The sequence below is a fragment of the Schistosoma mansoni genome, chromosome 3 (assembly GCF_000237925.1).
Source record: "Schistosoma mansoni strain Puerto Rico chromosome 3, complete genome".
Classification (NCBI taxonomy): Eukaryota; Metazoa; Platyhelminthes; class Trematoda; order Strigeidida; family Schistosomatidae; genus Schistosoma; species Schistosoma mansoni.
The window spans coordinates 10,457,382-10,519,883 of record NC_031497.1 but is presented as its reverse complement, the minus strand read 5'-3'; the positions used below and the strand labels follow the sequence as shown (position 1 = coordinate 10,519,883).

At 34.7% G+C, this 62,502-nt stretch overlaps 3 protein-coding genes across 3 annotated transcripts; 2 read left to right on the top strand and 1 right to left on the bottom strand.

The window, feature by feature from the left end:
* Positions 1 to 1,884: 1,884 nt before the first annotated feature.
* On the top strand, positions 1,885 to 22,122 carry Smp_070780 (UDP-glucose 4-epimerase; the record flags this gene model as incomplete). The annotated part of the gene is made up of 8 exons (XM_018799177.1): positions 1,885 to 2,017; positions 3,739 to 3,836; positions 4,820 to 4,933; positions 9,469 to 9,624; positions 13,613 to 13,814; positions 14,544 to 14,629; positions 18,287 to 18,472; positions 22,045 to 22,122. 8 exons carry the CDS (start codon positions 1,885 to 1,887, stop codon positions 22,120 to 22,122), a joined length of 1,053 nt encoding a protein of 350 aa, XP_018650991.1.
* A 10,449-nt stretch (positions 22,123 to 32,571) lies between these two features.
* Positions 32,572 to 33,023, top strand: Smp_070770 (hypothetical protein; the record flags this gene model as incomplete). The annotated part of the gene is made up of 2 exons (XM_018799175.1): positions 32,572 to 32,702; positions 32,774 to 33,023. 2 exons carry the CDS (start codon positions 32,572 to 32,574, stop codon positions 33,021 to 33,023), a joined length of 381 nt encoding a protein of 126 aa, XP_018650990.1.
* Positions 33,024 to 36,485: 3,462 nt separating this feature from the next.
* Positions 36,486 to 37,157, bottom strand: Smp_070760 (putative gas41; the record flags this gene model as incomplete). The annotated part of the gene is made up of 1 exon (XM_018799174.1): positions 36,486 to 37,157. One exon carries the CDS (start codon positions 37,155 to 37,157, stop codon positions 36,486 to 36,488), a length of 672 nt encoding a protein of 223 aa, XP_018650989.1.
* Between the last annotated feature and the right edge of the window lie 25,345 nt (positions 37,158 to 62,502).

Here is a 62,502-nt window from a genome sequence, read left to right as displayed (position 1 = left end):
CATAGCATCACCCAAAACTATGACTGTGCTCGCACAAGCATTTATTTTAACGTCATATCTTACCACAATAATAAGTTATTTAATTAGTAATTTATTCTGTGTTTTGTTATTGGTTGTATTTGATATACATACATAGTTAATTATTAGTGTTTTGTGTTAAGATCTTGCGGGTCCAGTGCTTTCAGGTTTTCAGTGGTGGTCTAACACCCAATCGGTCCATGATCTCAATCGAAAACATAATAATCTCCACAACCCCATACTGACACATCTTATTTTGATTAGTTTATTGTCATCTTTTTGCATACTTTCGATTATATACATAAAAAGTAAACTATTTTATTCTTATAAAATGGTAAGATTTATTTCTATTAATAATATAACGAATTTTATTGTTTTTCATTGACATTATGAATCGAATGATGTTACGATATACTTCAAATTAGTTATTTTGTGTTAAATATGTGTATCTCATTACATGAATAAACTCTAAATACATTTGGTGTTGTTTTAATATTTTCAACTATTTGTTTTTGTATAATTTATGATAAATACATAGTTCTTCAGACAATTTTGTTTTAATTATGTTACTGTGAGATTTTTATGTTTCATTACACTACTGAAACTGAGTTAGTAGATAGTTTATAATCATGGTAATTTTATTATCCTTAGTAATTATACATTTTTTAATAATGTTAAGCTACTTGAATCTAATGGTTTAATCGGTGAAGATATTATTTCCGTTTTGAATAACGTCGCTTTCGTGTTTTAGTAATCTTCTCCAGTATTTCTGGATATACATGTATATCTTTTGCATGGGTTAGATTTATCTAAAACAAAACTCAAATTCACTTGGTGTTGTTTACTTGTATCTCCCCATTGTTATTTAGGACTGTCCGCTTCAAACGGTACTGGGTCCGAGTCTCAGAGTGAACATCAACTCTGTGATGCAGGTACATCCAGCTGACGAGTCCCGAATAGGACGAAACGCGCGTCCTGGATTCCACTGCTAGCCATTATCCATCTTTGCTCAGAAAACTGAAATTTGTCTATTTTTTTCATGTTGTATAGAGAATTTTCTATATTCATCTAATTGTAAAGGGATTATTAAAGAGTGGTATTTCTTGTTATTGATAATTTTTACCAGTTATTGGTCTTTGCTGGTATATAAACTGAGTGAATTTCACTATATTCCCATCGCTCAAACTTGGATAGATTATTTATAGTGAAATTACGAATATATGTTTCATACTACCAAAAATTGATCATCCCGATGTGTTTGTATTGGTTTGATCGTGTCAATTCATAACGGAAGATAATATATCATACTAGTAATTAACACATGGACTGACTATTTTAATCCTATGGTTCAGATGAGAACACTAGTAGGTTTTATCATCACGTTTCAGATTATTCACCATATAAGTTCTAAATAGCCTGAAACGTACAAACTTCAGTCTTGCACTATTAAAAATATAATACGCTAGTAAAATTGATATAAATATAAACTCCTTAGTAGATTACTCTATTTGCAATAACGCGATACTGTTAAATCTGATTTTTAGACTAAATAATGTAAATTTTAATGATTATTTGACTACCAAGATCTTTGTTATTTTTTATCGATATTACGCAATTTTGTTCAGAACTATGTTATCCTAATATTTTAGAAACCCAGTTGATGATAAAACTACTTAATCTCGTCCATGTGTTCATTTTTCATTGGCTTACAGAAATAGCCTGGATTCAATCAACTCTCTGCTTATTGGTCAGTTCATTATATATATATATATATATATATATATATATATATATATATATATATATATATATATATATATATATATATAAACACTGAATTTTATTATCGTATTCAGATTCGTGTGAATGCAGAAAGACAATAAAGGACTTGTACTGGTAACCGGTGGTTCCGGATTCATTGGAAGTCATACAATTGTGGAACTGGTCAATAATGGCTACTCAGTTATCGCTTTGGATAACTTAAGTAATTCAAGTATTAGTAAGTTTTTGCTTTTTATATCCATACTATAGTTAAATTAGTCACTGTTAAACTTTAAGTTACGTGTTAATGGTTGGATATTGATTAGCGATTGACTTACATGTCCACTACTTAATTTGTTGCCTACCCTTTTTCACCAATTACTTTTTTTTGTTCGTAAAATCTACAGTTTCTTTTTCTTATTCTATGCATTATGAAATGTTGAGTTGTTATTCTTCATCGTTTCTTAATGGGATCGTCGGGTCAAAACTATTAGAATCGTTTTGTTTACAATTATTAGTGTCATGTTCAGAATCGCTGTATGATACACCATCGTAGAGCTATGTACTGGGTCACAATATTGACTTGGGCTAGGTGTATTAAGGTTATTTTGATGTAGGTTTGTTCTCTGAGCTGGATGGTTTGGTCGTGAAGCTTTCATCGTCCTTTTGAACGACATCATCAGCGCAAACTTCGGGTAGAAGTATTAAGGTTATTTTAGCAAGGTAGGATTGTTAACTGTTGTGTTTCTGAGATGGTTATCAGTCTAGTAAGAAACCAGGATGTAAATTCTTTGACGAAGTTATTATAACAAAAGATTTAATTTTAATTTCCATACTTGCGCTCAGATATATTATGTGCTAGTTAAGCTTTATTGCCAACTATAACAAGACACTTATACGGAGACCGAACGAGACAGAATGCGACTCCACAACTTAATGGGTGAATGTCGCACTGGTCCGTTGTTAGCATACTTCTTTGAGATACCCTGAACCTTCTGAATCTGTGTCGAGATTTTTTTGAATGCCAAACTAGGGTTATTTGTGGAACTATTCAAAGTAGTTAGCATGCTCAACTACTTCGCTTCGTATTTCAAAATTGTATGGAAATGGAGGATATTTCTGGCACATCATGCATTAAATTAGTGCAGAATGCACAGATTGTTTGCCCCAAAGACCTTATACCTTAGTGATATTTTCAGCTAACAAACTACATCTCTACGACAGGTTATACATATCACTTCCTTCAGTGTGCTTCGTATTACTTTTAATACAAACAAGGTTCTTCATAGTTTAGAATTTTTGATCTGAATCTATTTCTTTTTCTTGATTTAGTTCACTTTTTCTACGATATTACTTTGAATCATTTAATGTGGCTGTGAACGTTTAGTGATCAAAACGATTAAAACATGATACACTTATACAACACTCTTACCCTTGCGTTTGATACTGGTTGACATCATCGATTGAACAATGGTTTCGAGAGGTCAAATGAAGCATTGGCATCAGTTCATCAACTGTTCATTTGAGCAATTCTGTGGGATACGAACTTGAAAGTTCACATTATAATTCCAAGCAATAGATAAGGACATTAGATGAAAGGGTTACAAGCCAGTGGCAGTAGTATAGTTTTATTCACTTCTTATCGTTTAACTCTTGAGTAAGATTATTGCTCAGTACTATTGATTGCTTCATTTGAAATATTCTATTCAAACCACATTCTTTCTGTTCAGTACTCACAAACAACGATGTTATTAGTTCGATTTTTGAAACTTTTCATGTTGCCAAATTGTTTTATCTTTATGTGCTTACATAAAGCTAGGCAACTTGTACCGATTCATTTTTATGTCTGGGTCTTTCGCCATTGTTAACTGACTTATTTCTACTGTTATTCAAATATTGAATAAGTTAATTTTCTCATATTATTTTATTTCAATGGATCTCTTTTTTTCAATTTTGCAGATTGTATAGAACGTATTGAAAAAATAATTAATGAAAAATTACTCTTCTATGAAGTGAACTTACTAGATGAAAAAGCTGTAAATGATATCTTTGAAAAAGTACGTCTATCCATCTACCTATATGTATTTCTTTTGATTAATTGTTTTGTACAAACAAACCAACACTAAACATTACTTGCAAAAGTGATAGTATTACTAGGTTCATGAAAATAACGTGATGTTGGGTATTTCATCTAACAGATAAGTCACTTTTTTTCTACGAACTTTTATTCTTAGACAAGATTTTAATGAGTTCACTTATTAACATTATTGACTATTATAGTAGTGTAGTAGTAGGGTAGTGAATAAAACATTCGGCTTTCAACTGTTACGTTGTTGATTCAAACTACACCTCACATATATTCGTCTTAATCAATCGGTTAATATTACTACTCCTCATATAAACTTATATACCTTGATGGTGAGTACAGCAATATACACTTAATAAATAGTTATTGCTATTCTTATGTTTATATTAACAAGTTGTTGACAAATGTCTACTCTTTTATTCAGTGCTATTGCGTAATCATGTTAATGATATTAACAAAATTTTATCTTTATCAGAAGGGGTTTTGTGGAGATTTAGTATTTTCATAGTTGGTAGTTTTTTTAGATTCATATCATGAAGTGAGTACAGTTAGAAATATAAATCATTGGATACTAACTCAGTATTTTAAAGAATAAGCGCTTACAGCAAGACTTATATATTGTGGATTTAATCTTTTATGAAGAATGACATCAACGGAAAGACAAGAAATATTACAATGGATTTTGTTTCTTAGTGTAATAGTCCTCATTACCGAACAACCAATACGAAAATAAAAACCATTATCATGAATGAATACTACTTCCAATTTGGATCTTAGTAACCTGATAATCTTTTTTTAAGACTGTAATAGAATAAATGTGTTTCTATGTAAATTTGTCAGTTTTTTTTCACTAAGATACTCTTATTATTGATATTGATATATCAGTTTATTTTTGAGAAAAGAAAATGTTCACCATTCACTATCCGTTTACCATTTCTTTTTTTATAATTTCAGCATAAAATTGATTACGTCATACACTTTGCTGCTTTAAAATCCGTATCAGAATCAACTCAAAAGCCTATACAATATTACAACAATAATTTAGTGGGTATATTAAATTTATTGAAGGTTAGTCAAATTAGACATTATTATCATTTGTGATGCTACAAATAGACGATTGAAAATTATGATGAGGCTTCAATTTATAAACGACTTTTGAGTGACACCAAAGTTACTTCGAGAATGTCCACCTCCTAAGTAGGACTATATGAGGGTTAAAAACTAGCTTGAAGAATTAGCATTATGATTTACAGTTTGATGGTTAGGGTCAGGAACTAGATTTAGGGTTTTCATGACCAACTGACACCATCTAAAAGGCCAAAATGCTTTTTAACCGAATGGATGAATGAATTTCGCGCCATAATCCAAGACCTTTTATCTTGTATCTGATTGATTCGTCCACCAATTATAGTCTCGCCAAAATTGTTGATCACCAATTAACTCATCAACATAATCAGATTCATTCATTTGGTATTTCTATAAGTATTTTCGTTTTGTGAAATGACATAACTTGACCTGTTGTTCAAATGTCACCTTAATGTATAAAATACTGAGTATACCGTATGCTCTCTAGCCTTTTAATATGTTACTTTTTTGTCCTCTAATTTTTTCTAAAATGTAGAGTTTAATTGAAGTGGATAAAGTTTATTACATTTAATATATAAAAACAAGTTTTCCATTTATATATATATATATATATATATATATATATATATATATATATATAATACCTTGTAAATACATTCGATGGCTAGCATGAAGTTACGTTTGCGGGATGACACCACTAACTTTAAAGAGACTTCGATACTGGATACAGTAAATCTTTTCTTGCTTGTCTCCAGCTATTTCAAAAGACAAATCTTGTGAAAAAGATTTATTCGAGAGACTAAATAAAGTTAATTCAGTTATATGTCGATTAAGTCCAGTGATTACTGACTAACACACATCTTAATAAGTGGATTAATATAATTTCCCCATAATTGACTAGCCGCTTGTTTTGCCGATCTAGAATTCGAGTGATTGTTATCTATAGGCATGCAACAGTGGTTTGCGTGTTTGCAGTGTCTGATTTGTTATTTTATTTTATTTGAACACATAAATATTGGTACAAGGGGGCACCAGATATATATGCGCCACACAAAAAATTATCATTTCATTTAATTGTGTGAGGGCTATGATACTGCCCGAGTGCCCAGACTGAAGCAAATGGTTTTCTTAATGGAACACACACAGAGCCTTCGACCTAAAGATCTGATCCACAAGGCAGTGGAGCATCGTGAGGAGGTGCAGTCCCATAGTAGTCGGTGACCGACGATTGGTTCATACACCATTTGTTCACACAGGATCCTGGAGCCCATGTGCACCATTGGTTTGGAATCAGAGTTTTCTAACTCCCCTAGGTGGACTTTCCGTGTCCATCAACCCGGTTGAAGCGCCGGACATTCGCTTTTCATCCTCTCAATTTCGTAAACAACACCCCGTTTGCGAGTTAGTAGTGAGTAGGACTTCCTTTGTAGAGGCTGTATACACGTAGCCGTGTGAGAGCATTTCGAGAGAGAGGGTGGGCCCTCCCCACTCTCGGCCGTACCAGGGCATTTGGGGTCAGTGTCTGGTACAATGATATCATTGTGTTACGATTATGTGATTTAAAATTTTTTTCCATAAAATTTCTTACCCTCAAATGTTATAATACAGATTAATTTATTTGGCATCAAAATACCAGTATTTAAAATGATAAACATTACCACTTAGAGGATAGTCTGTGTTTTATCTCGGGAATTGCTGTTACTTTATTAAAACTACCGTACCGTTTATGTTGTTTGAAATAATTTCAAATATAAGTGTATCACTTTATATGGGCTCTTGTACAGATGATATGTCTCCAATTGTCTACTTGGAGTTAGCGTTTATTTTGTAGTCATAGTTACACTTGTAAACTGATTGTGTTTGGTCACAATACAACTTTAAAATAGGAATTCTTTTGTTTTTAAATAAATATTGTTGTGTATATGTGATTTAACCATGAACTTATAAATTTAGTTTCATTATAAATTGGGAAATTGTGACGGTACATTTAATAATGTATTTGCTTGTTGTCTACAAATTCTGTTTCAATCATTAATCCATTGAAACCATAGTTAGTTAGTCAGTCAGTTGAAGTTGTACTCTGAGTGTATTAAAATAATTTGGTCTGGATACTCTGAAACGATCAATTAAATCCGAACAAATTTTCTCCTCTACTCATGGCTTCGATCAACTCAACACAATCAAAAAAAATTTTTTTTGTGTATTTGCGTTTTAGCTTGTTACTTTGTTGTCACTTTAAGCATATCTGATTACAGTAAAGACTTCTTTCAGCAAAATATGCGATATTTTAACAAATTCTGGATGTATATGTATTGAACTTGTGAATATTCAAAAGACATGTAATATATGATTTTTTAAGTGATTACTTGTGTAAATTCACCCGTAAATTTTTAAAATTATTGTTACTTCTATGATTTCAATTTTCATTGCATAACATAGTTGATGTATAAATCCTGAGCCAATCACCTCTTGTTTATCGATAGGATAGATGAAGAGTAAATAAACCAACCAATGTGATGGCTTATGTTAGAGGTTGTAAACGCATAATTACATGCAATCATTGCATAGAATTAGTCGACTAAAGCAAATATGAAACCGGAAAATTTATAATAGTAAATATACATTTTTGAGATAGATTATCCAGAATTCTGAATAGGTCTTCACTTGTAATATAGTATTTATTTACTGAATAAGTAGCTTCGTTTATTTCCCCATAAACTGAAAAATAAATATATCAATATCAGATTATGATATTTAGAATTGAATTAAATATTCACAATCAATTCATTAAGTATCAATTAGACAATAATCAGAGGTTATGAAATGCGAAATATCGTTTCGATCGCATTGTTTCCTGTATGAATATAACAATTATGAAACATTTAAATTGTACAATAATTAAATTATTTATTCATAAGTTGAAAAATAAAACATTTAAATTATGGCTAAATCATAGATTGTTGTTTATAATTTACAAAAGCATTCATTTTTATACATGATCCGTGTTCATTTACTAGTCACTTTTTGGCCATTAAACTTTATAATTAGTTACTAAAGTGAAATAAAATTGTTATTACTTACTTAATTACGCCTGTTACGCCAAATAGATCATAGGCCGCTGGCCAGCCTTCTTCCAACCCACTCTGTCCTTTGTCATCCTTCCTAGTTCTATCCAATTATTGTTCATTCTTCTCATGTATGTCTCCATTTCTCGGCGTAATGTGTTCTTTGGTCTTCCTCTTCTCCTTTGGCCTTCAGGATTCCATGTGAGGGCTTGCCTCGTAACGCAGTTCTGTGCCTTCCTCAATATGTGTTCTATCCACTTTCAGCGTTTCTTCCTGATTTTTTCCTCCGTTGGAATCTGGTTTGTTCTCTCCCACAGTAGGTTGTTGCTGAAAGTGTCTGGCCAACAGATCTGTAGTATTTTGCGTACACAATTGTTAATAAACACCTTCATCTTCTGGACGACGGCTTTCCTAGTTCTCCAAGTTTCCGCTCCATACATTAGAACTGTCTTGACATTTGTATTGAAAATTCTGACTTTGGTGTTGGTTGACAATTGTTTTGAGTTCCAGATGTTCTTCAGTTGTAAATATATATATATATATATATATAATTTGAAGAAAGGACTGGGGCATAGAACTACATTTTATTCATCATTACTTGTATATTGTATGTGTACGATACATAAATTAGGCAAAGTATAGAATAACTACTTTGTTATACTCTTGAGAATAATCAAATTTTCTCATCTTTTAATACTGTACGTACTGTACTCCTTTTTAGCTATCTGTCTAAGTAGTTTTAATTTTTTTCCGACTAATTAATTGATAGATAATCTCACACTGAACTGTTTGATGATCGTGTTTATTTTTCTTTTGATCGGGATTGTTTAAATGGTAAATTTCTCCTGTGAAATTCAGTAGTTTCTCAGTTTATTATTTAATACATACATTCTATCTGATACAAAAAGCACAATGATGTTTTTATCAAGAAGTATTTTTTTACCGGAATTAAAGAGCCACTCTATCAAAATAATTATATTTTGTGAAGACTAAGTCAAAATGGAAGCACATAGTGTGTTTATCGGCTGACGACAGTACGGTAAGAACAATTAAAAGAAAATACTCTTCCTATCCATTGTATAAGAGATGCAGATCGTTATATTTTTAGAGTTACCTATACTTCATCAATGAAGTATTTTGAAGATAATTTCAATCTGAAAATGGTCTTCTTCACAAGGAGAGATCTTTCAAAGGATGGGAGCTTTGTTGATTTACATATGACCCTTTTTAATGTTATCTGACACAGGCTTCTTGAAAGTATGTATTTACAATTTCAACTTGCTCTTGTTGTATTTAGTTTAATGTTTGCTTCATTATCATTTGGGAAAAACACTTCATCTTCATGTATCATTTCTGGAACGAATAACTCTAGTAAAATAATGGCAATTTATTTCAACTTCCCTTTTTTATGATTTTAATGAAATAAAATGTTTTAAATTATTTCCTATTCAGGTGATGATTGAGCATAATGTTAAAAATTTCGTTCTATCCAGTTCTGCTACTGTCTATGGTGAACCGCAATTTTTACCACTTACGGAAAAACATCCAATTGGAAATTGTCAAAATTCATATGGTAATACAAAACTTTGTTGTGAATTAATCTTGAAGGTAAAGTAGATAATAATAATAGTACTGATACTAGTAATGATAGTAATAATAGTAATAATTCTTGTTAATGCATGAACTGTGTAAACTTAGATTTAAAAACGAAAGCGGTTTTACTTTTCCTACTATCCATTACTTATTGGATAAGATTTAGAACATAATTCATTCCTAAAAGATAAATTTTTAAAAATGTACATTTCAAGATAGCATTTGACAATTAAGAAACTAACATTTCTGGATCAATGTTTCTGCCCCTATAATTATAGCTTTTTACTACCAGTGTAAAACGCGACAATTGGCAGGAGGTATGTATGTTGATTACGAAAAATTATAAAGTATTCAGATAGTACATGTACACAACCTTCGATCGTCCACTTGCATTATTCGGTGTGTTCTGCTAACCTCTCGCTTTCGATGTACTGAAACTTTTCACTCGGTTTGACATTTGTTGCAACTTCGATGCTACGTTCTGATATATACTACTCACAAGCAATCCTATAAGTGGTGTAAATAGGTCGCCATCAAAGTTGTTTTATGTTTCCAGTGATTTACATTCTACAATTTCAGTGGGTTGTTTATATAACACAATCACCATCTGATATCATCCATAAACTTAATTGATAACATATTCAATAGTTTACGGTGTTTTGTTACAACTACAGTTTTTACCTATCGGAAAATGAGGGACTATTGGGCACTCAGCTTCTATTTACTTTTTACCAGTTATGTGCTGTAAAATGTATTGTATTTTAATTCATAGTTGAGTGCTACGTTGGCAATGTTGTTGAATTGTATAAAATCGATATATTCATGTCGTACTTATTTTAAAATGTTTTTCATGTGTCATAATTATTTCAGTTTTTTTCAATGAAAAAAATAGAAAACAGAACAATTATAGATATTTAGGCTAATGACCATATGTATTTATGGTTTTAAAATTTGTATTTCATTAATTTTCACATAATTAAATTCATAATTAAAACACAATTATATGAACGAAGAATATTCTTTTCAATAATTTCTCATCAGGTTCTACAATTATAAATTAATAATCCATATAAAATTGGCCAAGTTTAAGGCAGAGTACATCATTTAAGAAACTGTAATATGTGAATCAAGGATTGTTTGTCATATGAAATAAAAATAAGATCGAATCGTTAATGTTGGGATAACTAATATGTAGTGTTAACTTGAATCGGTTTATAGGTGAAATAAAATCGTAAGCTAAATTATCAGAATATATATAGTTGACATAGGGGATGAGAGATAGAAAAGTGGGATTACAAATCAGAAATTACGTAATATGTAGAATAATATGAATAAGGTCAGATATAGTAGATAAGGGTAGATGCTGAATAAATTTCTCTCAAAAGTTAGCAAGTGTGATAATAATAATAATAAGAAGAAGAATAATGACTGATAAGATGTGTAGATAAACTAAGTTTAAGATATAAAAATGAACATTAATCAAATTAATGTCACCATATTACAAAATTGATTATTAACAAGTTGACCCTGAAGTTGGCCAGGGTAAAAGGAGCGGCTGGACATATTTCTTTTGGATGCAGAGCTCTGGCTTTTTGATCCGAATAGCAATTGCCTCAGCCGTCTGCAGGATTCTCAGTCTGACAGAATTAGGTAGACTGCTATTAACACGATATATTACTGTGAAAGATTGCTCTATGTCCCGTCTGAACTAAATGGGCTAAAACAGAGCTGTTAACCGTTCTGACTACACCTTTGCTTAACCACACTGGAAGGTGTCCACGAGCCCGAGTATACAAATTCCTAGATTATCTGCCTATATAATTTCATAATTTCGATGTTGATATTTTTATCTCTATTGTACCAATAAGATAATATTATTTTTGGTCATGCTTTGGTGCTTTTTGATATTGAAATCAATTATGCGGATTTAGTTGCCATACAACCAGATTCCTTGATAAATTTAAACAAAGCAAGAACAACAAGGTTTGGAGAATAAAATGGATTGATTCTATTTCACAGTTTCTCATCAGCTGCATGCAACCTAAAATTACGATTTTTAATATAAATATAATTATTAACAAATGTTTGGCATACTTTTGTCTATGAAGTTTAGATAAATGTTCTAAAAGTAACCAAAATCGTAATAATGGTATGAAGAATATCATTCAGAGGTAGACCAATACCCTTCTGACGTCACCTCCAATTACATTTATGAGTTTACATATACCTGCGATAGTAAGTACATTGGAAAGACAGAGAGAAGGGTCTCTACAACGTCTACTGAACACATTCCTAGGAACTTCTGCTGAAATGGAGCAAATCTTTACAAGTGAAATTGTCAGACGTCTTGATAGTGAATATGAAGTGAATGTAATTGATGCATTCAAAATCATCAACAAACAAAAAACTACAATGTCACTCCATTTCGCAGAAATGATCGCTATCAAACGGTTTTGACCTCACTTTTGTAGATACAAGGAAAGTTTGATTAACCTTTCCCTTCCGTGGTGATTGAATATTTGTATAATGACCTTTGTTACTTTTAATTTTTTCTCCCATTATTTTTGTTCTTATCATTCTTTCGTCTTCTGTTATTCATCTCGTACATAATCTGATTGATGTTCACATATTTGTTTATGTTATCACGTTGAGTGATTACCCAATCACTTATTAATTTCATTACCCTTCCATAACTTCTCAATTACTACTTCCCAGCCTGTAAATACACATTGACGTTAACTATGTATATTCATACACTGTATCCCTATTCTCCTCATTATGATTTCGGTTGCTTCTCGAACATTTATAAAGACTTCGCGAACAAAAGTATGCCAAACATTTGTTAGTAATTATTTTTATATTAAAAATTGTAATTTTAAGTTGGATGCATCTGATGAGAAACAATGAAATAGAATAAATTCATTTTATCCCACAAAGCTTGTTGATCTTGTACTTAGTTTTATTCAAATCTTTTTAGTTGAATACAATGGATAGGTGTTAGTGTTCTCGTTAAAACTTGTGAATGTTATTTACAAATCGTTAAACTAACTTAAGTCTCAAAATGATCACTGCACAATCGAATTTTTAGTTAAAACTAATGTCTGATAGATTTTCCGATTATCATTGATATTTTAAATGATTCCACTGCTAGCCACTATCCATCTTTGCTTATACTGCTTTTGAATTAAGGCAATATCGAAGCAATAAGCACAATATGCACATATGGCCAACAAGAGACTGACCAGTTGCAGTCCTAAAACATCAATGGGAAGATTCCAACAAACAATACTAAGTGAATAAATTTGATTTGTTTCTGATAATTTTAATAAAAACAAAAGATGACTTTTGAAGAAAAAAAAGTGGACTTCATTCACTTTTGTTCAACATATTTCGAAAGTATTTTTACTATTTTTTTTTAAAAAAAAAACTTATTTTGATCCGAATCTGTAATTAGTTCTATATCTGAATAGAAATAATGTTTATGAATTATAATGACCAAAATATGGTGACTGTAAATTGAACTAATCAATGATCGGCTAATCGTAGTTGTACTGGTAACCGTAAAATTCATAACAGAAAATCAATCAAAATTAGGACATAATAAATATTAGAAAAAACTTATGTCAGAATAAATTCAATACATATATACCTCTAGTTTTATTTGACGTGTTACAACCGTCTATAAAATTATTATGGTTTAATATTTTAGTATTTACATGTTTATAGTAATAAGTTATCGATTTCACCTTATTAATAGTTGGCCTGAACATAATTAGTTTCTCCTTTTCCATTCTTTATAACTAAAAAAAAAAAGTTTTTATCCGTTTGTTAAACTCCATAAAATCTTTATTGATTTTCCACTTAAATTGACCATTATTTCCAATTACTACTAATCAAATACAATGACATCTATAAAGCGTACTTATTCTTTCCAAGTGATATATCTTACTCTTAATTTATTCCTAATTTTGTATACTCTTCTTTGAATATTGTTCCTGCTAAGGATTTATATACATCTGATCCTACATGGAATATTATAAGTTTACGGTATTTTAATCCAGTCGGTGCACATGCCAGTGGATTAATTGGTGAAGATCCACAAGGAATTCCAAATAATCTAATGCCTTATGTAACTCAAGTAGCCAGTGGTTTATTACCTTACGTAAATGTTTATGGAAATGATTATTCAACAGTCGATGGGACAGGTTAGTATCCAGAATTTATTCATGGACTGATATTTTTATGTAAATAAAGTTTATTAGTTTCTTTTTATCACACTCATGACTTTAGAAGCTATTAAAGATATACAGATATCAGTAAAAATAGCATTCTTGAATATATATTCTCAAAACAGATGTGTATTCTAATTTATTTGTAAGTTTGAATCTTTTAGTTGTTCACATTAAATACTGTAATTGGTCTAACTCTTTTGGCAATGAGCATCCTGAACAGATCACCTCAACATTACCATTAAGTCAGAAGAATTTCTAGACAAAGTTGAATGATGTCTAGTATTATATTTATGTATACAGTGAGTAGGGTGTAAACAGTATTATTTACGTAATAATGGATATAAAGAATGTGAAGGGAAACCAAATAGATATTACTACTAACAAATTATTATCATGTATGAAGAATTAAAGTATCGTTGAACATGTGGCTTTCGAACACGATGTTAAAACATTAAAAAGTCGACGATTTTTCCCAGAGAGTATCATGGTGAAAAGCAAAGTTTTTAATCACTTCATTTTACTCACTTTTTCATCTTCATAATCTTATTACTGTTGTTTTTTTGCCGAAATATTTCAATAAAACTGTTCGATACACTGAAATTCTTGGAATTGTTGTTAATACTTTTTATTATTCTAATAGTAATGACCGAATTAGTTCATCATGTTTAACATTATTATTTCTCTTTTCACATCTTTGTCTAGGTGTTCGAGATTATATTCACGTTGTTGATCTAGCTGAAGCCCATACTAAATCATTGGATAAAGTCAAACAGAATTGTGGTTTTAAGGTATTTATTTATCTTCTTTTTCTAATAAAAATTAAAGGTTTCTATGTGTATATTGAATAAGGTTTAGTTTAATATTGATAGTTTAATATATTTTTATTATCGTATCCAATACAACGTTTATTCTCAAATTTACTACACAAATTCCTTTATACTAATAATTCTTACTGGATAAATCAATCAAAAGCATTTGATAGCGTGGACAGGACAACACTATGGAGGCTTCTTCGACACTACGGCGTGCCCGAGAAGATAGTCAATATCATACGGAATTCCTATGATGGATTAAACTGCCGAATCGTCCATGGAGGACAACTCACTGACTCATTCGAGGCAAAGCACGGTGTCAGGCAAAGTTGCTTGCTCTCACCCTTTCTCTTTCTCCCGGTAATTGACTGGATCATGAAGACGTCAACATTTGGGATAGGGGTGAGCACGGGATACGGTGGACAGCTAGGATGCAGCTGAACAATGTAGACTTCACAGATGATCTGGCTCTTCTATCATACACACAACAACAAATGCAGGAGAAAACGACCAGTGTGGCAGCAGCCTCAGCAGCAGTAGGTCTCAACATACACAAAGGGAAAAGCAAGACTCTCTGATACAATACAGCATGCATCAATCGAATCCCACTTGACGGAGAAGCTTTGGAGGATGTAAAAACCTTCACATATCTGGACAGCCTCTTTGATGAACACGGTGGATCTGATGCAGATGTGAAGGTGCGGGTCAGCAAAGCAAGAGTAACATATTTACAACTGAAGAACATCTGGAACTCAAAACAATGATCAACCAACACCAAAATCAGAATTCTCAATACAAATGTCAAGACAGTTCTACTGTATGGGGCGGAAACTTGGAGAACTACGAAAGTGGGAGACAACAAACCAGATTCCATCCAGTGGATGAAGAAATCAGGAAGAGTCACTGGAAGTGGATAGGATACACATTGAGGAAATCACATAACTGCGTCACAAGGCAAGCCCTCACTTGGAACCCTGAAAGCCAAAGGAGAAGAGGAAGACCATTACGTCGAGAAATGAAGACATACATGAGAAGAATGAACAAAACTAGATACAACTGGAAAGGAAGGCCCAGAACAGAGTAGTTTGGAAATGCTGGTCGTTGGCCTATGCTCCATTGGGAGTAACAGGCGTAAGTAAGTAAGTATGTAAATCAATCAAACAGTTTTAAATAAAGTGTTTTATGCATAAAAATGAAAGGTGTTCAGTTATAAGCTCCCAAATACCCTGGTAACGCCGAGAGTGGGGAGAGTCCACTCTCCCTCTCCAAATGCTCTCAAATGGCCGCGTGCATACAACTACTGCCAGGGAAGTCCTACTCACTGCCTTCTCGCGGCGAGGGTGTTGTTTACGGAATTGAGAGAATGAAAAGCGAATGTCCGGCGCTTTAACCAGGTTGGTGGTTACGGAGGATCCGCCTACGGGAGCTGGAAAACCCTGATTTCAAACTAATGGTGTACATGGGCTCCAGGATCCTAAGAAAACAAATGGCGCATGAACCTATTATTGGTTATCGGCTACCATGGGACTGCATCTCCTGACGTTGCTCCACCGCCTTGTAGATTAAACCTTTAAGTCAAAGGCTCCGGGTGTGACCCCTTAAGAAAACCACCTGCTTCGGTCTGTGCAATCTGGCAGTATCCCAGTCCTCACGCAAATCGAATGATTTATGTGGCTCATACCTGTTCGGTGCCTCGTTGTACTAATGTTTATGTGTTTAAATAAATAAATATAAGCGGTTAAACATTTAAGAATTATCAATAGGGGACTCATGGTTACTGTTGACTTCGAACTATACCAATTAAATTTTAACCGCGGAATTCAATTTTATCCTGCACAATCTTGCCAATAAGCTTTCATCTCTTTGTACTGGATTTTACTAGCTGACTTCATATATTGATATCATGTTTTGATTCGGTTAATTTCTGCATTTATCTAGACTATCCCCTAATTTATCATTTATTTATATATTTAAACACATAAATATTGGTACAAACGGGTTCCAGATACATATGCGCCCCACAAATCTCATTTGATTTGTGTGAGGGCTGTGATACTGTCCAAGTGTCCAAACTGAAGCAGGTGGTTTTCTTAGGGGGCCACACCCCGAGCCTTTGACCTAAAGGTCTGATTCACAAGGCAGTGGAGCATCGTAAGGAGATGCAATCTCATGGTAGTCGGTGACCAGCGATTGATTCATACGCCATTTGTTCCCTTAGTATACTGGAGCCCATGTGCACCATTGGTTTGGAATCAGGGTTTTCCAACTCCCCTAGGTGGATCCTCCACATCCACCAACCCGGTTAAAGCGCCGGACATTCGCTTTTCGTCCTCTCAATTTTGTAAACAACACCCTCGCCACGAGAAGGCAGTGAGTAGGACTTCCCCGACAGCGGCTATATACACGTGTCCATGTGAGAGCATTTGGAGAGGGAGAGAGGACTCTCCTTACTCTTGGCCGTACCAGGACATTTGGGGGCAACAGATATGTATAATACGTATCCTAGTTTTTTTCGGTTGACAAAGATCTGTCACCTCATCAATTAATTCTCTTATCTTCACCAAATACTCTACACCTAACGTCAGTATTAAGAATAAGGGATGCAAACCATGCATTTCGGAATTTAGGTTATTTACAAGTGATATGAAAAAGACTGTGAAGGTTGCTACTTATCGTTATTTTTAAACATACCAAATATTAAACATGACAATATTGAACTATTTTTAATTTAGTATATGATAAATATTTTTGACATTTCTATAGTCGAATATTATAAATATTGCAACTTTGTACTATTAATATGTAATAGTCCAGTTTCCTATGACCTTTTGTTGTGTCAATAAACAACTTTTTATATAAACTAATCTGTGCAAGTCTAAATGACATCCCATCTTGTGTACAGTTTAACTGTAATGATCCCTCATTATAGTGTAATAAAACATTCTTCATAATCAATGTACATTTAAGTTTATTCAAATGAAGTGCTTTCATATATTCTCTAGTTATTTGTCGATAAATATGTATTCTTTTATAGATTTCCTGAAAACAACTATTAGACCTTATTTCATTAAATTCAAACCATACGCTTTGCTCAAAAATCCCTCGTGTACTATTTGCCTAGTATAAGAAGACTCAAGTACATTAGAATCCATACTCACTAAGACTAAAATATAAAAACTCTAAAATACTTTATATAGCAAATGCATACTATACAATAGGAACTTTATAGAATTAGATTTAGGCGAAAAGTTTTGTGGTTAAAGGTACATACTTATTAACCATTCTAGTAAAGAATCTCTAGTTTTGATGGAGTTTTGTTCTGTGAGCTCATATATATATATCCCTTCTCTTGCCTTTCATCAAATTATATTTACCATCGTTTATTCTTACATGAAACAACAAATTACACTTATAAAATTCTTAGTGAATGCTTTTGTTATCCTGTTGCTGATATTCACGATCTAGTTTGAACAGTCTTTCTTGACATATCTGCATCCCGTGAAAGCGCTGATTACTTCGGTATATCCATTTTATCACATGTTATTTTGAATAAGTTATATGTATTCTAAACCAACCAATTTTACTTAAGAAAATTATTTTATTCAATACTTTGTTGTTTTTGTTTTTCATTAGGTATATAATTTAGGTACAGGACAAGGATATTCTGTATTACAAATGATCCAAGCGATGGAAAAAGCAAGTGGTAAAACCATTCCTTATACAATATGTCCAAGACGACCTGGTGACTGTGCAACTGTTTATTCAGATGCATCATTAGCTCAACAAGAGTTAGGATGGAAGGCAAAATATGACATTGATGTAAGTGTGGTTATGTGTGAAGAATGAAGAAAATAAATTTATTCGGCCAGACTATAATTTATGGGCGAACCAATCAGATTTAATATAGAGTGTCCTGGATTTTTGCACGGATTTCATTCGTCTATTTGGTCAAATAGCATTTCGGCATTATAACTTATGTCAATTCGTAATGAAAACCCTAACTGTAATTTCTAACCCTAACTTTTAACTCTTCATCCTGATTCAGATTTCCGAAATCAATCTATAACCATCCTTAAACCCTGATAGGCAGGTGAATTTTCTTACGGTTACTCTGGCGTCACTCAAAAGTCACCCATAAACTGTAGTCTCATCATTTATTCCTCCACTTCATAGTCGGCTTTTGCTTACAAAAATCATTCTAAATGGATAAGTTCAGTTGGGCTAACAATTGTGTTATTCCCGTTTTTTTAATTTTTGTGACTCGCTGAGCTGATAACCTTCTGTTTAGCATAAACATATCGGCAGAACTTCCTTTCACTATTGTATATAAGTGAATTGAACTAGTTAATTTCAATAGGATTTTACATGATAATGTATCGATTAAAACGGTTAAATACTGTAATGAAGAAACTACAAAAATCAACAAAAAGATGACAGACTTGACAGGATGGGACTAGCAGTGGAATCCGGGACACGCGTTTCGTCCTATCCTTGACTCATCGGTTGGATATACCTGCATCAAAAAGTTGTTGTTCACAGGTTGCTCATATGCCAATCAAGACTAATCTAATTTCAGTCAAAAATATCAACAACAAAATAATCCAAATCATTTCAAATTGCATTATATTGGGATAACCTTTTGTCGCCTGTGTTGGTTCCACTGCCCTGCAGCATTCTTGATCAAAACACATTTTCTCTTGTTGATTAAGTTAAATAATTGATGATTAGGTTGTTTTATAGTGAACATTTTATAATATAAAATAACGAAAGCCTTATCTCAATCATAGAGCTAGTGATATGACATTTCATCGGTTATTTTATGAAACTCACTTGTTAATCAGAAAACAATATTACCTCTGTTCACCGTTTATTTTTTCTACAGTGAACTTTAAAAAATACCTATCATATTTAACATCAAGTAAATGTTGTAAAGATGCAAATCTTATTGTTTGTAAACTGTCATTGATAAGTAACTAGAATTTGAGACTATTAATCAGATATCCAGTTCCCTTTATAAGATTATAAGTAATTTCAATATATTTTTATGTTTATTGAAACATCCATTAGGATAATGCCAGCAACTTATTCTATTCTTAATATTAAAGCTAATAAATAACTCATTCATTTTTATATGCGAATTCTGAAAATGTAACTGTTTTAAATGAATGTATTCTACTTCTTTATATGTTTTGATTTTATATTACTAAATCAAATAAAACAATTAACAATCAGAAAACAAGTCCATATATGTTTTAAATAAATTGAGCATTGGGTAGATTGTCATAAATAAATTAATATTCTCTGAAGAAGTGGTTTACACTGAGTCACGAAACGTCAGAAAATCTAAATTTTCTATTCATTGAGATATTACAAATTATATTCATTTATTTATAAGTCCATATATGGTTTCTGAATTAAATTAAACTTTTTTTTCTCTGTATACTCGATTAGATCATTATTGTGTATTATTTTAATATAAACACATTAATAGATAAAATACTACACTGCTGTTTATTGTTGACGACATAGGTCTGGATATTAATAATAATAACAATAATAATAATAATACTGATATTATTATTTTTTTAAGGAATAAATTCTAAGTCAACATTTGAAATAATAAAACAAACAGAATAACATTCATTAAATAAAGTGAATTATAAACATTCTATGAAAATAAAAATAGATTAAACTATGAAATGTTAAAGTATTATCATCATTACATATTTGTTTATTGTCGATTTAAGATTTTTTTTTTGTTCAAATATAATATAATTACTGATTTTATCCTATAAAAATATGTTTTATTAACCATAATAAAGTTGTTTAATATAAACATTTACAATTGATTGATCACTGGGTAGTGATCATTTTCATGTATGTTCGATCCATCTTTGTTCGGATCGAATTATATCGATCAATATGAGTGCTTCATTGTGAAAAAAAGTCAAATAAATAGGATATGATTAAAAAAAATTATATCTGATTACTTTTACAATTAAAATGGTTTGTTATATCATTCAAACTGAATCAAGTTTAAAATTTACCTCAGTAAATTTAGAATTATGGTTTTAGTATATTCACATGTATCTTTTGATGATTTACTCAAGCTACATCAGTATGTATTCAATCTAAGAAATTTGTTTATTTTTAATTAGTAAGCTTTCTGAGTTAATTAATACTGTTATATCTTCAAGAGAATTATGAATGGTAACTTTTGAGCACTATTTATGGACCAATATGATGCGTATATTTCCGATTGTATAATTGTTAAATAGCTAAACTATTCATAATCATGTTCTGCTTATTATAAGCTTTATTTTGACTCATAGACTACTACTATGAAATTTACCGTTCTTGGGTTATCCCCAGTCTATTAATTACTGCCTCCCGCATTCACAGCCACATTTGGCTAAATATTGTACAAATGTTATTTTCTATTTTATGGTACGATGTGGTCTGTTTGTTTGGTATATAAACCTAATATGTTTTAAAATAATGATTCATATTGCAGGGGTTGTTATTGGTGTTCTGGATATAACTGATTGGGCTAGGCAGATAGCAGAACTGATAAGTACTCAAAACTGCTCATACGGTTTTTCGTGTGTCATTGGTCCGATCGATAATTCTCTGCTCTCTAATAAACAGGCACAAGATATAACAATCGGGGATATAACAAATTAAAATTAAAATTGTGTAAATACTCATTTTAGTGAAGAGGAAAGTTTCTATTTTTACAATAATTGTTATAGATTAAGACTAATTATAGATGGTAAATGAGTTTTGAATTGTTGAAATGAAATGAATAGAATCCTGACTAAATAGGCAAACATAATGATACGATATGCTTGTGTAATGGATGCTTGTGAGATTTAATGGTTAACTCAAATGCTTGAATAAATCAACACCAGAGATAAGACCACTAGCCATCAGAATAGGTTCTTTTTTATCCAATAAAGTAACATGGTTATGTGCAAGTTATCAACAAATAAATAATCAGTAACGGATGTCATAGGTGGTTGGAAAAAATCATTTTTCTAGGTCACTCGCTTCCCAATAAATTATGACCTGTTTGTTATGCTGAATTCTTGCCTATACTGTCAATAATTTTGTTCATGTCAACAATGAGTGTTTGATTAAATCATCAAATACCTGACTTGCAACTATTAGGTTGTAAATTTGAGTTTCGCTCCAATTTTCTTGGTTTAAGAAATCGGGGGTACACACTACACATTTATAAACTAGTAGGTTACAACTAGAGTCCCAACGTCCTCCAATTTCGATAAATCAGATTTTATTAATGACATAAGTGTAATTTCTTAAAATCTTAATGGAATAAAACATGTTTGTTCGGTCATTTTTACTTCATTTCTTTCTTTCATTTTAAACAGAAAATGTGTGAAGATTTATGGAATTGGCAGGTGAAAAATCCACAAGGTTATCTTACTTCAATCCATTTTAATAATTGATGAATTGATTTTTTCAGGTTTTACTTAATTTGTACTTTTTTCTTTCATTTTCTACTTTATATAATATCTATGATTGCGAAATTATGTTTTATTTTATGGGCTTTCTCTTAAATTAATTTGTTTTTATCAGGTATTTTGTATAGCGATTTCGCTTAATTTAATATGTGAATAAAGTTTTCATAATAATACGGTTTACTTTTTACCTACTTAAAAACATAAATATTGCTACAAGGGGGCACCGAATACATATGCGCCACACAAATCTCATTTGATTTGTGTGAGGGCTGTGATATTGTCCAAGTGTCCAAACTGAAGCAGGTGGTTTTCTTAGGGGGCCCCACCCGGAGCCTTTGACCTTAAGGTCTAGTCCACAAGGCAGTGGAGCATCGTGAGGAGATGCAGTCCCATGGTAGTCGATGCCCAGCGATTGATTCATACGCCATTTGTTCCCTCAGAATACTGGAGCCCATGTTCACCATTGGTTTGGAATCAAGGTTTTCCAACTCCCCTAGGTGGACTCTCTGTGTCCACCAACCCGGTTAAAGGGCCAGATATTCGCTTCGTGTCCTCTCAATTTCGTAAACAACAGTAATGTCGCGAGAAGGCAGTGAGTAGGACTTCCCTGACAGAGGCTTTATACGCGTGTCCATGTGAGAGCATTTGGAGAGGGAAAGTGGACTCTCCCCACTCTTGGTCGTACCAGGGCATTTGGGGGCAGTAGTTTTCAATAAATTCATAATAAAAGTAGATATATTATTTGTCACATATCGTAGTAAGTTGAAAAATATTTAAAAACAAGTAATCATTAGACAATTTAATTTTTATACATCCCTTAGTAACTTCTGTTATCCACCCTTTTGTGAATTTAAAGGTAAAACACTTAAATCTTGTCGAAACTACATGATGCTATTGGAAACTAATGCTACTGTTTAAATGTATTTACTTCACATTTGTTATAATGATAGATATCCATACTTCACCATATTGTGCATTGTAATACTATCACAAATCGAATTTGAATTCAGTGGTGTATTCCGTCTTAGCTATTCTCTTCCGAACATTTGTTTAAGATAAGACTCAGCAGTTCACACGACTTTGTATACAAAATTACCTTTTCTTTTTTGTTTTAATTTTCCATATAAGAGTAAGCGTTCTTTACGGGGTCTTAAGTACAGTTACACAAGTTTGAAGAGTTTACATATGATTCATGGATGCGTACATTTTGTCTAAATAATAGATGTAATCTTGAATAAACTGGTGGTCTACTTCTTTATTTAGTGGCTGATAGAAATTCGTCTTAATTTATGTTTGTTTGAAACTGTTACTTTTAGGATGCTAATGTCATGAACACCATTTATTATTGTTTATTTAGGAACTAAAGTTGTGCTGTAGTATCAAACCAGAATTACACCCATAGTTATTTTATTATATTTTCTCATTCGAACATTTCTGATTTTTTTACACGATTTGGCGTTGTCTGTTTTCGTCAGATCAATACCTGAACATAATTTTTAGTTCCGGAAGTATTCATGACTTCAGGTATGTACTAGTAATAAAATTAGTAAAAGTGAAAAAAGGTTACTATCGCTAGCCTACTCGACCATCAGAAACTGCTATAAAGGACAGCTGCCACAAGAAAGTCAAGCATAGTTCTAAGAATTTCAATACTTCGAAATTTAAATTGAATCTGAACACCAATAAATAAATCAAGAGAGGAAAGCATAGTCATGTTGCATAAAGTGTAACTGAGAGACCTACAATATGTTTACTTGGAGTTTTAGTATATGGTCCTCAAAACCATGAAAGTAAAGCAAGAAATGGCATATTTGCAAAACTTTGGTAGAAACCGCAGTTAACAGTTGGTGTTTCATTCTTACATGCTGCTCAGAACAAAACTCTTGCTAAGAAAACAACTCGTTCCAAACAGCAGTGAATATGTATGGAAATGTCAGTACCAAACTTGTGGAACTTTACTAATTTCTCAGAATATAATCGAGATTTAGTCACTGAACAATGGGACATCTTTGAAACAATATAGAACTAATTTGGAAACTGGTCATTGTAAATCAAATCTTAAGGACTTTAACATCTTAGTACTCACGCTAACTGCTTATTAAACACTATTTGTCAAAGCACTTTTGAATAGTTAAATCTTCAAAGAATACCTCTAAGATCACAAGCTGACAGAACTAGACAACTGTTGGAAACCAAGAAGAATTTAATTGCTGTTTTGACGTAACATACATCTTCTTAGTAGAGTGTATCTACAGCTTCGTTGAGGTGGATGCCGGCTCAATTATTTGATTGATAAGTGCTTTCCATGGGGTATGAAAGCTTTAGTTTGATGCTCAATAGGATAGTAGATGCCCACCACTAATGAGTCTTATACGAGGAGGAAGCAATTATCCAGTTTTCGATGGATGTCTAACTAACTTCCGCTTCAATAATATCTAACAGTCTCCACCAACCCTTGAACTTCTAAAAGAATAGTCGATTTGGGTAATCTCAGTATTTTGATCAAGCTTATCAAAAGCAGTTTGTAATAATAACTACACGTCAGTTAGCTTAGACGTGCTGAAAAAGGTTTTTATTTCTGTCGTAGAAGTTACGTCTCAAGTTTTCTGGTTTAGTGCTCAAATGTTGTAGTCGTTTGAATTCGAATTGAAACTTTCTTCTAAATCAAATTAGAATTTTCGATGATTTACCATTCTCGTAAGAACTGTTTGTTGACACATGTATTAAGAATGTTTAATAAAAAGTATATGCTCCTTTACATAAAATATTTGAGTATTTTCGCCAAAAGAAGTGACTTTGGATGAGTATTCTTCACTTGGCTCATGACGAAGGATCTTATTATCTATCCACATAAAAATCTATGGTATTGAGGCTAGTCTAATCGAATCCCTCATTTAAGATTGCTAATGTTGTATGTCAGCTTTCAGAGACTTTCAACAAGGAGAAGTTCGAAGTCACGCTTGTTTTGTTAAAACTACTCCAAAAACTTTTTATTTAGGAGAAATAATATGCATAAATATGATTGTAATGGCTTAGCTCCGCTAATCGATCATCTTGTTAACCGTTATTATATAAATCCAAACGGTGTTTGAAATCAGAGGGCAGTAAGATGCGGCAACCACAGTTTACTAGCGGATAGCACAGATCAAAAAGCTATAAGCATATCGAGCGAATTTGAAACAGAGAGACAAATATGTATATGAGAGCGAATATATAGGCAAGTTTATAGTCAAATCGAATAAGGCGCGGCTGGTCAAGGAAAAGGCTAGTAATAGGATTCGAGTACATACATACATGAGGGAGAGAGTGACTCATCGAGCGATATTTAGGCTAGAGAGAGATGTGAGTAGGCTGTCATGTGATCAAGCGTTCACGTTTATACATATATGTTAGTGATCACAATAGTACAAAGAAATATCCCGACTATTACTGTTCCAATAACATTTTCAGATAAGTCAGTCAATAAAAGAGATTAATAAGAACTAATCTTAATTGAAATTGATTGTAGGCGAGTCTCTATGTGATATTAAAAGTTATCCATAAGTATATAGTTTATATATCAACATGATGTGAAGTTTGTGAGGAAGTACTACTGAAGCACTGAAAGTATCTCATCTTTATGTCAGGCTACAGTCTACGAAATAGATCCTATCAGATTCGCATCACTAGCTGATTATCTCGAAATCGGGTCATTTTCATTCTGTCATTATTATTATTATTTAAAACGTAGTGACGGTAATTTAAAAACAACGGAGAACAACTTTAGAACGCTGTGAGAATCAGTCGATTTCCATTTGTCGTTTCATGAAGTCTGAACCATGACTTCTCATTAGGAGCATTTATCTGGCAGTCAGATAGGAAATTATTTGCGTCAGATGTGACAACCTCAAGCCTCACATAAAGCCACACTGGGATGGATTAGTTGGATACTTTCGGTTCATATTGACTCCTAAAGTCTGAAATACAATTAGAACTATTACTTTAAAATCCCCTATTAAGTGCTTGTTGCTACCACGTATATTACTTTTTACAAACATACATGAAAAACTACCGAATACTTGAACTGAAATATCTGATAAAGTACTGTTTTGCTTATATGATGCAGGTGTTCTGTGAAATTAGGCAATTTTTTGTTGTTGTACTTCTTGTACCTGGTAAGATCCTTTCCCAACATGGTTAAACACATAGCTAGTAGACCTTCACTACGATCAGTAATGCTGAGCTTGCTTCTGTTGTTATCTACTAGTCGAACATTACAATGTAGTTCGCTAGAATCATGACGCTGTTTATTATGGATATCCTTAAGTGACTCATGAGCTATCGTCAACTCTGACCATCTGAGATCAAATGTTTTTATGTCTATTGACCAGTTTTCAGAGGTACGAATTTGATCAACTGTGATATTTGTGCAAAATAATGATTATTTTGTACATGATTGCCCGCTGATTTCGAAATTCAAGTATAATACGTTTGTGTTAATCAAGTTCTACTTACAATAAATTGCACTGTTTCGGGAATTTCTACTTGGTACAATAACTCGAATACTTCTGATTACCATACCAGAGTCATGACGGAGTTAAATCTTGGACAGTTGGATATTAATTCATGTGGGAACGACTTCGAAGACCATATGGAGCGGTTTCGAAACCTAGTGCATGACTAGAAAATATGTTAGAGATGATGAAATCTTAGGTCATTTTCTGACGTCCATTGTCAAATAATTACATAACCTGGTAAAGAATCAGGCCTTTTAAGAGAAACCAATTGGATTGTTATACGAAATTCTCAGGTAGTTACTACTTAATCATGTGCACTGAGTTAGCTTCGAATGCGAAGAGATATCGAAGTTTCATAAAATGATGCAACAAAATTATTGGAAAGTTAGAGACTTTATACTTAAACTACAGTAACAGGCGACCAATTAGAAGCTCAATTTCGTGATCGGTTGATTGATGGTATAAATATTCCGAATTTAGCAAGAGAATTAATTTAGAAGCTCAAATATTTATTACAATGAATAAAAACAGCATGTAATAACTATGAGGCATTGAATGAGCTTGATTTCCAGCCGGTAAAAATCTATAATACCTTAGTTAGTCGCCATGATGAACCTCAATCTCAGGGTCGCTTAAACTCACGTTTGTATAATAATGGTTCCCATTGTAGTGGAAATATGGAGAGTGATTCAACAAGGAATTGCAAAGTAGGTCACAAAGTTGAGCACAGGTTTGTTGAATGTTTGTCCTGTGGCAAATTTCACTCACTTAATTCATGTGTATTTAGTAATGCTAAATTCTTTAAGCATGATGAAATTGAACTCATCCAATCGGTTTGCAAAATTACTATGCATTTCGTCGCGGGTAATATTCAACTTTGTAATTCAGATCTTATTAATTCGGGTGATTTTAATGATCATACATTGTCCTTATTTGTAGATTTCAGTAGTTCTTTTTATATTTCAAAACGATTATATGTGTCCGGTGGCGCTGTCATATCGGAGGGGCCAGTGAAGACGTGACTTCCGCGTAAGGTACTATAGATAAGGTAGTCAGATTTCATGTTTGGGGTGAGGTCTATCATTATATTAATACTAATACCGACAATGCAACTCTTCTAGTGTAGGTCGCTTTATCAAACTCACATAGCTTATACTAGCTTCCAGACAGTCCAATCTATTTATTCTTCTTCAGTCACATTTTTGATTTTGTTAATTATTTGTTTATCAACATTAACTGTTTTTATGTAAGTGTATATGGGTTCATTTCCTATCTTACTCATCACATATCTGTAACTTGCTCTTGTTCAACTATAATTATAGATTCATACTTGGGTAAATCGAGTTGGATCATGTGCCTTCTCCACCGCGCATCATTTCTCTTCGCCTCGCTTCTCCTATCGTCTGTCTGAATCAACAGTTGTATGAAATATAGGTGTCCGAAATTCATCGTCGTGTTTGACCTATTTAATTTCGTTATTTACCAACGCCAGTTGAGTCGATGGTTATTAACAGTTATTGGCAACATATGTATTTCAATAACAATCATTTGTCCGACTTAACTGGGGTCAGATATAAAGCCACAACACCCTACTCTGTACTACAGTAGTTTGTTCTGTTAAGTATAAGACACTCGTTTGGTAAATTTCCTTCAGTTTTCTAAGCTTAATAAAGAAACATATTTGTCCAAGCGACACACTTGCTAGTCTGTTGGATTGAACACCGTGAAGGCTTTTAATTAAATTATTTACCAGAAGAGGATTTGTGGGGATTTTCAAAGTTGAAATCATGAGTCAATTGAAGCTAGACCATCATCGAAAACCTGGAAGCACTGGACGGCCGCTTCGTCCTATTATGGGACTCCTCAGCCGTGCGCATCCACGATCCCGCACTCGCGAGATTCGAACCCAATAGGACGAAACGGCCATACAGTGCTTCCATGTTTTCGATGGTGGTCAAGCCTCAATTGACTCATGATTTTATCTTATTTACGTCACTAGACCAATATTTCAGTAATAACTGCCCGTCATGTGATTATCTGATATTTGTGATACTGTGTCAACGTTGCATCATGGCTACCCCGACCTAGTCTATTTCTCCTGGCAGGGATAGATTTTTAGAAGAACTATGGGGAAAAGATCCAAGACGAAGGATAATATAAGGCTTCAAAAACAGAAGTGAGACTATTACATAAAGTGATCATACCTGTACAACCTATCCATGACGCTTCGATAACTTTCTCATGTCGACCTTCAGTGACCTTCGCTATTTTTCACCAACCATTCACCGTCTCAAAAGTGAAACTAGTATAAGTTTATCTTCAAGGACCATATGATTAAGAACTAATGTTATTCCATTGTTACCACAAGTTAGACGGTATGACGTTGATGTGAGATAACTTTGGCTAGACAGACACATTTTTCAAACCGACTTTAATATTTTTTGGGACTATAAGATGAGTAATGTAAGTTCATCATATCTGATTTGAGTCTAAAATACATACTGGGAATCCTAATTAAAAAATACTCAGCTTTTTGTCACAATCTACCGTTACTATTTCACTTTAATCACTCCAACGTACATTGATTTGTTAGTAGTCACATAAAGTGTCCTGCTTTAATACGTATTAGCATTTACATCTAGATAGTTTACTCAATCGATCCAAATAAGTGAAAGACTATGGTTACAATAAAATATTATGGAACATGTAAATATCTCATTGTAATGTTTGTTAAAATACCAACCACTTTGAAGCATAATACTAAAGCATTGTGTGCGTGCTGAAAATTTGGTTTTATTGTGCTGAAATACACTTAAATCACCACTTCTTCCTACCTTCTGAAGGTTGCTTGACGTTGAGGAATATGATGATAAGAGTTATCAGAGTGGCCGATATACGAATTGTAGAAAAAGTAGGGGAAAACAAATCCTCAAAAGAAATAGTTCTGATACTCTTCGACACTGATGCTTACTTCACTAGTTTTGTTAGACACCCTAGCTGAAGGCTCCTGGTCATGCATCCACACCAGACCACCAGCGGGTACGCTGTACTACGCATACCATGCAATTACCGGCCAACTTATACAAAACGCTTCTCGACATATTGATAGTTTCCGAAATACATCTTCGACCCCATTTCTGACTTCTGATTCGATTGAGTTGGTATACCTCGATTATATAGGTGTTATGTGTGAAAGGATTGTCAAATTCTGAAGACCTGTAGCATTTTAGTCCGAATATCCTTCAACTTTCGATCGAGTCTTAGCCATTTGGAATGTCACAAAATATTTACAAAACTGCTTATCTTAGATAAATATACTTTTTCAGTATTTCTGCTTCGCCTTAGCACGGATAATTTACATTTGACCCACGCACCACTGCAGGTTGAAGCTGCCACAGTTATTTGGAGTTTGACAACACCCTCACTAGTAACACATTCTATAATCGAAACATATCAATCAGTGAAATCAGAATTGAAAAGCGAAGAGGTTCGAAGATATATTTGATTGGTTATCAATATATTGAGGAGTGACTGATCTAAACTGGCGAGTGGTTGTAGAAGTTAAGCACAGCGTTCCCACTCGTGATCTGGTGCGAATGCATGGCCGAGCGCCTTCAGCTATGTGAGTTCAGTAAAACTAATGTGGTCAGTATCAAATGTCGAAGACTTACAGAGCTACTGATTTCAGGGATTTATTTTGCGCTACATAGTGAAACTGTTTGTTAGCCCTTTTTTACAACATTTTTTAGTTTGTATAACAGTTGTCATTACATACCTAAGGCTAAATAGAGCAGTTTTTCTTTTATATTGAGTGAAGTAATAAACTTTAGTATGATCAACAATTAGAACGCCTTGATTACTAACCTACTATCATATACAGGGCGGCTTGAGAAACAAGATCTCATCACTCTGATTTTGATGTATGGAATACCAAGAAATGATTTTAAACCTGACATTTCCTTTCTATTTATTCCTCTCGGATCAGGATAGCTCATAGGGCATAGAAGGCGTGTACAAAAGCCAAGAAGGAATACATTACCTTAGACTTACAGGTTTTCCTACCAAGTCATCAGTTCTTGAAACCTGTTGAACAAAGATGTGGTGTCTGCTCCTTCAATTGACTCATTGAGGAAAAAGATGAACACTCACAGTAGCTTACTGAAAGAGGACTAACATAGGTAGTAGGCTTATTGTGCTCAATACACAAATCGATCAGTAATGAGGAACGACCAACTATTCATTGTGGTTGTGGCGGCTTGTTGATAGACCCTGTAGTTATTGAGAAAGATACTGTCTTGAGACTACTTCAGCATCTCAAACCTGATAAGCCAAGTAGTCCTTATGATATTCATCCTAGGATTATAAAAACCCTATCAGATGTCATTACTGAACCTCTGTCCCTGCGGCAGTTTAGATTGCCCAGAGACTGGAAGGACGTGATAATTTAGTCCAATTTATAAGGCTGAGAGTAGAGATTTAGTTAGTAGCTATGGACCCATTACCTTAACTAGTGCAGTTGTAAAACTGATTGAAAAAATTACTTGGATGTGGAAGGACATGTTTTTTTATCCAGGGAACAACATAGTTTTCGAAAAGGCTTATCATGTTTGACAAATCTTCTCACTGCAAGAGAAGATTGGGCTGAGGCAAAAGATGGAAATATTCCTGTAGATGTGATTTTCATAGATCTACGTAAAGCCTTTGATAAGGTCTCCCATTCTGGTCTTAAATTAAAACTGGAAAGTTTTGGAATTCATCATACAGTCATGGACTGAATAAGTGACTTTTTTCATGACAGGAGACAAAGGGTAAGAGTAAATGGAGTTCTCTCATCATGGAAACCTGTAAAAAGTGGTATTCCCCGAGGCCCGATCCTTGGTCCTCTTCTCTTTTTACTTTATGTAAATGAATGACCAACTTCAGCTAAGTCATCCGTCCTACTCTTCGCCGATGACATAAAGATTTGGAGACCCATATACAGCATGTCAGATAGAATAGTATTACAGGATGATCTCAACTCACTAGTGGCATGGATGGACGAGTGGTCACTGGAAGTGAATCCTAACAAGAGTGTGGTGATGCAATTAAATAACCGTAATGATTCGCATTACTACACAATATGTGGATTTGTGTTACCCAAAGTAAAAAGCTGTAGAGATTTAGAAGTCATACTAAGCAATGATCTCAAAACAACCAGCCACTGTGAGGCTGCTACTGCAAAAGGTTATAGGGTATTATGGTCTATTCGTACATCTTTCCAGGATTTGGAAGAGGAAATGTTTAGATTATTATACCCAAATTTCATGAGACCACATTTGGAATACGGGATTCAAACAGCAAGTCCTTGTTTCAAATATGAGGTGGATATGCCGAGGGAATAAAATGGTAAAGGGTCTATCTGGCCTATCTTATGAAAACAGACTGAGACACCTCAACTCATTTCCGTTATCTTACCGTGGAATACGGGGTGATATAATATTGGCTTATCGTTTCCTGAACGATGACGTTGGCATTATTATGTCCTATCTTTTCTTTCCGTCTAGGACTGATCATTTGAGAGGAAGTCCGAAGAAAGTCCGGAACCGAGATCATATTTTCCACGTGTGGAGTTTCGTTTCTCGCACCGAGTAGCCAATTACTGTAATTTTCTACCAGAACACGTAATATCAGTACTTTTTGTTGATGTATTAAAAAAGAGATTGGGCCTCAACAGTGTAACAAACTGCAAGGATTAAAATAGATCAATAGACCTCCTATCCTTATCACTGAAGACTGATTACTGAAGACTTTTGGAAATTCGCAGCGGGCAATGTAAATTGTTTGCTACTTAGTCGGAAACTGGTGACGTATTGCCTTAGTAATGGTTGATGAGGCTACAAAGAAAACTCTTGCTGCGATTCCACTTCTTAAAACAAGAGCTGGTCCTCTAGATGGAGATATGTGGATACAAAGGTTGAAAGAAGAATACCAAGCCTTAATAAAATACGTGGAAAATAACAAAGCTGCAGACAACGATTGGTTTCGCATTGAATCAAATCAACTTGGGACTCGTTGGTATGGAAAATGTTGGTAAGTCCATTCGTTTGTGAGTCTTTTTGCAGGTATATACAAGATATGAAAAAGTATGAGTTCGATTTGAGCTTTGATATACCTGTTTCATATCCCAGTACTAACCCAGAACTTGCCTTGCCTGAGCTTGATGGAAAAACAGCGAAAATGTATAGAGGCGGAAAAATATGTCTTACGGACCATTTCAAACCTCTATGGAGTAGGAACGTCCCTAGATTCGGAATTGCACATGCAATAGCACTTGGTTTGGGTCCTTGGTTGGCCGTAGAAATACCTGATTTGATATCAAAAGGGATTGTTAAACACAGAGATGATCAGTAATATGTGTACTTTCATACTTCATTTGATATACTGATATTGTTTTTTTTTAAATTACGGTACCTAAATTGGCTTTTGTAATTTTATGAACTCAGTTTTGGGGTTAAATAGCTCATGATTCAGAACTAGCTTTCAAAAGATTGCCGTCATCAACCAAATGCTCTTCTGTACTTGCAGAAAAACCAGCAATATTGCTTTGATTTCCCTCCATATTTTCAACACTATGAGATGGTCTTCTTGTTCAGTGTATGAAGAAGCCTATTAATTTCTAATTGCCTTTTTTCATGTATGTAGTAAGACGTATTTTAGTCTGAACGCAAGTCGTAAGTTGAACTAGGATTGGGTCGCTACGTCCTCAAAGGTAATACTGATGTTTTAACTAGATAAAGTTAATCATATTAGTCACAGGTTCCGATCAGCAAAAGTCGTGCATTTGTCAGTGGTAATACACAATATATAGTTTCTCTGCTTTTTATTATTGAGATTTCTGGTTAATCTAGATTATTATGAATCATCATTCGACTACTTTATTATTTAACCCATTATTATCTATTATATCTGACTGTACACTAATAAGTACATACTTTCGTGTGGTTTTTTGATCACACACTCCAATCTGTCTAGATGGGTGGTCAGATACTTGATTATTAACTGGTTTCACTGCTCAGACCCACTCTTCATTCAATTTATGAAGAGCGAATCGAATTAAATTCACAGGAACGCTTCTTTTATAGTTAAATGAAATATATTCGAGACAATTTATATGCAACGTATATAACTCGTTTTGATAACCGTTATTAAATAAATCCTCACCGGTGTATAGATTTCAGAAGACTACGAAGTAACGAGTCCAGTTTATTATCGCATAACACGTCACAAGGTCAATAACACGAAGCAAAGACAAATAAATGAGTATGATTTAAGAAGCACATGTGTATATAAGCAAGCAAATGAGTCGTTGAGCGATTTAGGCAAATAAAATTTAAGCTAGTTAGAGGAATTTGTGTATGGACTGTAACATGTGATTACTTATGCGAACACGATAATAATGATAGTGACATAAAGTTATACACAGATTGTTAACGACCAAGTGACACTCCATCAAATTAACTAATTAAAGGCCTTAATAAATTTAAACCTAAGCAGACTCAAGTGTAGGTCTGGGGGCTATGACATTTTAAAGCACAAATAGTTACAGAACATTGTTTAGGGTATATTCTGATCTTTACAACAGTTGACAGTTTTCCAGTATCAGTTTAATGCTAGTCATTGTATAAAGTCTTTATTATTCTGGTCCAAGCAGATTGCTTCATTGAACAGATAAATGCATCACTATCGAAATAGTTACAGTGATATCCAACCCTTCATTAACTTTAAGTATGGGTTATTAGCAGATGACTAATTGACATGTCAACACACTGGACATACTGCTGAATTAATTCAGAACGATTATTGACGTGTTATATATTGTAGTTTTATTAGCTGTTCCCCAAAATAATATTCAGTATTGGTATTAATATGAGATCACAGTCACTTCAGTGCTGTTTTTGTGCGCTTGTTAGAGTTTACCTATATCCATGGCCAGATTAATAATAATTACTCAGTCGATAGATACCTAATCGTATTAATCTATAGCAATATGATCAATCTCCATCTACTGCTGAAATGATGGATCTTTAGTCCAGGTACTGTCCTAAACATCGCTGTAACTGTTACCTTGATGTGGTGATCTCGGTTGCATGCCGAAATGACCCGACCGAGCTGCGTTGGATGAGACACTTGCTTCTTTATATCCTTCCATACTTCGCAGGTCTGTTGGAGAACGGTAAGACCATATGGAGCAAGTTAAAGTCGTACTGCTGATTTTATAGGAGTGTGATAGCAGTAATTGTTTCCTTCAAGCGACCAGCATCTACAGTCATACCACCTTCTCATAACAAAAGGGGCTAAAGACAGTCAACCACAAAACTGTCACACTTCACCTTATCACATGGTTTTCCGTCTCCGGCGGTTAAGCATTTTGGAGAATGGAGCCAACACATCGAAAGCTTCCCGTAGGAAGGTTGTATGTGACCGGCCTCAGACAGTTGTTCTTTGGGCTGTGTGGTCACGCTCCCAGGTCGCTTCGACGAATAATCTGGTTCCCCTGCCAAGTATGCCAAAAAAGAATATCCTTCTATGGTGTGGAGAGCCCGGAAGCGACAACCATCCTCATAACTCTAGCAGCACGCGAGATCACTTCACTCATAGGCAAGCCACATCATCATCTATCTCAATAAATTCAATTGTCAGGAACTTAACTTAATCAGTGAATATTTAATGGAAACTACAAGTTGACAGCTGTAAGGATTTATATTGATGACTCTCATATAATACGAAATTTCTTGGGGTTGATGAACAAGGCACCCTCCTAGTTGTTTCTAAAGTACTGACAACTAATTCGCAACTTACTGGACTTGTATTTGGGAATCGCTTCCACTCTGGCTAAATAAATACATCTGACAATTGTTTTCTACGAAAATATCCTGTCGATTTCTGGTACGATCTACGTTAAACTCGAAATATTGTAGAAATATAAATATTCGCAGTTTTTGGCTTTGGTTATTTGTAACTCATGAATTAATAACCTTCAACCTGATTTTGGAGATTTGGTTAACACCGTAGTAGCGTATACCCTTTTCTAGGGAAGGCAGCGTATGAATAAAGTTATCTGTGCTGCACGTCTAATTATATGTTTTGGAATTAAGGAAATTGTATCAATATTTTGCCAGTTCCCGATCGTCAGATTATAGGCTTTAAATGTATATGTGCATTACTAAAACAAATATTAACATTGATTAGTGAAGAATTTTAGTTTACTTATATCTATGTTATGTAAAGCCCATCCATCAACTACAGAACCCCACAACCCAAGGCTTAATTTGGTACTAAATAAACATGTGATTTGGTAGGTGGTAGGTCATCCGGAATTACAAGAGCCAACTTAATTAAATGGTTAGCCTATTTAGTTTTTTTGCTAACCATCATGATGAGTAACAATTGGCTACATAAGAACCGTTGTCTAGGTTTTTTGTAAAATTGGTACTTCGACAGTCATTTTTCCTATTGAATTGCATAATGATTCTGTTCGTCACTTTGTACATGTTCTAAAGTTGACGCGTAATCAAAACGTTACTGAATACATTCACTAAACCCCATTGCACTTTCGAATATCCTTAGGATGAAGCCAGGGCAATAAAAAAAACAAGCTATTAAATAGAGTCAAAATGTTTTCTCAGCTCAACAATATTTCGCTGATTTTTTTATGAATCCCTGAAATATATAGAAGTTACCTAGACATTAGTTTACAATCCGGAGATTATTTGAAATGAAGCTTTGAAATATAAAACATGTACTTTGCATCTTGAGATAATATTATTTAATCGTCAATAAAGAAATAATATACACATATTTACATATACATAGTTACTGCAATATGGTTCCAACAGTCGCAGAATCTACTTCGTTTACGATCGACTTCACTTCTTCAATAATTCCTTTCCTCGAGATAAGCTGCTTTTTATAAACTTCAATTGCCTCAGTAACCTTTTTGTTTAGTTCTTGTATAGAACACAATGCTTGACGCTTTGTTTCTTTAAAATCAGTTTCGTGTGCGATTGTTGGTGCGCTGGGAGGAATTTGAGATCTGCTCATCAACGCTCGATAAAAAGACGGAGAAGGATCAACGAAAACCATTTCGTCGTAGATCTCTCGTACTAAGCTCTTATGACCCATCATTATTTCATGGTCACAATGAAACAACTTAATGAGATGAGTTATTATCAGGGGCTTTTCATTAGGATCGGTAAATATGACTTTCATTGTAATGTCAAACTCTCCCCAACCAGTTTCCGTCAGTTCGAACGGTGGTTTGTTAACAATTCGTATGGGATTTGAATAACTTTCATGTAATTTAAACTGGACTTTTCTTATAAATGTCGACAGGTCTTCGCTAGTATTATATGGTCGCAAAAACGCTGTCCACTGATGGGTTCGTCCATCTTCTTCACGCTTTTTGCCCAGATAACGTGAAACATTTCCGTAAACTATAGGTTTTACGACTGTTGTCTTTAAATTTTCAACAACATCTTCAGACATCTGCAATGGTAAAGAAATCATAATGGATAACAATTGAGATCAGAAAAAAAATAACTGATCCTATTTAATTCAGACTGTAAACGGTATCACATACCTAAATGTAAGAACGAAAGTTGGGTGCAGTTTTTGTACACCTAGTGATAAATGCCTTCACGAGACTGCCCCAGAGAAATAAAATGCTGTCTCTAGGTCAAACAGTACGAAAATAAGTAGCTTTGTGTTCTGAAACCTGTCAGGTTTGTCGTTAAGCATTTTAGTTAAACAACAAGTGATTACGGGGGCTAAGGTATTAGAAGCACCGAGACAAGCTGCTTCCTCTGTGATTATCACAAAAAGAAAGTCAGAAGAGTGGAGTCTACCCAGATGGACTGACGTTTAATTTTCAAGCTCAGATGCCTCAGTCACCATTTTAAACAGTTGTATATTGCCATCATTAGGGACCTGTAGAGCTAACTCACTAAGACCGACACATCTGACATTACTTTTACTCACACCTGTTGCTCCTCTTGGAAAATCGTAGGTCATCCACCAGGATTCTCCATGCAGCTGTCCTGGGCAATCCTTTCCAGTTTCTATTCATTCTTCTGATGCCTGCTTATGATTCCCAGAGCAGTGTATTCTTTGGTCTTCCTCTTTTCTATTTCCCCTCAGGATCCCAAGTTAGTACCTGCCTCGTGATTCAGTTTGGTGATTTCCGTAATGTGTGTCCTGTCCACCCCCAACGTTTTCTAATTTCCTCTTCAGCTGTAAGCTGGTTTGCTTTCTCCCACAAAAGGTTGTTGCTGATAGTTCTGAAACTTGGAGAACTATTACGACCATCATCAAAAAATGGTAAATATTTGTAAACAACTGTCTATGCGAGATACTCAATGTCCGTTAGCCGGATATCATCAGCAACAACCTACTGTGGCAGAAAACAAACCAGCTTCCAGCTGAAGGGGAAATTAGGAGGAAACACTGGAGGTGGAAAGGACATACATTGTGGAAACCATCAAACTGCATCACTTCTGACATATGCCTGATAATTGGATCCTAATTCCATTTGGTGAGTAATAGACCAACGAAACCCATATTTTCTAATAGCTTGTGGTATATAGCCATGCTTATCTTTGTAATAAGTATTCTGCGTGTTAGCATGTTATTTAAAAGCAACCTACTCTGTGGGTTAGTTAGCTAGTGAGATTTAGACGATTGTGCACACTACTAGGGAATTGTGCAACCTATAGTATGACGACAAGTAAACTGATAATGGTAGGTGTTGAACATTCCTATAAAGTGCTGAAGGTAAACGATAATTTAAAACTGCAGGCCCTGAATATAATATAAAGCCTACCTTCGGTTGCTTTCCAGCCAAAGACTTTATTCATGGAACGACAATTTCGTTTGAAACCACAAGGGGTGTGTTGTCTACAACACATCATTGCTACATTGATAGACGCTAAAATTGTGAGACATATGGCTCAGTTGCATGCTAGCCAAGTCTTTCTAAGGATAAATGAGCTTCTTAATTGCACCTAAGTATCTTAAGCGCATACGATCTGACGGGAATACTCTTAATGTATCAATTGGAGGTGTTTCAGATGAAGTTCCGCGATGGTGAGTGGTTGGACGGTCTGTATTTACTGTTTAAAAGTGCTACTTTTCCTGAAAAACAATACAAGCGATGGATACTGAGAGCAAGGCTTTATTGCACGACGCAAGGGATACAGTACATAAGCGCAGATGGCGATCCAAGGGAAATATAAGGACAATACAATAAAAATCCATTATTACACAGATTTATGTTTGTAGATTGCGTTCATAGGCTTAGGCAAGAACTAAGTTACCGTACATCCATATTTTTCAGATGGCTTCATAAATATGCGCTGACGTCATTGTGTTACTAATGCTATATACATTGTGTCGAACCTTCCGTACTTCATCTGTATTTCATATGTTCTTAAGGCTGTTGCTGTGTCTACTCCGTCAATAAAGTGTGATACCCAGGTTTTATGTGTCATTACACTTTTCTGGGGTATTGTTGTAAATTCGTATTATTGAAATAGTATTAACATTCATTTTACACTAACTACATTATGGACCATTGAGACAAAACCCAGGAAATCATTAAACAACTATTTATAAATGGGTAAACATATTCCTGAAGAATGCATATATCCTCATTTTCCTTTAATAGGCCACACTATTTGTCTTAAGTCAGTTTTTTAACTGTAGAGATATGATATTACACGTGTTTACAAGATAGAACTACCTTGATAGCGTAAATAAACTGTAATTGAGGGTTCACATATTATTTTAAGAATCATCTGATGAAATGTTTGTTGTTGAACGATTTACCAAGTCACATAGGTTAGTAGTTTACGCATAAAATTTTGCGGCAGCCAATACCTTTAAACGGCTAATAGTAGACAACTAGTCTCCTAATGACATAAAGCTTGCAGAAAAATGCACTTCTAGCTGCGAAATGCGGGAAAATATCTTCTCATACACAGGAAATTTTGGTGATTTCTCGATGATGTGTAATGGATTTCTCCATAGCCTGGGTGAATATTGTAAAAACATCTAATTCTCCTCAATGTCTTAGGTACCCTATTAAAATAAACTGAACTCCAGAGAAAGGCCTTGGTCCAGAGTTTTAAGATTGGTGAGACTATAACTTATGGACGACCTTTGAGCGACGCTAAAGAGACCGTGAGAATGTCTATTTGCATAATACGGTTAAATGAGGGTTATAAGCCAGTGTGAGTAATTAGGATTAATTTACAGCTGATAGGGTAAGGAATTCGATATAGGGTTTTCATCACGAACTGACACCAGTTATAATGCCAAAACTCTATTAAGACTAATGAACTAATTAATCTCGAGTCAAAATTCAAGATCTGCAATCATAAATCTGATTAGTTCGTCCATAAATTATAGTCTTGCCGTATCATTCTTTATGATCAAAACTATTTAGCTAAGAAATGAAAATATTGATTTCAAGACGTCTTAAGGTTTATAGTCACATTTTCCCGTATTTTCTAATGGAGATTCCCCGAAATTAACTGAAATTCCCCAAAAGTTGTGAAATTGAGAATATTTATTGGAGTTTTTTTCGTATGTACTAAGTATTCTCTAAGACGAACATTCTATCAGTCACAAGAATCACATTAACACTGATGTTTCAAGTCATAAATATTCCTTATGATAAGAATCCGTGAGATTTTAAAAAGTGCCTCATCTTCCTATTTTGAGGAAAAGCTTGTCTGTTTTAGGTAAATTTTGGCAGGCTTCAATAGGAAACCGCAGAAATATAAACAAAAACATCAAAATTTCTCCAGGTCTTGAGAGAATCCTTAAGGTTTTGAGAAAATTTTGGGTTTTCCCTAGGATTTAATGACACGTTGTGGGTTTTCCCTAAACTTTGGGGAAGCTCTAAAGTTTCCCTTCAATAGGGAGATTGAGTGTGCTCCGTTGTTAGCTTAGTTCGGCTGATTGATCCCAAGGAATTGTAATTATGCATTTTGTGCCGGACAAGAAAACAAGAACTCTGAATGTCAAAGTTCAAATACGACATTACTGGACTATGGTATAACACATATTTATAACTGCGAAACACAATAGTAGCGTACTTGTAGAAAAGTACACCGAAGAGTGAATACGGGGTTCAATGGTTGTAGGTGGGATGTAAACGTCTAGCATTTTGAGCTTCCATATTAACCTGCAGTGGATTACTGATCCCGGGATTGGGGGAAGTGAAGCAGACAGAATGTGATATCAGGCGGTAGGGAGCTTAGACAACTAAAGATCTTTCGACTGACGTGACCTTGAGGGGGAAATAATTTCGGGGTTAGTTTTTGCTGTCAATATGTTGTAGATAGAATAATTTACACTTCGCAGAGTTAAAAGTTGGTGCGAGTTTCACAATGATTGCCAAATTTGTGATTTGGCAGCAAAGGTTTCTGAGACCAAGCTGTTACTCTATGAGGAGATTCACAGATGAAAGGTGATATATCTGCTTCTAAGGTACTTGTTACTAAACTCGTAGTTGCTTTCTTCATTAACTCCTGCACATAAACGTGAACCGTTGATATAGTTAGCAAAGTAAGGACACAAGCATTACCTCAAATCTAAGTAATCAATCAATCTTCATTGCGAAGTTGTCATAATTATTTAGAGTTTGACAACACCCCCACTAGTAACACATTCTATAATCGAAACATATCAATCAGTGAAATCAGAATTGAAAAGCGAAGAGGTTCGAAGATATATTTGATTGGTTATCAATATATTGAGGAGTGACTGATCTAAACTGGCGAGTGGTTGTAGAAGTTAAGCACAGCGTTCCCACTCGTGATCTGGTGCGAATGCATGGCCGAGCGCCTTCAGCTATGTGAGTTCAGTAAAACTAATGTGGTCAGTATCAAATGTCGAAGACTTACAGAGCTATTGATTTCAGGGGCTTATTTACCGCTAGATTTGGTTTCCGAGTGATTTTGACCATTGAGAACCTACTACAGACACTTTGAATTAGGCAGAAAAATAACTTGCAATTTATTTAAACGTGAAAAATTATCTTTTATTCGTATTTTAATAAGTTTTTAACTGCTGTTGACTGAACGAAGCATCTTCAGCCTTTTTTGAGCTTCTAAAGATTTCGTGGAAGAATTCTCCGTTATTTCAAACGATTTCCTTCCTTTAAAGATTGTCGTCTCCTTCTCGGATCTCTTTATGGCCAAGTGAGGACTTTAGTTTACGGAGATGTTTCGTAACTTTTTGTATTTTCCCTACCTGTCATCCTTTCTCAAATCAATATATTATAGTTGGTGATATTCATTTACGAGATATCCTTAAGTACATCCAATGACAGGCTCTTATGGTCATCTCCTTTTTTCATTATCTTTTTATCTTTACTAACTCGGTTTCACTGTCCAGTCTACTTTCTGACAGTTCCTGGTCCCTTATATGAAACGTCACCCGTTCTCGTTTCAGCAACTCCTGGTTACCATTGAATTTTTCCTTGGTATGAACCGAAAATCTCCCTCAACCTACACTGATACTGCGGAGATACTGATCCTTCACGTAGCTATTCATCTTTTGGGTGGCAGTATGTTATCAAAAATCTTCGGAATGCTTCTCTCAAATATGATTTCTATGGACAGCTTTTAATTTGAGTCAGCATCGTTGGGGATAATTCTATTTATGTCAATAGCTTGGTAGTCACTCGCCTCTGTATCTATCGTGGTTTCACCCTGTTGCCATTACTGTGTTTGAATAATATCTTAGCACTTCAGCAAGAAAATAATGAGTCAAGAGAAGCAAGTAAGCACACGAAGAGGTTTCATTAGAGTTTGTTTGTCACTAAAAATAAATCAAATTAACATCTGAACAAGTTAATTTCATGCATTTTGTGTTTTGTCAGATTAACAGTTAGCCTTGTATAAATTGAATAGTGTCGTACTTAGCATCAATGAATTTTCAGACTACAATATGATCTGCCATTTATAGTGTTGTAGTGGATGTCGAGTCGTGGACGGACTATGATCACCACTACTATTCGATTACGCGTACAAATATGACTTGGTTCCCTTGATAGCCCGTAAACCAGAAGGCTTTACTAGTCCAGATCAAGTATATTTATTGGCGATCTCGTGGTATCGAAATAATACCGAGACGTGCCAAAGAGTACAAGCGAACAAGCAGTGCGTGAGCAAGCTCGAACCAAACCAGGCGGTATATGGAACAAGAAGTGAAACGGATACAGTTAAACAAATACAGTAAAACAATCTCTGGTACAATTGGTTACAATAATAATAATTGTTTCTATTATTCCAATCGTGTTCTTATCGAGACTGGCCGGTCACTACAGGAGCCCCCCGCTAGAAAGGATTTACACTTTCGATACGTAGCGGTTTCATTCGTGGGACTGATCGCGAAACGTGCAATTGTAGGACGAAAACGTTGGCAGAACAGGGAGTGATCGTTGATCCTCGAGTTGCCACCAAAAGTCTTTGACGTAGAACGGTACCAGAAGGAACGTGCTGTATTGATTGCTTGGATTAGCATACTACACCAGAGTGGTTTGTATCCAGAATCTGAAGGTTGCGTTCGTAGAGGTCCGGACCAGAAACGCTGCAGACGTAGGACGAAACCAGATTGAGCCAAGGAACCAGATGCGACCAGGATAACCATGTTCGGGACCAAATGTATATCATACGTATTTGGAGCCAGAGAGATCGACTGAGTGCGTTGACTAGAGCGTGGGTGATCAGGCCAGCTTTCGCGAAAGTTGACTGAAGTCGACGATACCGTAACAGCGATGGTCGGAGGCGTAGGCTCGGGGTAAACAAAAAAAATGATAGAAAAAGAGAAAAGTGTAGCTTTCTTGTAGTATAGGGGCAGATTCCTATACTGTATCCGTAGTTGGTTATGAGGTTAGTCGAGAAAGCGTACGGGTAAGCGTACTCGGCGACCAGAACGTGAGACGGTAGTCTCGTTCGAACCTCGTGAGCCTGCAATCTCATCCGCAGTCAAGGGCGGTGTGGTCTGCAGGTCTGGACGTGAGACGGAAGTCTCGTCCGTAGACGGGGCAGATGACACGTGCTGTTGACTGGGACGTGAGAATGAGGTCTCAGGTGCATCTAGCGTGGGATCCGAAGTAGATGTAGAAATCCCGCTAGAAGCTCTGATGGGTCTAACATTGGGTCTCGGCTTATCAGGTATAGCACTGTCATCGACGTGTGCTGGCTTGAGACGATCAATGCTGACTGTTTCGATGCGGCCACGTCGATCAACCTTGAAGGTCTTTTCGTGACGGGAAATCACGTGAAAAGGTCCTTCGTAAGGCTGTTGTAGAGGTTTGCGTACCGAATCTACTCGTATGAAAACATGTGAACAGGTAGATAACTCTCGAGGGAGAGCGACCTGTCGATGTTGTATACGAGTTGACACCGGAGTCAGTGTTCGCATGAATGCAGACAGTCGTTGGACGTAGTCTGATTCGCCGAACTTAGTGCTGCTCCGTGGTGTGAAAAATTCCCCAGGAGGACGAGCGGAAGGGTTTCGTACCAATTGTTGTTTTCGTGTGCTCTATCTGCCTTTAGACTCGTTCTGATTCCCAGGAGGACGAGCGGAAGGGTTTCGTACCAATTGTTGTTTTCGTGTGCTCGAAGAGCACTTTTAAGTTGGCGATGAAACCGTTCAACTAAACCGTTTGATGCTGGATGGTAGGCGGTAGTGCGTATGCGTTCCGTACCAAGCAGCCGTGTTAGTGAGGAGAATAATGCGGACTCAAATTGTTGTCCTCGGTCAGTCGTGACAGTCGAGGGACAACCGTACATAGCTATCCATCGTTCTACGAAGCGGTGAGCAACTGTCTCCGCCGTAATAGACGTGATGGGAATAGCTTCGGGCCATCTTGTGAAACGATCAATGCATGTGAGTATGTGATCATACCCGTGCGATGGTGGTAATGGTCCTACAATGTCTATGTGAACGTGATCGAAGCGAGCATCAGGCGTAGCGAAAGTGCCAATAGGGGCAGCTACGTGCCTGTGCACTTTTGATCGTTGACATTGTAAACATTGTTTTACCCACATACGGACATCTTTATTCATTGACGGCCAGACGTATCGTGCAGCTATGAGGCGTAGGGTGGCTGCGATACCAGGATGAGATAGACCATGAAGGGCATCAAAGACGAGACGGCGATAAGCGGAGGGTACGATGGGTCGAGGGAGGCCCGTAGAAGTATCGCATAGGATAGTACCTGAGCTAGTAGCTAGGGGTACTTCCCGGCATTGAAGGGACGTAGACTGTTGTGCTTCCGTGCATGAAGTATCGTTTGCTTGGGCGGCGGCCATAGCAGGTAGATCGAGCACTGGCAAAGTAACTGCATTCAGTTGGATACGTGATAAAGCATCAGCAACACAGTTCGACTCGCCTTTGACGTGACGAAGGTCTGTCGTGAACTGGGAGATATAGTCCAAATGTCTGCACTCTCGTGGTGAGTAGCGGTCAGACTTGGTATGCAGAGCATACGTTAAGGGCTTATGGTCGGTGAATAAGATGAAATTACGACCTTCTACAGCGTGCCGGAAATGTTTGATGGCGCAGTAGGCTGCTAGCAGTTCGCGACCAAAAGCGCTATATCTCGTCTCCGTGGGAGTGAGGCGTCGTGAGAAAAATTCGAGGGGCTGCCAACTACCGGAGATATTCTGTTGCATAACGGCTCCTATGGCGAAATCCGATGCATCAACCGCTATACTAAGCGTGGCTGATGGGTCAGGATGCACGAGAAGTGTGGCTTGAGCTAGGGCCGTTTTGATATCTGAAAATGCAGTACGTGCGGCGTCGTTCCATTCCAGTTTGCGTGGATTACCGCGAAGTAAATCGGTTAACGGTCGTAACTGTTCTGCCGCGTGCGAAATGAAGCGTCGGTAGAAGTTGACCAAACCGAGAAATGCCTTCAGTTCCTTGAGTGTGGACGGTACAGTGTACTCCTTTATAGTACGTACTTTATCCTCACAAGGTAGAATACCCTCATGCTTAATAACATGACCTAAGAATTTCATTTCCTTCTTCCCGAGTTCACACTTATCGGGGTTGACTATTATTCCATTATCCGAAAGGCGCTGGAATAGTAGCGTCAGGTGTTGATAATGTTCATCTACGTTTGATGATGCGATTAGCAGGTCATCAATATAGACGTGAACAAAATCTAGGTCTCGTACAATGCTATCGATAAACCTTTGGAAAGTTTGGGCAGCATTCCGTAATCCAAATGGCATTCGTAGGAACTCAAATAAACCGAAAGGAGTCGTGATAGCAGTTTTCTCTATATCTTCAAGAGCGACTGGGATCTGGTGATATGCTCGTACCAGATCGATCTTGGAAAAAATTGTCGTGCCCTTGAGTGATGCCGTGATGTCATGTATGTGGGGGATGGGATAGCTATCGAAACGTGTAGCTGTGTTTAACGCTCGGTAGTCTCCGCATGGTCTCCAACTAACCCCATCCTTTTTTCGAACCATGTGGAGAGGTGAGGCCCAAGGACTGTGAGAAGGACGAATAATACCAGTAGCTAGTAAATTGTCAAACTCACGTTTAGCGAAAGCTAATTTGTCCGGTGCCAGTCGGCGAGGTCTTGCCGTGACTGGTGGTCCGCGGGTGACTATGTGGTGTACCACACGATTGGTCACCGATGGAGTCTCCTCGAGAGGTTTAGTTAATTTGGGGAATTTCTGAAATAAAACGTGGAATAAATCGTCACGCGAATGAAATACACCTGTGATTCGGTACGCGTTTGTGTGGGCTTTAGAGCCCATAAAGTTGCTGTTCGACGAAATATCAATTAGCTGCAGCCTACGTGAATCGACTAGCAATTCATAGTGCTGTAGGAAATCGATACCGAGTATAGCTGTGGGAACATCGGCAATGATGAACGTCCACAGATACTGTCGTCGGTTGCTCAGGTTGACCGTAAGTTGTCGTGTACCATAGGTGGGAATGACTGAGCCATTCGCAGCGCGTAGTCGAAGCATAGTGGCTTGAGACTTACTGTTACCGATAGGTACGACAGAAACTTGGGCACCCGTATCCACAAGGTACCTAGCGTTGGTGCGATAATCGTGCACGTAAAATAAACGGCCAACCTGAGGTGAAGTGCCGGCGAGTACGGCCGCATTTACTCGCCGGCTGAGAAGTTTCCCGCCTTGTATGAGCAGGGAGCTCGACAATGACGGGCACCGGCTCCGAAAGCACGGTGGAACCAGCACCAACCTGGACTCGCTTCCGAAACCGCCTTCTGGCGTGGCTTGGAAGATGCCCGCTTGGGGCGAGTCGTTACGGCTTTTCGAGATTGTGACCTGGGTCGGGGGACGTAGGGGGCTGGCACATTTGCGCGGTCTCGGAAACTGAGACGAGTATGGATACCTCTGTCCCTATCCCCATGAGCCGGAGGTCGTCTAGCATCGAAATCAACGTTAGAATGGGAAAAACTAGCAACAAAATGGTCGCCTTTGGTGTTAACTCGTGCCAGAATCTTATCTGCTATGAGGGCCACCTTGTTGAGCGGGGTGTCCTCGAGCAGAGCCGTAAGGGTTGGCTGGATACTGACTGGTAAGGCTTCGAACCACAACTCTTTGACTATCTCAGAGTCAGCTGTCATGTTTCCTGCAAGGGATTGCAGGCGCGTGAGGTGGTGGCTCGGCTTAGCATCACCCATAGGGTGACGTGCTAAAAGTGTCCTCAATCGTTCCTCTCTTGATGGGAGGAAATGTCGAAGGATGGCATCCTTAAGACGGTCATAAACGTTCGGAACGTTCGGATTGAGGACAACCTCACGGACAGCGGTTAGGTGATCCCCGGGCAATGATTCCAAAGCGTAGGCGTACTTCTGCCTTTGATTGGTTATGCGGCGGATCTCAAATTGAGATTCCAGTGCCGCGAACCAGACTTCTGGATCATGGGGGATGAAAGGAACCGGTCGGAAACTGATAACCTGTATCTCGGAGTCTATCATATTTATGTTATTCTTATCGTTATCTACCATATTAAGTTGCCAAAATATTATATATTGAAAAAAATCAATACGAATATATGCAACAGATGTGGATAGATAAATAGACTCACCGGATTGATCTGGTTTGGAGAATTGGCCAAGTTTGACTTGTGCTCGATGGATTGGGTTACCAGCTGTATTGCGTGTTCCAACAACGGCTCACCAGTTGTAGTGCGTGTTCCAAATACGGCTCACTAGTTGTTGTGCGTGTTCCAAATACGGCTCACCAGTTGTAGTGGATGTCGAGTCGTGGACGGACTATGATCACCACTACTATTCGATTACGCGTACAAATATGACTTGGTTCCCTTGATAGCCCGTAAACCAGAAGGCTTTACTAGTCCAGATCAAGTATATTTATTGGCGATCTCGTGGTATCGAAATAATACCGAGACGTGCCAAAGAGTACAAGCGAACAAGCAGTGCGTGAGCAAGCTCGAACCAAACCAGGCGGTATATGGAACAAGAAGTGAAACGGATACAGTTAAACAAATACAGTAAAACAATCTCTGGTACAATTGGTTACAATAATAATAATTGTTTCTATTATTCCAATCGTGTTCTTATCGAGACTGGCCGGTCACTACAGTGTCATAAAATTAAATAGCCATAACCAGAGGATATAGCTTGTTTTTTGAGTTAACTAATCACTTTTTCTCGACATATGATTACATCTCACAGATGATTGAAGAAAGCCAATTTTAGACGCCCATCTTGCTTCAGTCATTTAAGTTCCTGCTCACAATATCAAGAGGTAGTCAAGTAGGCCATCGTTAACCAGGAAACTCACCTCTAGAAGGAACAGAAAGTAGAGTCATCAGACAGCAGTTTTAGTGCTAGTACATCTACCTCGTTTTCGGGTTGGGTTTACGAGGGTCAACTTCAACCTACCTGAAGCCACAACTTTAGTCAAAAGATATAACTAACAAGCAAGAGTTTACTCAGGTATAGCACCTCTTTCTTTAAGGCTGGACCATGTTCGAACCGGGATATCTTACAAGGTATACGAAAATATACTGAGCCTTAGTCAAACGATTCGTCAAGTTGAACTGATTCATGGTTTATAATACTAGTTAGTGTATGCTTAATGGTTTGTGACATATCATTATGATTAGTTCTTGAGGGTCAATCAACTAGCCCTATGGATACGAGTGTTGATAGAAGCTTCGTCATAGTCTGTGTACGTTACCTCTCTTTAATTTGTAATCTCAAGTATCTGATCTTTCTAGTAAGCTTTTATCCGTTTTCAAAGTGTTACAATCAATAGCTTGGGATCATGCTGGAACGGCTGAAGGTAGTGAATTATCGATGTAAGATTAATTAGTCAGGCAGTTAAATCATTTCATCTAGTTCAGTGAGACCATAATTTATGGACAACCTTTGAGAATGTTCACCTAGTTTCTAGGGCTAAGTGAGAGTTATAAACCTGTGTGAAGAATAAGGGTTATGATTCACAGTTGATGGTTAAGGTTAGGAATTAGAATTTAACTTTTCATCACTAACTGACGTCAGCTAAAATCGTAAAACAATCTCCAAACCAAATGGATGAGTGAATTTCACTCCAAATTCCAAGACCTGTTATCCTAAACCTGATTTATTCGTCCATAAATTATAGTCTCGCCAGTCTACATTTTCTGTACGCAGAGATCACTGGCCACCTGGTTAAGGAATTTCAGTCTGAGTGAAGAAACCATCAGCTAGTTGAGAAATCTCTTGACTTTATGTGATTTCGAAGACATTAGTCTGAAGTTTGTTTGGCACGAGTGAAGTTCATGCTTCTTCACTTAATTCGTAGTGGTATTATTTAACTGACAGACTACTAGACACCTGAGTCTGTAATTGACAACTGTTGTATGCGCCTTTTTCGGACGAAAATATGAAGAGGTCTCTAATGTTTTTATCAAACTATTGATTATATTTGATCCTTTGATATTAATGAGAAAAAAAGAAATCTGATAGAATGAATCATTAAATATGTAACGGGGAATAGATTATAAACACAACTTCATGAATGAGATATTGATTTGCATAACAAACTGATTTGTGAGAAAAACTTTCTCAGCAAGTAGGTTGAGCAACATATTTACCTGTGACCCGATACCTGACTCCAGTGATATCGTAGGATGGATTGTTATTGAAATATAGATATCATCAATCCTCGTATGAAGTTATCGACTTAAATCGCGTTAGTGGGTAACGGAATTAAAGAAGTCAAACATGAGACCGTATTTTTGAATACAAACATTTTATACACTAATTGATCTGGACAGGCAACCAGGTAAAGGAAGTGAAGAGAAGAGAGATAAGCGAAATGACGCGCGGTGGCGAAAACGTGTGACCCAACAATATTTAGTCAAGCGTTAAACAATATTTGTAGAAATGTGATGAGTAGGATAAGATATGCACACACATACGCTCATATAAAATCAGTCAGAGTTAATAAGTGAATAATTAACAAGGTTAAAACGTGACTCCAGAAAAATAGATGAATTGGCCTATCCAGAAGCTGGAATTAGCTATATGGACTTAATATAGCAACCAACATTACACACCATATGTTCGATATCCTTTGACATAATGTAACAACAACGTATTAAAGTAGGAACTTATTCGTTTCGATAAAATTAGAAATGCTGGAAAAATTATAGGACAGCAGAAGCAAGGCATTAGGAAGTTCCTAATAATATGATCGTGAACATTTATCATGAAGTGTATCAACATAGCAACTATAACCCAACTCTTCTGTAGAAAACATTTATAAATTGCACTATGTAGTTATCTCAGGAAAATTCCTATCTTTCTCTTGAGCACCACGTCGGCAAAGCTTGGAACCAAATATATTCCATATTAAGTCGGTTTAAAATCAAACTCAACTAGGAGTGGAACGGATCAACATTGATTTACTAAATGAAATCAAATTGACTTTGACATTTATGATGGCATAGTTTTCATTATGACTAAAATATAATCGGTAAGCATTACAAAAAAAATTATATTGGACGATCAGAAGCTCAGAATCTCTCTAGAAATTCATTTAACGAAGTACTTAAAGTTATAGCTTATATTATCTTAGATAAATATTCTTTCGCTTCAAAAGAATTCAGATTGTGAGCGAAGTATGTCAATGAACAATGTTAATAGTATGTTACCACTATTACTGCTTGTTTAAAGACAGGGTTTGTCAGAGTTTTCTAGAAATAAGGTTGTTCCTTGAAAAAACTGGATTTACAAATTAAAATTGTCTTGAACGAATCAGTATACTGTAACTAGTAATGACAAGGTGAAAAATCATTTAGTAATCAGACAATCCTTGTGAATATATTCTCGGTGTTGTAATAATTTAATACGGGTTCAGGGATTTTAGAAGAACTTGTTTGATAAGTCATTCAAAGAAGACCGATTGTAGTGATTTTTGACATTAAAAGTTCATACACTAACAGAAACTGTTGACACCATGCTACGAACATTTTGGACATGAATAATACAAAATCCCTATTTATCCTGTCCTCAGTTAATTTTTCTGTTAAAAGCACCATCTACAATGGTTTATGAGATAGTTTTAAGAAACATATTTGTCGGGCAAATGTATGGTTGAAATGTTTTCATCTACCAAGTTTTGTATGGTTCTAGTTAAGCCGCTCTATTATGGTCAACTTTTTCTGGTTAGCTTTAGTATGGATTCACAATCATAAAAATCTCACATTTTTTTCAAAAAGCTTCTATCAGACTAATCAAACTGATGACAATATATTTCTAATGTTTTATATTTACTCAATAATTAAGCGATTTTGCCTTGAAATCTTCCAGTTTTTATTCATAAAACCTATTTCCATTCTTATCTTCAAAGTTCACATCTTTGAGGTGTAATTGATTCCGTTATTTATTTTGTCTCGAATTTCAATTCTCTTTAACCATATGTTTTAGCTACTTTGTGCTGAGCAGAATCGATAATTCTCGTAATATTTATATAAGCTACTCACGAGTAGTCTAAAAAACGTGAGTTAGCTTAAAGGTATTTTAGATGAAGTATAAATGTAAAAGAAATTCGAAGGGATGACTATATTTAATTCTTCATTCTAACACAGAAGAGATATTAAGGAATTTTGTCAATCTGTTGCAGAAAAGTCCACTGAGAAGTCCATTTCAATTGATATTATTTTTACTAAACCACATCATATTCTTGAAGGATTTGTGGACACAACTTCTACTTCGTAAACAAAGTGAAGTTCAAAAATATTTTGAGTAAATTCATGATAAACGAGAAGGATTGAATGGTACTGTTACTGAGATCAATCAAACATCACAGCCTGAAGATGATGAAAGAGGAGAATAATTGTCGTATGGAAAAATATATTTAGTCATAGATAGAAACATGGTTCATGTATGCTGGCTGTATACAGGGTGAGAAAAAGAATTTACATGAAACGTGCAAAGAAATCCCTTTAAAACTACTTATAACGGCGCAAATTATTAGTGTTTACTAAGGTGTTTATTTTGAAAAGTTATTTGCTATTAGAGGAGTTAAATAAATTTAAACTTCTGACAAAAGACTACATAAGATAGTAAACATTGAATTTCAAAGCGATTTGTGTTCTAAATATGAACCAGATTTTGTTTAAAAATTACTATATTTCGTAGGTATCAATACCAAGGTTGAACTTGATAGTTTTAAATAAATTGAGCATCATGTAGAATATTAATGATAAAATAGCCATATTTATTTGTAGAAATTTCGATTCCTGACACTTCATGACTCAATGCAGTTCGCTTCTTCAGAGTGAATAAAGCAATAATCGAATTAAATTAACACAGGGAACACGACAAAGTATTAAGTCCAACTCAAATTAAAATCGATTTGATTATATAAATTCATATTAGTTCTATAATCAAGATGATTCTGTATGAGTATTTGTATTTGTGTGTCTGATAGTGCGTACGGAAAAATGTGTAATTCGTAAGATGATGGAATGCAGTAAAAGTGTGAGTTTTTGTATGTGTAGATTATGTAGCAAATGAATAGAATTAACTGTGGTAATTTCGACAAACATTTCAAGTTAAATGAATGGTCAGGTCATACTATACTCATATTAAATTGATTGATTTAAAATTAGTTAATAAGAATCTAGAAACTGTAAGCGTATAATACCTTACTGCGATTGAATTCTGAACATATCACACGTTTTACAGTTTCTATTACTTACCTACGCCTGGTATTCCTCGTGGGACATAGGCCTCCAGCCAGGAATCTCCAACCAACTTTGTCCCAGACTCTCATTTTCATTTGTTTCCAAGTACTGTTCATTTATTTTATATTGTCCGCGCAGTTTGTTCTTTGGCCTACCTCTTTTCCTTTAGCCTGGAGAATTCCGAGTTATGGCTTGCTCTGCGACGCCATTTGTTGATTTGCCCAATATATATTCTATCCAACTCCAGCTACTTTTTCTAATTTCGTCTTCAGCCTGAAACTGATTTGCTTCCTACCACAGTGTGTTATTGCTGATGGAATCTGATCAACGGAATCGGAGTATCTCACGTAGACAACTGTTTATAAATACCTATATCAACTAAAAGAATTATTGACTAACATATAAGACTGAAAAAATTAGTTTTTTTGGATGACATGTTTAGAAAGCATTATAGAATAGATAGGAATGATACTTATAACCATAGACTAGTTAAATTTATCAAGGCAAATAAGAACTAAGTTCATTCTATTTGATAGTGAAAATATTCTTTACATTACATTTGTTAGTTTGTTGTATCGCTTGATTATCATGAGAATTTTCCATTGTAAAATAGTAGTATATGCTTTGGATATATTTAAGTTTCTGTATATATTTTTCTATATTCATTCACCGTGTTTTTTTCCTAAATAATTTAGTTTCAAGAATGTAGTTTCTATCAATTTTAATCAAATTTACTACACAGACTATATATAGTGACTAAATGAAGATGGTCATCATCACAGTATAACAGCATCTGATAAATCATTAAAAATCAGAGAGGACTAAAAATCTCTTTCATCACAGCTTGGGGCTCTTTCCCAGTGCACTTTTTACTATACCACACTGAGATTAGACAAAAAGAACTGACGAAACTACCTCTAGACTATTTAGTTAAGATCTAACAGCTTAAACTTCTGGGTTTCGTTTTACCATAGATGAAACTTCATATTTTGTTCCTTTGCAAGATAGTCTGTGCGAATTTTTGAATAGTTTCAAACAAGTGAGAATTAGAAGTTTATTGTTCCATTGAGTTATCATTAAATGGTTATATATCCTCACACCTTATTCATTCAAATACTCATAGTTAAATGTCATCAGTTAGAGGAACAAACTAACTTTTCATTACAGCATGTGATACAAACTATAACCACTACCTAATTCTTATAAATTTAAATATAAAAGCTCCAGTCTTAAAAAATAAACATGTTCAAGCTAAGAAAATGAACTGGAATTCAATCGCATCAAATCTATGATTTTCAGTCATTGTAAGTACATGATGATATTCTTCAAAATATTATCAAAATATATTTATGTTTTACTCATAACTTTTTATTAAAGCTGGGGTAAACATTTATCTTATAAATCAGGAATGTCAATTATAATTATTACTTGTGCAGCTACATCATACCATAGTTGTTATTTATAGGTCAAAACTTTTTCTTAAGTGAGTTATTTACTTATAAATATATTATACAATAAGTTAACTATGTAAACAACTTAACGAATCCAAGTGGAGTTTTGAACAATAGCATCTAAGTTATTCACAACTACTAACCATAAGTAAGATGTGGAATCTTTCAGGTACCTGGGAAGTATCATCGATGAACAAGGAGGATCTGATGCAAATGTAAAGGTGAGGATTGGCAAAGGAAGGACAGGATTCCTACAGTTGAAGAACATATGGAACTTAAAACAACTATCAACCATCATCAAAGTCAGAATTCTCTATACGAACGTCAAGATAATTCTACTGTATGGAGCTGAAACTTGGAAAACCACCACAACCATAATCAAACATGTACAAACATTCATAATCAGTTGTCTACTCAAGATACTCAATGTCTGTTGGTAGGAAACCATCACCAATAACCTACTGTGTGAGAGAACGAACCAGCTTCCATCTGAAGAAGAAATTATAAAAAGACATTGAAGGTGGACAGGACATGCATTGCATAAATCACTGAACTGCATCACGAGGAAAGTGCTAACTTGGAATCTTGAAGAGAAACCGGAAAGTGCAAGGCTAAATAACATACTGCGTCGGGAATTGAAATCAGACATGGAAAGGATGAATAGCAACTGCAAAGAACTAGAAAGGATTACCCAGGACAGAATTGGATGGGGAATGTTGGTGGGGGAGATTGAAATTTTGCCCTATCTAAATAGACTGAGCATTTTGATTCATTTTCCTATTTATTAAATTTTTTGAATAAGTGATTTCTAGAATGGAAGTAAAGTTTTAAAGGGATTCTAATCACTCTCCTCTGGACATGTCACCTAGGAATCAAAAATAAATTACCAACCAATATAATCAATTGAAATTCGCTTATTCTTTATTATTTCTACCCGTAGAATTATATCACTTCTTAAAACTCCTAGTAAAAACTTCAAATTGCCACTGAGGTGTATTATTATTGACAGAATTGATTTTGACTAAAAAGTAAAAATTCTCACTTTCAGTCTAATTTAAGTTAATTTTATCCATAGGATGTCATTTTTAAGTTTGAAAGTTTGTCGTGTGATGTATGGCCCTTTTTAAGTTGCTAAAAACAATGGTTATCGAGATTTGGAATATCATTACTATATTTAAACTTAATAGGTTTATAAGCATAGATGAATGATGGCTAGCAGTGGAATTCAGGATGCGTGTTTCATCCTATTTTGGACTCGTCATCTGGATAAAGGTACATCCCAGAGTTGATGTTCACTATGGAACTCGAACTCATTACAGTTCGCTTCAAACATCATCACGTTACCCATTTGGCTACTGAGCCCATATATGTATCGACATCCACACAGGGTGCACATATGCCAATATGATACTCATCATAATCAATCCTAAATCAATGGGAAGACTCAAATAAACAATACAAGAATGAATTAATAGGTTTATGACATTTTGTCTACCGTACAACTAGTAATTTCTAATTTTGATCCATTACTGAAGTTTCCGAAACAAAGTTGAGATATCTGTCTAGTTAGTTCAAATGATTCTTCAGTTAATGAAAATCTTCAATGAAAACTATTATCAAATTATATCAATCTCTTTAAACTACTTATTAGAATAGAAATTTGTTTCTTGTCTTTTCGTGTATTAAACTATATCCAGACAATTCTTCTTTTGTTATTAGACTGAAATTTGACAGTCATTTCTATATTGATGAACTTTTAAATTTTCTTTGTTCATAACCAATTCATTTGATCTTTAATTCTTAGACAATTTCATCATGATACACAAGTAATCTTACTATTTACCGACTATAACATATTTGAGATCATCAATACATAATGAATATCGTTAGCAGATTTTTGTTTTCCCAACTTACAATATGAATGACACATGTATTGATTATCCTTTATTATTATGTCAATATAAAAACATAAGACAACGGTGAAATTATCAACCATCTGATATACATGTAACATTCAATAACAACAACAACCACAAAAAAAGAGGAAAAAACGAACTTCCTTTTTATTGTTGTTGTTGTTGATGATGATGATGATAAAAAACCAGGCAGCTGTACAACATCAAAAAGTCAATATTGATAAATTTACCATCTGTTTCATTATATATGTATACATTGGTATCATATATGATAACAGTATATAAAGCACCTGCTAATCAATGAATTAGATAAATGAAGTAAATATAATCATTAATATTACTAATAGTAGTATTGTTGCTATCTGACATCTTTTTTTTCTTTTTTGATGTGATACATATGCTTTTATTTACAGTTTACATAATCCCTCCCTTGTTTTGTTAAATCATTGATTTGTAAGTTCTTCATTATGATCAATAATTAATTCAGCATATACTGAGAGTCATATGTTTGTTTTTGTGTGTGTTCCAGTTACTCATTCTCAATGATTACTACTTGTATTTTGATTACATAAAGGTAAATGTAACCATAGAGTTATAATTAAGTTGGATTACATCATCTAGTTGAATGTGGATAACTTAAATCATTTTTCTTTTTTTTTTCTATGGCTTATTATGAATGCAAAAATGGTACATCATTGAAGTGGTAATATGTAAAACCATTTGGTTAATATATGAAAACATTTTTTTAATTTATTTAAAGTGATATTGACATGTTTATGTCAAGTTTACAATTAAGAAAAATGAAACCGACATCTGCTTTTGTAATTTTACTGAGTTTTTCAAGCTGAGAAAAAATAAGGTGAACATTTTAAATAACATTTAAAAATTGTTTAACATTAGAAGTTTATTTGCAATCAAATAAACAGAAAATAAATCGTGGACGATCGCTCAATATCGTGGATTGATTGAAGTTAAACATTAACATCATTGGATGCAAGTCAGCTCAGTGGTCTAGAGGTTAAGCGTTAGGTGCGGAATCGTGAATGCGTACTGCTGAGGAGTTCCATACTAGGACGAGATGGCTGTTTAGTGCTCCCAGGTTTTTCATAGTTGTCTAACTTACATTGATTCATGAATTCAACAAATCAGCAAAGAATAATTTCATTATCATAGTTTGAATCACATAAGGACCGTCTAATTTTGATTGTTCTAAGAATCTAGTTCAAGATTAAATAGTATACTATAACAATGTTTGAATTGCTAAATATAATTTCATAAAGTTATATTTTACTGTCTTCTAGAAAGCAGATACTGTGAAAGTATCCTGAAATCCAGTAACATTCAAATGTAAACAAAAGAGTTTATCTTTATCCATGTTCTTTACAATGGATTGGGATATTTCAAGAAGAAGTGACAGCAGACTTAGGGTAATAATGGAAAAGAGCTTTTCTAATGTTAAAATAGTCACATCATAAAACATCAAATAATAATTACATCTATTGAAAACAGATTAGTTGCCTATAGAAATCATCTGAAGTTGCTTCTAAATGTATAGAAAAAGAGATGAGAAAATGGTCTCTACAAAGATTATTTAGCAAACCCCTCCAGATTTACACCTGAAAATGGGAAAAGTTTTCGCAATTTGACTGACTTACACCTGATGGATAATGAGTTATGAAGTATATATCTCAAAAACCTTCATCAAAATTAACGTACAGCGGTTACCACTTTTACTTGGCTTTGCAGAGTTCATTACTACCTAGTAATTCTTATCTAATCTAATTGCTATAATAAAAACAAGTGATACGAAGGATTTTCACTGACTACATAATACTATCATTGGGTTAATCATATCTTTTAATTATTTCATCATTCATTGCCATTTGGCTATTATTATTTGTCTTTTCTTCACTACTTCATCTGATTAGATTTGTTCATAGATAGATTAGCATTAATCCAAATAATAGTGGATAATATCTTCGTTATGTTTTATTCTTGATATTTCTGCATCTCATTTCAAAAAGCCACTTCAAACTCCTTAACTACATGATTACCAATTATACTGCAAACTTTTGTAAATTTAAACAGTTGAAAGTTGATAGATAACTTTAAAACAACATCAATTTGTTTTCTTTTCTCAAATCTTGTTGTTCTTACTCTGTCCAAAATTATCAAGCAAACCGAGTATAGGGAATTCTCACACCGACATACAATTATTTTGAAAAGACCCAACTATACAGTGCTTTCATAAAATATGAATATCATACGTTAAATATATTGTTTGCACATCTTCCTCCAGTTGTTCTGTACATATTTCTTCATTCTTCAGATTCGGTTGTTAGTCCAATTCCTCTTTGTTTCTCTTACTCTTCTTTTCATTTCACTCTTCTGCTCCCAGGCATTTTACTTTCAATTGGTGCTATATACTATATATATAAACTGTATAAATTGCTAGTAACTGACATCAATAGTTGATATGCCAATGTAGTACTGGAGTTTCAGACTAATTATCAGGATGTATTTTCTTTGCTTAAATCTGCCAATTTAGTCCAGTAAATGTACCTTACACTATATATCATTTATTGGTGGATGGCTGACAAGTATCATTGGTCACCATGTCTTTAACACTTCATAAAGATAGACGCTCAGAAACAGGAAATATCATTTTTTTCTTTTCGAATGGTTCCAACTACACTTAATCGAATTCTCTGATTTTAAATCTTAAGAAAGATTAGACAGCTTCTTAATAAAACTAAATCCGATATAAGTATTGAAATACAATAACATTTTCAATGTCTAGTTCTCGGCACAGACAAAATTTTTCCCATTATATCTGTAATATTATCATCATTTTAAATAAATGTATTTGAGATATGGAGCTTTTTTAATATTTATATGGATAGGTATATTGTATGATAAAACTTTGCTTGATTAACTCTCCTTTTTTGCTAATACCAGTTAAAATTACATGTTTTCAAATTTAAGGTATTTTATGTCTACTCAAACTTTTTGACCTGAATCAGTCACTCCCGAAATTGTTTATAATAACAGTAATCAATCTGAAAGTGATCCATCAAGTATAATAATCAATAATTTAATTATAACTTAGATAGGAGATGTCATACAACACTTCAGCATATTGAACCAGATAATCAACAAAACAAGAAATAGAGAGAAGGAAGGAAAATAATAATAACAATCATGATGAAAACTAAACATAGGAGAAATATCTTATTCGGAAGAAATAAGGTTAAAAGACGAATAGTATGAAATAACATTAAACTCAACTTTTAGGTGATCTAGAATGAACGCAACTGAGTTACTGGGATTGATTTTTGGTAAACTAACATCAACGACCATAGATTATCAATATCTCATAAACCTCTAATCGTAAGGCTTTACATCTGGAGGTAGCTCATGCAAGCAATTCCTGGTTTTATATGTTTATCCAACATCTTAGTTTAGTTTCCGCTAGTCATCTTCAACCTACTCCTATTCTACCCACCACTGTGGGTAAAAGTAAACAATGGCTAGTCATTGATAATATATGTCCTATTCAGGTAGGTTCAAGTTTCCCAGCTTCACCAATCGAACTGTTATTCACACTAAAAAAGCTCCCAACGTCACTAACTGAGTAGTTCTACCAGATCCAAACAATGTTTCGAAAAGATTTGTGACTGAACATTGGTAACCTACTCATTTATTTCGCTGGAGAATATACTGCCGCCTGCAATATGTTGAAAGTTTTTGTTAGGCATAATCAAACAGGAAATAATGATACTTATAAAATAAACCGAATGTTCAGTGTACTCAAGTACTTCACTAGTTATAGTTAAATCTGGGATAGACATAGATTATGTTAAAGGGTAGCTTTTCTCCGTTTACCTGGAAAGAAACTCTCCACGAACTCTTAATTTTGTCAGCATCTATATCAAACATCACTGCTGTCATTCATTTACTCAAAACTGATGAAAGAAACGCAAGATTTCAGTGCAGTCCATAAAAAGTTATATGAAAACCATGTAGCTATTACCGTTATTTTCTTTTCATACCAATTACTATATTTATCGACCAATATGTTATTATATGTGTCAATCATTACAAAATTGTTTTTGCCGAAAACAATTATACAGGAAACCTAACTTTCATATTGTCACTTGTTTAAGTGTTACATTCAACTTGTATATATATAATCTAGGTTAGCCTACTATCTATCATGTAATAAATAGTAAATATTATCTGTCTAGACTGACTGTATAACACAAAATTATTTTGTTTATAATACATGTTCACCTATTTACATACCTAGCTAACTTTGTATGCATCAGCATGTACAATTATATACTTATCTATTAGTAACATGTTTAACTATACATTTGTATACATGTCTAATAAGTGAAATAAGTTTCATTTGAAGTAACCTATCACATGTTTCTTGTTAAATTGTCGGTGTTAATTATCTTAGTAGAAAACTTGTCAATTTTCAACTATGTATATATACATATATTCATTACTATGTTGACAATAACTAGTGAAAATGACGGTGTTCATTAGACTACATGGTACATGTTTCCTTTTTATTCATGATAAGGTGTGATTTTCACCCGTATACCATTCACTCATCAAATAGCATAAATATAAAAGAGAAAACTGTAAACAAAGAAGAAGAAATAAGGAAACTTTTTTTTCTTTTCAATGTCTTTTTGTCATTTATTCCCATGTATATTTAAATACATAACAACACCTGTGATAAAACAATCATAATGCGGGTATTCCAATAAGGAAATTTGTTTACTGACAAAAATTAAGTAAGACTTTATTATTATTATGATAATCAAAGTGAACAAAAATGCTTTATCCATGATGAATAAGATATCAAATGACAGTATAAGTGACATGTTGCCATCTGCAATTAGAAAAGATATCTATATACATCTATTTTAAATACTAATGATAAAAAGGTGTAATAATTTGTATAGATGAACTAATTAACCGGATTTCGTTTAAAGCTAAACGGCAAAATGAAGTTTTGATTTTAATAGTTGAGATCACGAGTCAATTGAAGCTAGACCACCATGGAAAACCTGAAAGCTTTGGATGACCCTTTCATTCTATTCAGGGACCCCTTAGCAGTGCGCATCCACGATCCCATCTCACGAGATTCGAACCAGGACCTATCAGTCCCGCGCGCGAACGTGTAAACTCTAGACCACTGAGCTGGCATCCAACGGTGTAAAGTCTAACTTCAACCAATCCACGAAGTTTGAGCAACCGTTCACTGGTAGATCCTGGGTTAGGGTCTCGCGAGGCGGGATCGTGGATGCGCACTGCCAAGGAGTCCCACAATAGGGCGAAACGGCCGTCAAGCAGTGTTTCCAGGTTTTCCATGGTGGTCTAGCTTCAACTGACTCATGATTTCAACTATGAAAATACTGAAATCTCTACAAAACCCCTTCTGATTATTAAAATTACTATAATATCCACAAAACCCTACTGAAAGTTTTATTGACTGATCAAATAAATTTCATTTTTCTATGGTTTTGAATATGCAAAAAAAAGTAGTAATTTGATGATGAATTTACTTATTTTGAAGGTAGTGTTGTAAACGAGGTCTCAGGTGGAGAAAACTAATTTACTGTTTAATACAAAATTATAGAATGTTGTCATAAAATATGAAAACCATACATCAAATACTTCATTCCCATATCCTCTATCAATTGTCTCTTACAAAATTCATTTTTCTTTCATTGCTGTTGTTACTACAATTACTCCCTGTTCACATTCCTGTTCTCTTCAATTAGATCTTCTCAAATTTCTGTTGTCAGGCATTCCACTTCTGATTGATGTCACATACTACTTATATTGATTGACATAAGTAACATGCACCACAGTAGTATCCATTTTGTAACTACTGAAATTGACTTGTAACAACAACTTACATCTATAGTAATGAAATAAAAATGTTGAAATTCCTCTGTTTAATAATCAGAAAAAAAACAAATAAATAATCGATAGTATTTTTACGGAAAAAAAGGGTTTTTTTGGTTTTAAAGTCTATGTATCATTGATCATTTAATTGACTTGTTTATAAAAATTTACTCGATTCAAAGATTATTTTCGTTGTTCCGTTGACATAATTGATGTTCCCTATGCCACTATTTTCTTCCACGGATTAGTTTATATGTACAAAAAAATCAATTTAAGTATCAAGATAAGTTAATTCACAATAATGATTTAAGACATCAATATTTC